Source organism: Cynocephalus volans, chromosome 5 (assembly GCF_027409185.1).
Source record: "Cynocephalus volans isolate mCynVol1 chromosome 5, mCynVol1.pri, whole genome shotgun sequence".
In the NCBI taxonomy this organism is placed as follows: domain Eukaryota; kingdom Metazoa; phylum Chordata; class Mammalia; order Dermoptera; family Cynocephalidae; genus Cynocephalus; species Cynocephalus volans.
In genome coordinates this window covers 54112427-54165604 of record NC_084464.1, presented here as the reverse complement: position 1 = coordinate 54165604, position 53178 = coordinate 54112427, and the positions used below count along the sequence as shown (strand labels likewise).

The 53178-nt window shown below is 49.7% G+C and overlaps 5 protein-coding genes across 14 annotated transcripts; 2 read left to right on the top strand and 3 right to left on the bottom strand.

Moving 5' to 3' along the window:
- Positions 1 to 4695: 4695 nt before the first annotated feature.
- LOC134378545 (kelch domain-containing protein 3) lies at positions 4696 to 15522 on the bottom strand. 3 transcript variants are annotated; one of them, XM_063097756.1, is made up of 15 exons: positions 15398 to 15522; positions 13106 to 13318; positions 12757 to 12933; positions 12482 to 12597; positions 12242 to 12313; positions 11901 to 12114; positions 11740 to 11826; positions 11482 to 11590; positions 11277 to 11350; positions 6852 to 6999; positions 6652 to 6718; positions 6452 to 6556; positions 5847 to 5921; positions 5621 to 5738; positions 4696 to 5203 (listed from the first exon to the last, which is right to left on the bottom strand). In XM_063097756.1, the coding sequence occupies exons 2-15, from the start codon at positions 13257 to 13259 to the stop codon at positions 5067 to 5069; spliced, it is 1653 nt and encodes a 550-aa protein (XP_062953826.1). In that variant the 5' UTR covers positions 13260 to 13318; positions 15398 to 15522; the 3' UTR covers positions 4696 to 5066. The 3 variants fall into 3 exon arrangements, with proteins under 3 accessions (XP_062953826.1, XP_062953825.1, XP_062953824.1); XM_063097754.1 differs by lacking the exons at positions 4696 to 5203; positions 5621 to 5738; positions 5847 to 5921; ... (1 more) ...; positions 6652 to 6718; positions 6852 to 6999 and adding exons at positions 9538 to 9971; positions 11080 to 11158; XM_063097755.1 differs by lacking the exons at positions 11277 to 11350; positions 11482 to 11590; positions 11740 to 11826; ... (4 more) ...; positions 13106 to 13318; positions 15398 to 15522 and adding an exon at positions 8872 to 9045.
- Positions 15523 to 15624: 102 nt separating this feature from the next.
- MEA1 (male-enhanced antigen 1) lies at positions 15625 to 17510 on the top strand. 5 transcript variants are annotated; one of them, XM_063097760.1, is made up of 4 exons: positions 15625 to 15641; positions 16347 to 16624; positions 16707 to 16809; positions 17116 to 17510. In XM_063097760.1, exons 2-4 carry the CDS (start codon positions 16358 to 16360, stop codon positions 17265 to 17267), a joined length of 522 nt encoding a protein of 173 aa, XP_062953830.1. In that variant the 5' UTR covers positions 15625 to 15641; positions 16347 to 16357; the 3' UTR covers positions 17268 to 17510. The 5 variants fall into 5 exon arrangements, with proteins under 5 accessions (XP_062953830.1, XP_062953828.1, XP_062953827.1 ...); XM_063097758.1 differs by lacking the exon at positions 15625 to 15641 and adding an exon at positions 15775 to 15857; XM_063097757.1 differs by lacking the exon at positions 15625 to 15641 and adding an exon at positions 15792 to 15828.
- Positions 17393 to 33108, bottom strand: PPP2R5D (protein phosphatase 2 regulatory subunit B'delta). Its single transcript, XM_063097753.1, has 16 exons — positions 32963 to 33108; positions 27865 to 27942; positions 22752 to 22980; positions 22304 to 22503; positions 22113 to 22223; positions 21892 to 21984; positions 21324 to 21454; positions 21134 to 21193; positions 20920 to 21028; positions 20658 to 20711; positions 20173 to 20343; positions 19941 to 20068; positions 19143 to 19244; positions 18975 to 19047; positions 18718 to 18834; positions 17393 to 18564 (listed from the first exon to the last, which is right to left on the bottom strand). Exons 1-16 carry the CDS (start codon positions 32987 to 32989, stop codon positions 18427 to 18429), a joined length of 1821 nt encoding a protein of 606 aa, XP_062953823.1. The 5' UTR covers positions 32990 to 33108; the 3' UTR covers positions 17393 to 18426.
- A 3079-nt stretch (positions 33109 to 36187) lies between these two features.
- Positions 36188 to 48175, top strand: PEX6 (peroxisomal biogenesis factor 6). 4 transcript variants are annotated; one of them, XM_063096876.1, is made up of 18 exons: positions 36188 to 37105; positions 38465 to 38628; positions 39084 to 39167; positions 42956 to 43058; positions 43143 to 43276; positions 43942 to 44053; positions 44401 to 44609; positions 45015 to 45210; positions 45412 to 45488; positions 45616 to 45748; positions 45829 to 46034; positions 46153 to 46214; positions 46459 to 46567; positions 46881 to 46997; positions 47124 to 47201; positions 47353 to 47492; positions 47711 to 47810; positions 47939 to 48175. In XM_063096876.1, the coding sequence occupies exons 1-18, from the start codon at positions 36224 to 36226 to the stop codon at positions 47973 to 47975; spliced, it is 2943 nt and encodes a 980-aa protein (XP_062952946.1). In that variant the 5' UTR covers positions 36188 to 36223; the 3' UTR covers positions 47976 to 48175. The 4 variants fall into 4 exon arrangements, with proteins under 4 accessions (XP_062952946.1, XP_062952945.1, XP_062952944.1 ...); XM_063096875.1 differs by having other exon boundaries at positions 47711 to 47888; positions 48058 to 48175; XM_063096874.1 differs by having other exon boundaries at positions 47711 to 48175.
- Positions 48176 to 48301: 126 nt separating this feature from the next.
- On the bottom strand, positions 48302 to 50964 carry GNMT (glycine N-methyltransferase). Its single transcript, XM_063097322.1, has 6 exons — positions 50726 to 50964; positions 49735 to 49862; positions 49192 to 49308; positions 48884 to 49026; positions 48669 to 48790; positions 48302 to 48580 (listed from the first exon to the last, which is right to left on the bottom strand). The coding sequence occupies exons 1-6, from the start codon at positions 50929 to 50931 to the stop codon at positions 48409 to 48411; spliced, it is 888 nt and encodes a 295-aa protein (XP_062953392.1). The 5' UTR covers positions 50932 to 50964; the 3' UTR covers positions 48302 to 48408.
- Positions 50965 to 53178: the final 2214 nt, after the last annotated feature.

Here is a 53178-nt window from a genome sequence, read left to right as displayed (position 1 = left end):
TGTTATCAGCACCATGCTCTAACTAGGTGAAGTAACTGGCCAGCCTGGTTTCATTTCTAAGACAACTCGGGACAGAAATTTGCTACTCTGACCCCCTTGTGAGCCCACCTTCACAGCTACAATTCCTTATATCCCTACAGCTGGTTTGGGACCTTGGCTCAAAACTAGTCACCCCCCATCCCCCCCCCAAAAAAACCACACACAAAAGACCACATACTGATTTCATTTATATGAAATGTCTCAAAATAGACAAATCTATAGAAATAGAAAGCAGATTAGCGGTTGCCTAGGGCTAGGGGGTTTGGGAGAAAATGGAGGATGATGCTAAAAGGTATAGGGTTTCTTTTTGGGTGTCAAAAATGTTCTAAAATTGTAATAATGGTTGCATAATTCTGGGCCAGCCCATGGCTCACTGGGGAGAGTGTGGTGCTGATAACTCCAAGCCCACGGGTTCAGATCCCTATATAGGGATGGCCAGTTAGCTCACGTGGGAGAGCGTGGTGCTGACAACAACAAGTCAAGAGTTGGGATCCCCTTACCAGTCATATTTTAAGAAAAAAAAAAAAGGTTGCATAATTCTGTAAATATATTTTGAAATATTGTGCACTTTAAATGGGTAGATAGTATGGCGTGTGAATATCTCAATTAAGCTGCTACCCAAAACAAAACAAAACAAAACCCCAGAGCTGAAGCTCAGAGCTTTCCAGTATCTCCTCTGGGTCCTTGTTGAAAGGGAAAAGAAGCAGTTTGAAGGCTTGGGTTGGCCAATTCCGCCTTGTAGCAGACATTCATGTTTTCTGACCACCCATTATCTGAACGCCCTTCCAATACTTGAGATTGTCTCCCACAAATCTAGAGAGAAGACAGGGCCCACCACCCACCATATAAAAGACCAGATGTGCAGCTGGCCAGGTTGCTCAGTTGGTTAGAGGACAGCCTTGTAACACCAAGGTCAGAGGTTCAGATCCCCATACTGGCCAGCTGCCAAAAAGGAAAAAAAAAAAAAAAAAAAAAAAACCCCAAAAATCCAGATGCTGGCTTTTCAGCGCTCCCACTTCAACTATGTGATGGAGGCTTGGTTAATCAGAGCAAAGCAGTAGAGAAAGTGGACAGTACATTTTGTTGGCAGTGTGGTACCTTCATATCAACATTCCACCCCCTTCTCTCCAGCTTCATTGTGACTCTCGGTCCAATAGATAAGGTTTTTTTTTCAGGCAGAATCCATTCTTTGACTTTACAGTAGGATGACACACGTATCACTGGGGACCCAGTAGCCCTGGATTCCTCACTCTATCCTGGCAAGGCAGCTATAGCTCTACACTTACAATCACCAGGGGAAGAGCATCTTATCCTTTATCTTCCTTATGCTGCAGCTTCCATTTCTGTCCTAACTACATCTTTCACCCACCCCAGAAGCATCAAGCAATACATGTTGTAGCTTCAAATTCTACTTCTCTTTTCTTTATGTTAGGCTTTCTTTTTGTCAGGGGCACGGGGCACCCAAACCCTTGACTTTTGGTGTTATAACACCACATTCTAACCAACTGAGGTAACCGGCCAGACCCTAAGATGATAGACTTTCTAATGTTCTGTAGTTTCTTATGATTTATCTATCCTCCCCCAGCCAATTCTTTTTTTAATCCTTTTTGGGATTAACTGAGCTTACTGATTCTTAGGGTTCATAAACTTAATCAATTCTACAAAATTCTCAGCCTCTCTAAAATATTCTCTCCTTCTAGTTTTGTTTTTTTAACCAGCCAAATTTACCAGTGGGGGGATTGTATATCAACTTTATTGACACTAATGTTAAGTTCTGATAACCTGTGTAATTCTGATATGTATATCAAACCTTCTCATTCTACCTTCTGTTTTATAACCTCTTTTCCTTAGTTTTCTTTTCTCTGTATCTCTGTGCTCCATCTGTTTAACTTCTTCAGATCTACTTCCAGTTATTCTCCCTTTAGGGAGAAGTCTAATGGGCTGTGTAACAATAAAGCTTCTAACTTTGTATAGTACTTTTTCACTTTTAAAAGTGTATTTAGGGCCGGCCCGTGGCTCACTCGGGAGAGTGCGGTGCTGATAACACCAAGGCCACGGGTTCGGATCCCATATAGGGATGGCCGGTTAGCTCATTGGGTGAGCATGGTGCTGACAACACCAAGTTAAGGGTTAAGATCCCCTTACCGGTCCTCTTTTAAAAAAAAAAAAAAAAAAAAAAAAAAGGGCCGAGCCCGTGGCGCACTTGGTAGAGTGCTGCGCTGGGAGCGCAGCAACGCTCCCGCCGCAGGTTCGGATCCTATATAGGACTGACTAGTGCACTCATTGGCTGAGTGCCGGTCACGAAAAAACGACAAAAAAAAAAAAAAAAAAAAAAAAGTGTATTTAAATCCTTAATCCATTTTGAGTTGATTTTAGTATATGGTGAGAGGTATGAGTCTAGTTTCATGGATATCCTGCATATGGATATCCAGTTATCCCAGCACCACTTGCTAAAGAGGCAGTCCCTTCCCCAGTGAATAGGCTTGGTGCCTTTGTCAAAGATCAGATGGCAGTAAGTGTGTGGGTTGATTTCTGGATTCTCTATTCTATTCCATTGGTCAGTGTCTGTTTTTATGCCAGTACCATACTGTTTTGGTTATTATAGCTTTGTAGTATAGCTTAAGGTCGGGTAGTGTTATGCCTCCAGCTTTATTTTTTTTGCTGAGCATTGCTTTGGCTATGCGTGGTCTTTTATTATTCCATATAAATGTCTGGATAGTTCTTTCCATTTCTTAGAAAAATGTCTTTGGAATTTTGATGGGGATTGCACTGAATTTGTATATCACTTTGGGTAGTATGGACATTTTCATTATGTTGATTCTTCCAATCCAAGAGCATGGGATATCTTTCCATCTTCTTGTATCCTCTCTAATTTCTCTCAGCAGTGGTTTGTAGTTCTCATTATAGAGATTTTTCACATCCTTGGTTAACTCAATTCCTAAGTATTTTATTTTTTTGGTGGCTATTGCAACTTTACAAGAAAAAAACAAGCAACTCAATTAAAAAAAAGGGCAAAAGAGCTAAGTAGGCATTTCTCTAAGGAAGATATACAAATGGCCAACAGACATATGAAAAATGCTCAACATCACTCAGCATCTGGGAAATGCAAATCAAAACCACACTGAGATACCATCTAACCCCAGTTAGGATGGCTAAAATCCAAAAGACTCTGAACGATAAATGCAGGAGAGGTTGTGGAGAAAAAGGAACTCTCATACATTGTTGGTGGGACTGCAAAATGGTGCAGCCTCTATGGAAAATGGTATGGAGGTTCCTCAAACAATTGCAGATAGATCTACCATACGACCCAGCTATCCCACTGCTGGGAATATACCCAGAGGAATGGAAATCATCAAGTCGAAGGTATACCTGTTCCCCAATGTTCATCGCAGCACTCTTTACAATAGCCAAGAGTTGGAACCAGCCCAAATGTCCATCATCGGATGAGTGGATACGGAAAATGTGGTACATCTACACAATGGAATACTACTCAGCTATAAAAACGAATGAAATACTGCCATTTGCAACAACATGGATAGACCTTGAGAGAATTATATTAAGTGAAACGAGTCAGGCACAGAAAGAGAAATACCACATGTTCTCACTTATTGGTGGGAACTAAAAATTAATATATAAATTCACACACACACACACACAAAAAAACCGGGGGTGGGGGAAGAAGATATAACAACTACAATTACTTGAAGTTGACACGACAAGCAAACAGAAAGGACATTGTTGTGGGGGAGGGAGGAGAGGGAGGAGGGAGGGAGGTTTTGGTAAGGGGCAACAATAATCAGCCACAATGTATATCGACAAAATAAAATTTAAACAAAAAAAAAAAAAAAAAAAAAAAGAAAGACTAAAAAAAAAAAAATAAAAAAAATAAAATTTTAAAAAATAAATAAATAAATAAATTCTGACTAACTTGAAAAAAAAAGTGTATTTAAAAGTGAAATATAGTATTTTTTCACTCTTTAATCAAACCAGTTTTGTCCCTTTTGATATTCATTAATCATGCTTTATAAGTAAAACATTTATGTTTTGCATTTTATACTTCTAACATCTGTCTTTGTATGTCTGATTCTGATGTCCATTGTTCCTAATGACCCTTGCTCATGGTGGTTTCTTTCCTTGTGTACTTTGTATTTTAATTGTAAGCTCATATCCCTTGAAATTGTATCTGAAAATTCCTCAAGGCCTAGGTTTAAAGAACAATCATCTAGACAGAACTGCATTTGCTTCTACCAGGTGCCTACAGACACTACCAACCTGAGACCACTTTATTTTTTCTGAGACCACTTTAAACTAAGTTATTCACTTAATGATTTTCCAAGCTACATGGGTAGTATAAAGTCCAGTCCTAAACAGTATTGAGGGCCAGCTGAGCTTACATATTAGAGAGGAAACTTTATATCCCCACCTCCAATCTCCCCTTGCATCCAAAACCAAAGCCAAATAGGTGAGTTGTGGGACTGGTTCATCCTTTAAATGATCGTGTCATCTTTTGGGGGCCCAGATTTAAGAGGGGTCTTTGATCTGACTTCCCACTTTGTGAAAGCTTTAGACTTTGCTGCCTACCCCCAATATGTGGCCCACTAAAACAGTAGTTCTAGGCCACCCAGAAATCCCACAAAAAAAGCAGGATAATAAAAATGAGTATAAAGAATGTTTATGAAGTGCCTCCTACATAAAGTCCCAGCCCTGGGAGCCATGAACGGACTCTATGGCCTTCACTGGCCCCTTTTCTTCTGTATCAGAATCATCCGTTTAACGCAAGATGGGTAAAGAAAATGAGGACATGATGAACCATATCCAAGCAGAGGCAATGTGGCACGGCAGAAAGCTGAGCTGCTCCTTCTGTCCAGCCAAGAGCCCTCTAGTCTTCTCTGAGCCAACATAGTTCAAAGGCAACTGTGATCCTTGCCCTTGAACAAGAAAGAACCAGGAGAACGGGCCAAGCCCAATTCTATTTCCACAGATCCATGTCTCCCTGGGGCGGTGGCAGAACAGAGGACAGTTCCTTATTACTCTTTGCTCAAAGGAAGATGTCTCCTGTCCTTGCCTGCATTTCGGCGCCTCTTTCGACTCAAGAAGCTCTCTAGCTTCTTGCTGCGTTTCAGCTCCTTGAACTTCTCAGCTAGGGCCAACTGGCGCTGCTCAGCTACATGAAAGGGCAAAAGAAAGCTGGTGAGCAATAGGAAGCCCCCCTCTTTCCCTTTCCCAAGGTCAGTAACTCCCAGACATTATGCTGGGATACATAAGTTGTTTAGAGCTCACTGGTTTGTGCAAGCAAGCTGACTTTTTATATGATCCCAGTCTTACTCAATTCAACTGTGAGCTCCTTCTATGTGCTTCGCCCAGACATGAAGTGACAATCCCTGCCATAATCTAATTAAGGATACAAAACTGGTTGCAAATAACATCTCCCTACTATTTCTACTTTCCTCTAAGTTACCATGGGGTCCAGCCTTCACACTTTCCTTAAAGGAGCTCATGGACCCCCAACATAGTACACTGCCACTATGGCCTCCACACCCCTGTCCCTGTAACCAGACAGCAGTAGTTACACTCCACTCACATTTCTTCAAGAAGTATGGCCGATGGCCCTGCTGGGCCTGAGCCCGCCGCTCCTGCTTCAGGGCCAGGCGCAGCTCCTGCTGCCGCTTTCTTTCTTGCTGTGCCATTTCTTGCTGCTCCTGAGGAGCAAAGACGAGATGGAATGAGATGGGTGAACTGGAGGGACTGTAAATCACCTCCTGCCTTTAACTGCGCTCACCACCCACCTGCAATTATTACCCACTTACCATTCGCTGAAGCAGCTGCTGCAGTTTCTCATGCTCCTCCCCTGAACGGTGCTTCTTCAACTGTTTTTTCACAAGCTCCACACCGAAAATGAATATGATGGTTAGCATTCACTAAATATTAGCTGAAATTTTGTGCCAAACATTACTCTAAGAGATTCACATATATGAACTGGATAACACTATGAGACAGAAATTATTACCCTTTTTATGTCAGAAAACTAAAGCAAGGGCCAGCCCATGGCTCACTCAGGAGAGTGCGGTGCTGATAACACCAAGGCCACGGGTTCGGATCCTATATACGGATGGCTGTTTAGCTCACTGGCTGAGCGTGGTGCTGACAATACCAAGCCAAGGGTTAAGATCCCTTTACCGGTCATCTTTAAAAAAAAAAAAAGAAAAAGAAAAAAGAAAACTAAAGCAGAAAGATTAAATAACTTGCAGATGATTACACAGCTAGTAAAATGATGAGCCAGGATTTGATTATAAGAACCAAATTAGTGAAAGTTAAACATGGCCACCACCTTCCTGCTCCCCTCTGCCCAACTCTCTGTGTCCTAGTTTCCCATCCCCTAAAAGTCCCCACAGACCAGTTTCATAAGGCATACCTCCTTCTCTTTGGCTCGGATGTCATTCAAGAATTGATACGTTTTGTCAAACACTTCAGGATTATATTCCCCTGACAGATCATCAAAGCGGGGGTCCCGGGCCACCTTTTGAGAGAACAGAGAGAATATAAAACTGTTCAGAAAATATAAAACTGTTCAGTCTCCCTGCACTGAGAAAGTGTTTCCTGCCTCTTCCTCACCTTTTTACTGATGGGGACGACCTGACGTAAAAATGGCACTCGGGCCTTGGCTGACATTTCCAGAGGCCTATGGAGAAATTAAAGGACAAGTCAAGGAGACCAGTCTTGGTCAAAGGCTTTGCACCTGCCGCCCAACAAAAGAGACACCTATTCAAGGTCTCAGGTATCCTCCAACTCCTAGGACAGGCCTTGCTCCTCACCTGTGCTTATCTGCAACACATGCATTTTGGACTGGTGGTCTAGAATCTTGCTTCTTATTGCTGTTTCCAGCTACCAATTGTTTGTATGTCTTAATCCCCACTTGGCTCTGCAATTCCAACAGCTCCTCAAATGACATGTTAGATGTGTCTGCGGGAGGTGGGAGGGACACACAACTCAGCTCGGCACCTCCTACTGCAGAAAAGACATCATCCCATCCCCATTCCTCAGGGAGCTGATCTTTTCCAATATCCCCATCAGACTAATCATCACTACAACTCCCAGGCAGCACAGGTTGTAATGGTGCTAGGCTGACACCTAACTCCCCAACTGTTTCAGCTACCTGGGGCATCATCTTGCTAAGGAAGGTGTTAAGGTCTGAGGTGGACCAAGCCATAGTCCCTTCTTTTTTTACCCTTTCTTTTAAATTATTCCTTCACAGGTTTCCCCACAAGGGCCTCTTTGTCTCCTTTGCTTGGTTATCATCGCCAACATGCTGGTTCATACTCCCAACATCTCTCACCTCTATCAGTGCACTTGCCTCTTTAACTGGTCTCCCAACCTCCATTCTCACACCTCTCAAAGCCATGCTACCTACTTTTTTTTTTTTTTTTTTTTTAAAGATGACCGGTAAGGGGATCTTAACCCTTGACTTGGTGTTGTCAGCACCAAGCTCACCCAGTGAGCAAACCGGCCATCCCTATATGGGATCCGAACCCGTGGCCTTGGTGTTATCAGCACCACACTCTCCCGAGTGAGCCACAGGCTGGCCCCATGCTACCTACTTTTGCTGAGAGAGGCACTGAAAATGAAATCTGATCTTATCACTCCACACATAAACTTCAGATGTCATCCCTGTCTTGAAACTCTCCAGTGTCTTCCAGCTTGTTCAGAGTAAAAGCCATACATCTCATAACGGCCTGAAAACACCCATGTGACCTGGCCCCCTTAAACATCTCTAATCTCATCTCCTGATAATCTCCTTCTCACTCCTCTCAAGTCCACTGGCCTCTTACTAGTTCCTGAGCAGGAAGGTATGTTCCCGCCTCAGTTCCTCTGCACCTGACGTTGTCTCTGCTTGGTACACTTCTCCCAGATATACAAGGGTACTTCAAAAAGTTCATGGAAAAATAGAATGAAAAGATAATATGAAACTTTCCATAACCCTTTTGGTACCCTCGTATGCACTGCTTGTTCCCTCATATTCTTCAAGCCTTTGCTCAAATGTCAAATTCCCAGCAAGGCCTTCTCTACCTTATTTAAAACTGCAACCCGTACCCTACTTTATTTCTCTCCATAGCCCTTATCTTTTTAAAAAATTGAGATATAACTAATATAACATAAAATTCACCCTTTTAAGATGTACAATTCGGTGTTTTATTGTCTTTTAATGTAGTAACATACTTATTTGTCTTTTTTTAAAAATTGACCTTTCTAAAAGGTAAGCTCCATGAGGACAGTTTTTTTTTTTTAATATTATCAGAGGTAATTTATTTTATTTATTTATTAATTTTTAATTTTTATTTTTTTTTGTCTTTTACGTGACCAGTACTCAGCCAGTGAGTGCACCGGCCAGTCCTATATAGGATCCGAACCCGCGGCGGGAGCGTCGCTGCGCTCCCAGTGCTGCACTCTCCCGAGTGCGCCACGGGCTCGGTCCGAGGACAAGAGTTTTTACCTGCATTATTCACTACTGTATCTCCAGAACCCAGAATCGTGCCTGCACATAGTAGATGCTCAATGAGTCTGCAAGATCTGTCGAATACCGACCTACTAAGCTCTCCCCAGCAACCCATGCGCTCGCCTGACTCCGTACTATTACTCATGTGTTTCCCTTTCCCGAAAACCCCCCTACTTTGAAGAAACTATCCGGCTGTCCTAATCCCGGAAGCACCCCTCTCAATTCCCGCTTCCGTAGCACTAGGGGTGCTCCAGTCTTGGCCTCTTTAGGAGAACTTGGCAGTCTCACCCGACCGCGAGACGAGCTCCTGGAAGCACCCCTCCCGACCCCCGGCCCCGTGCCTTCATTCCTTGGCAGGTCGCGGGCCGCGGCCCCGGGTTCCGGGCCGCCGTCGTCTTCCCTGCCGTCCCCGGCCCTACGGGGGGGTCGGGCCGCGACCCCAGCACGGCGGTTCCTTCGCGGCATCCGCTAGTACAGCGATCCGAGGGCGAATGGCGCCACTTCCGCTCGCGGCGGCTCCCGACCCGCCTCTTCCGGTGTTCCCGGGAGGCCGAGTTTCAACATGATGGTGAATGAGCAGAAAACACCGACTGCGCTGCCCGAGGGAGAGCCCGCTCCGGGGAGAACGTCGCAGCCTCTGCACGAGTCGCACGGCGCTGTACTCCGCGCCCGAGGAGCTGGGGCCAGGCCTTGTTGGCATTTAGTTTCCCAGTACTCTTGGCTGAGAAGCCAAAACCTCAGGGGCGCCTCCCCAGCACCCTGCCCCCACCGTAAACTCTTGCTATCACCACCGCATTTCACAAAAACACATCACACGTTTGGACGTTTTAATTCATTTTTATAAAATCTGAGCTGGCTGAGCTTCAGGGTACAGCAACAGCTCAGGGAAGGGCGGGATTACCTGCTGGTCCCCGCCTCCCCACTCGGGGAGAAGGAGGTTTCACGCCAACAGCTGCAACTCCTCTCAGCTCCCAGCCAAGGCTCATGGCTCAAGCAGGGGGAGGGGTGGGCTTAGGAGTAGGGGGAAGCTCCTGAGGCTCAGACACTGCTTGCTTCTCCCTTCTCCCCATTCGCTTCCCTTCCCAGCAGAGCCTGGCTGGCCTGGGGCAGAACAGAGGCCCAGGAGCAGTCGGAAGGAGGTGGATCGGGACAGAGCACCAAGGGGAAGGGGCCCTCGGCCCAAGGGGGGGAGGAACCTCACCCTCCCTCCCTACAGCTCCCCACTGAATTCACAGCACAGAAAACACCTCTAGTCCAACAACTCCACGTGGAGGTATACGGAGTTCAGGGTCCAAAGGGGCAGGCAGGTGAGAGATGGGCAGGGACAGTGAAGACAACAGCAGGCTCAGGAGGGGAAGTAGCAGAAATTTGCTCCTACCCATGGGAGGAGACGATGGGGCGACTGATATTGCTGTTGGTGGTCATGGCATTCAGCTCCCACCTGAAAGGCCAAAAATAACAGGAAGGACAGAAGGGGAAGCCCCCATCCCAAGCCCAGAATTGTCTGCACAAATGTATGAACACACCAATCCCTCCAACTTCCTAAAGCTCACCCACCCACAGCTACCTCTTCCTTATAGCCCTACTAGGTTTAACAATCAGAACCCACCCACCACCAAATCCAATACTACCCACTCCTCCACCTCCAAGCTCATGTGGATTTCCTGTTTATGTTTATATTCTTGCGTCCAAGCACCTGGGATCTGTGTACGCATCTCAGTAAACATCCCAACCTCCCTTTCTTGCTCTGCTCAGATCCAACCAGACAGCTCCTCCATCTTACCCCCACCAAGAATGCCCATTTTTGCTCCCAATTCCCATCCTTTTAAGGACTCAGCTCTCCTATCCTCCCTGAGGCCTTCCCCATCCATCCCACCATATTAAAACTAAATTTCTCTCTTTTCGACAATTCTTTAATTCCACAAAGATTTACCAAGTACCTCCTCATGCGAAGACCCTAAACTTAGTATTAGGTACTTTGCACATGTGACAATCATGGGCCAGTCTGGGATCTATCAGTGCAGCCTTGTACACTCTTGTCACCAAATGCTGAACACACAGACCCTCAGCAAGTAAGAGTTAAACTGAACCGATAAATACAAGGTGACGGTATGTCTCAGAATGGCCCCGAAGGACAAAATTATACACAAAGTAACTTGTGGTGCTTGATTTAAACCTAAGAAAGGAATTCAAAGCAAAGTGGCCAGGACCTCCCTTTATTCCAGAACTAATGTGATTGAGAGGCTCCTAAATTTGTCCTTACTTTGCAGCTAGGTTCTAAGATTTAATCAAGCATTCTCAGCATGTTAAAAACAACTGTGCAAGCTCAGACCTCAGGCTTTTGAAAAACTGGATTTTTTTTTTTTCATATGATCTACAACAGTTTTATATGATGGCTGTAACTTCACCTCCTTCCATCTCACTCCCAACAAGTACACTACATCTCCAGCAGACCAAAAATACCCATTTCCTCCATACTGAGACCAAGGTCATGCCTGTGGTGCTCACTCACCCTCAACCAATCTCTCTTTTACAACCACTCCCTGTACCTGATATCATGGGGCAAACAGGACTGGTCCAGGTTATACTGAATCACGGCCAGTTTGCACAGAGTCTTCAGACTAGGGCCTTTAAAGGAAGAGTTGGGGAAGATGATCAAAGCCAAAGAAAGGGTCCAGTCCTGGATATCACCACCCAAAGACAGAGACCCTGATGTCAGGAAAACTTCAAGAATAACTGTACTTACTAAAGTCCAAAATGTGTAAATCAGAATGATCTATGAGGTCAAATTCATCTCCCAGGCCTTCCTCAGGAGATGGACTGTAGGGATTAAAAGAGTTGAATGTAGGAGGAAAATCTACCCACAAGACCCTCTTGCTCAAATACCTCCCACTCTCCTCTTCGTCACAAACTTAGGTCCTTCCCTGAGCCCTCCCCTCTTTCCTCCTAACCTGGTACCCCCAAAGAGGACAATCTTGTCACCAACAATACAGCAGCACTGGCGCCGGCGGGGACATGGCCCCTTCCCCTTCGGTTCAATCTTTTTCCAGGTAAAGGACACTTAAAGAGAAGTTTATATAGAAGTTCAATACCTGCCCAGGCCAGATATCTTCTCCATCCCTCATCCCCTCACCTACTCAGGATTATTCTCTTCTTTTCCTCCCACCTCAATTGCTCTTTGTTTCTCCCCTAAAGGCAGTGCTCTTTACCAGGGTTAAACTTCCAGAGGTCATGGAAGTGCCGGTTCAGCCTTGCATTATAGCCACCAAAGATGTACAGTTCCCCATTGTAACCAACTGGAAGGAGAGAGGAATGTCAAGAGTGTGAGGAGAGCAGGATGGGATTCCACAGGGAAACAACAGACACTCACAGGCTGAGTGGCTTCGGCGCCCCTCGGGCAGCACTGGAGTGGGAGGACAGTCCAGCCAGGCCTCAGTTCTGGTGTCAAAGACGCGAATGCGGTTGCAGTAAATCTCATTGTTAGAATGGAATGGCCCAAAGCGGTCAGCACGGCCCCCAAAGACATACATGTGACTGCCCAGCATTGTGGCTGAGTGGAAGTCCCTCCAGCGTGCTGGATTGCCCTGGGCAGGGGTAGAGAGATGGGGGGAGGGATCAGCACAAAAGTTGGAAGGGGATCTGCTCTCAATGAACTTCCTATGATTTCTTCAATGGATGGTGGGGATTTGGGAGAAAGAAGAAAGGGCAGACCTTCGTACAGATAAGGGTCCATGTCATGGTGCTGGTATCCAGCTTGTGAATGTCATTGGAAAAGCAGTCTGCCTGAGTGGAAAAAGATAGGAAGGAAGAGGGGACCAATGGTCACTCTCTGACCCTCCATCTCTCCCCTTAAAACCTGAAAATAAGCTAAAGCCACCCATTCAACCACTCTAAATTCCCCTTCCTCTTTCTCATTCCCACCCTAAACCTCTAGTTTCTTCTCAGACTTACCAGTTGCTCGTAGCCCCCAAAAATGTACATGATCTTGCCCAGGACACAAGCCGAATGTCCATCCCGGGCCCCAGGAACTGTTCCTGACACTCGGGGTGTGGACCACTTGTGAGTATCTGAAGGAAGTAAGAGAATGGCCCAGGTAAGCAACCTCTGACATTCTCTCCTAAACCCTGGGGTGCCCTATTCCCCAGCTCTCCCAGCCCCTCCATGCCTCTCCCAGGCCCCTGAGGCACCATTTGGCAGAACACAGCCTCTCTGAGACCCATACTCACTGACATCAAAGGCATAGAGCACATTGCAGGCCCCTTCGGTGTCATTCCGCCCGCCCCAAAGGAAGACTGTGTCGTCGATGAGGACGGTTGAGTGTCCATACCGCATGTAGGGTACCAAAGGAGTCTGCCCACGAATGGCAGGCCTCACTGGGGGCAGCTTTGTCCAACGCAAGGACACTGTGGGCACAGCTCTACTCAGCCCTGGGAACTTCCCTCCAGGCTGTCCACATTTTCCCAAACCAGATATTCAACCCCAATCCCCCTGGCCACAGAGACCACAGAAACCTCATCCAGCCACCCGTTCCCTCCCTGATGTGGGCACCCAGGGACGATCCCAGCATTGGCTTACCTGCATTGAAAATATGCACATCTATCTGGCGCAGTGTCTCATAGTCTTCACCAGAGCAGTAACCCCCGAAGGAGTATACCCGGTGCCCAACAGCCACTGCAGCATGGTTCACCCTGCGGGGCCCGCCCTCCAGGTGCACTGTCCACCGTAACATCCCCTGGGCCACTGGTTACAGCAACATGCCCCCCCGGCACGGCCTGCTGCCTCTGCTACCTGCACACAAGTCAGGGCCACGAGCTCCTCAGGCAAGGCTTCTGCCAGACTCACCGTGACTCCGCCCAGGACCAGCCTTTGCCTCCAAGTGTCACCCTGGTGGCCCTCCCACACCACCCCTCTGCAGGGACACTAGTCACAGCTTAGGTGGCTGGCTCTGCCCCAGGGGAGCTACTGAGGTCAGGGAACTAGCCCTGGCCCTGTGTTCTCCAGCAGCAAAGGGTGGGGCCACTCCGACCTGATTGTCAGCTCAGAATCTGCTGATCATGGTTGCCCCTACTCATGTAGGCTCCACCCTGTTCCAGCTTGGCACGAGCTCTAAGCCCCCTTCCCAGGCTGGGTGTATTCTCTTGTCCCTGATTCTGTTCTGCTTACAGCCACCTCTCTAAGAATCTCTGTGCTCTTTACGGTGGGGAAAGGGATCTCAAAATACTCACAGCTATTAATAGCCCAGCCAGCCCCAAACAGTCCATTGAAACCTGGCATGGGTACTTCAAAGAAGAAAAGCTTTTAGGCTTTTATACTGGAACAGCCCTCCTACCCAGGACAGGGCGGCATTGATCCAGGATAGAGACCTCCATGTTACCATGGTTGGTGAGCCCCTCAGAGAGGACTCTTGTCAAGCTGAGCTGTTGTCATCAGGACCCCCCACAGGCACAGGGAGTTCCTTTGACAGCTATGCCTGGTATGCTGCCAGGACTTGGAACTTAAGCCGGGATTGGTGGGGTGGGGGTGGGGAGAAGGGGTTTTCTCCTCCTGCCACTTCCCCAGTCCTGCCACTGTGGTAGAGAACAAGCCATTTCCAGTAGCTCTTCCCCTGCCTGGGTCGCTGACAGGTGGACACAGGTAGGGGTGTGCACTGGAAAGGGGAAGGGAAGCAAAAATGCTCTTGGACAGGACAAGAGAAAGAACCAAGCATGAGAGATAATCGTCTTTTAATTTGCCAAGCTAGTGATATGGGTATATTTGAGGGCTCTTTTAGGCAAATCTTCTTGCAACTGGCAATGCCTTTGCTGGCAGACACCTGCTGGGTTTGGGTGGCTCATCTGCTCCCTGCACAAGAAGCCCTGGAAGAAGAGCTAGGCAGAACCTCAGGCACGAAAAAAGCTCAAATAAGGGAGGCCCCTTGCAGGAAAGAGACATGGCTTTCAGCTGGCTTGCCAGCCCTACACATCCAACCTCCCCCAACCCCACACCCCATGCTTTAAATAGCAACCCTGCCCAACTTGAAATAGCCCCAGCAGGAAGCTACTCTCACTTCATTACTCCTTCCAATCCAAAATATCTTGGATATGGACTTGGAGGGATAGTTAGGAGGTTGAAGGGCTTAGGAATGGAAGTCCTTAATCTTACCTCATAGCCTCTACTCCCCCCTTTAGATATGTCAAGGTAAAATTAAAAATGCACAGAAGAGATCAGCAATCCCAGCCAAAGGTGGAGAAAGAATCTTAGCTTCTCCATCAGGACAACTCCAACTCAAGAAGAATAAGCCTCCAGGGGCTCCTCTTACCTATGGGTCTCCCTGATCCTCTATCACTACAGCATTTCCAAGCTTCTTCGCTTCCCTTAATGTATCTACCCCCCACCCCCGGCCTCTTGAAATTTTCACTCTCCATTTCTGGACCTTCTTGATCTCCTGAGAGCTTTGCAGTCTTTTCATTTTTCTTTCTCCCACCACTCCATGGACAGCCCTCCATTTTCCCACCTCCCCTGAGGGAAGAAAAACTAATATACATTGACTCCTTTCAGCCACAGATATTCCTCCGTGAGTATGACTCTATGTCTGCCATCCCGGTCTCCCCTCCCAACCACACCAGACACCCCCCCCACACCCCTTATGCTCAACTTCTGGTTCTCCTCATAACCCAATCTTCGTTCCGGTTTCCTTCAGTGCCTCCTCCAGCCATCAAGTCTCTCCCACCCGTCTTCTCTCCATCCTCCCCCAGCCCTTCTTTCCCCATTAACACTCTCCTTTCCCATCATCCCCCTAGTTACCTCCCCTCCTCCACGACTCCAGCTCTAGGCATGGGCGTCCCAGCCCCCCCAATTCTTCCTTGCCCCTCAACCCTCCCAGGCTACCTGCCAGGCCGGGCCGGGGCGGGGCCGCGGGTCTTCGCGCTGCCTACAGCCTAGAACCCGTTGCGAGCCAACCGACACTTCGGTCGCCAACGAGATAAACACTACCAGTCTCCGTCCTTCCGGCGGGCAGCTGCGCGCGCATGTGCAGTCGGGGCTAAGTACAGGAGGCCCTCCGGTACTTGTAGTCCACGGGTTTCCCGACTGACGTGAGAGCGGAGGAGAGGCAGGAGCCTAAGGAGAAATTGTGCGCATGTGCAGATATGTGTCGAGGCCGTGGGGGGTCACTGGGTAATGCAGTCGTTTGTGTCTGGGCCGGAGATAGCGGAGGCGGGGCAAGGGGCGGACCTCTCGTCCTCGCTGGCGTCAATCTTGGGCACGGGGCGGGGCTGGAGGACTAGGCGCCCCAGCACTTCGTCCTACCGGAAGTGAAGGTGTGGGTTCGGCTGCGGGCTCTGAGCGGGTGAGGCGCGCGGAAACACCGGCGCCGAGAATCACCGTGGGCGGGTGGGGGTCGCCGCAGCTGGGCCTATTTGAGGGGAGCCCCTGGGACCTGAAGGCGTTAGGCGGTACAGAGGGGAACCCCTAGGAGAGGGGAGAAGGTGGCGTGTTCGCCCTGTCTGGGGGTTGGTTTGGCGAGCCGAAGCTCCCAAGGGGGGGCGTGGCGAGGGCTGGGGTTCTGGAAGTGGGTGTCTTTTGAAAGATGGCAGGGCCTCCAGTTGGGCTGTTTATTTAGGAATTGGAGCAGGGCGGGTGGGGCCCGCTTCGAGATAAGAGCCCCGACTTGAGAGGGGGAGGAACTAGAGTTGGGGGGTGAGGGGAGAAGGATGCAGGAAAATTGGAGCAGAAGAGCTAGTTTTGTGGACGCGGAAGGATACCACAAGTAGTTGGATGAGAGGATGAAGATGGGCCTGGTTTCGTTCAATCTCTCTCTGTCTCCTTATTCTTGCAGCCCCTGCCCGGATGGCAGCAGTAGTTCTAGGGGGAGACACCATGGGCCCTGAGCGTATCTTCCCCAATCAGACTGAGGAACTGGGGCCGCGTCAGAGCTCTACAGAAGGCACTGGGGACTGGAGCAGTGAGGAGCCTGAGGAAGAGCAGGAGGAAACGGGGGCAGGCCCAGCTGGCTACTCCTACCAGCCCCTGAACCAGGATCCTGAACAAGAGGAGGTGGAGCTGGCGCCAGTGGGGGATGGAGATGTAGTTGCTGACATCCAGGATCGAATCCAGGTATGGTGAAGGGGTTGTACTTGAGGTGAACCTGGAGTCCCTGAAAGGCGGGACCCAAACTGTCTTCTCTCTGGCTCTGCAGGCCCTGGGACTTCATTTGCCAGACCCGCCATTAGAGAGTGAGGATGAAAATGAGGAGGGAGCTACAGCATTGAGCAACCACAGCTCTATTCCCATGGACCCAGGTAAAAAGATCATTCTTTCACCCTGGGATAATTATGAAGGAAACGGACTGGCCTGAGCCAATATAGGGAAGTTATAGGAAGAACTATAACTTCCTAAAAATATGATTTGCAAACTAAGATCCTGCAGACTGCAGAATAGCATGTGAAATACTATTTTACTAAACTTGGGAGGAGCAGGCTTGCCTAGAAATAACAAGATGTATTTGGTGAGCCTACCAGCCCGAGGGCTCTGGGTTGATTCAAGGAATGGGGAAGGGAGCTGGTCCCATTGTTTCCATCCCCTAACTGGTGCCTGGCTGATTTCAGAACACGTAGAGCTGGTGAAAAGGACAATGGCTGGAGTAAGCCTGCCTGCGCCAGGGGTTCCTGCCTGGGCTCGGGAGATATCGGATGCCCAGTGGGAAGATGTGGTACAGAAAGCCCTCCAAGCCTGGCAGGCGTCCCCTGCCTGGAAGTGATCACACTGAGAGCTGCCTTATCTCCTTACATTCCAGGCCAGAACCAGCAAAGAACTGAACACATCCCTGGTTGTAATGTCCATTTCCATCCTCCCCATCTCTTTCCCCATCAAGGCAAATCAGACTTCTTCCAGAGACCCACTTTATTCAATTCTGTACATATGGGGACATCGGCCCAAGCCCAACCCACCTTAGCATGTATCACTTTGTAGAGAATAAAGCACCCTATGTACACAGCCAAAAGCCGCACTGCCTGTGCCCCTGGAACCTGGATCCAGCCCTTTTCAGCTCCTTGCCCTTCCAAGGAGCCTAAAAGGGACAAATGAGGGCCTGCCCAGCATCAGCACAAACAAGGAAATAAATAGGTGTTTGAGGGAGCCATGCTTGGGGCACTGCTCCCTGCTTCCTTTCTAGCTTTGGGAACCAACAGCACAGGAAAGCAGCCAGCCCCAGGGTGGTCCCTTCCATGTTTGTGATCCCAGGGCTGCTGCTCACCAGAGGGGTCACAGGGTAGGGTGTTTTTTCATCCCTGCCCTGCTTTGTCCACCTGGGCCCTATACTCATCACCTACTGTCCGTAGCCTATACTTTTCTCCTTTTGACCTCTCATGTTGTCTTGGTCAGGCAGCGTGAAAGAGGAAATAATACCACCCCATCTGCCTGTGTGCTGTTTGGGGTTGGCTCTTCTCCAGCTCCTCACTCCAGGAGCCAATGAGGCTTGACATAACTTTGGTGAGAATAATTTCCTGCTGCTTCCTACATGCCTCTGCAGGGGAGAGAGAAGAGGAGAGACACCTGGAGTTCAAATAAGGAAGAAGGGAAGAGGAAAGGAGCATATGTATCCTGTATGTGTGTTTCTCAGAGCAGCCTCAGGTAGCTGTGGGGTTAGGAGCAGGAAGGGGACAGGCATCCCCACGTTGTCTGAGCACTGAGCATCTCAGTGCTCAGCCTGTCTGTACTAGCCACAGGGAGGCATGAACACATTTTGAGGACAAGTGGGACCACTGTGGGTGTCCCTACTTCAAGTGCCTGCATCCCCCTCCCTAGAGTAGCTAGAGAGGCCCTGCCTTGCCCCAAGCCAGTAGGGAGCAGAGGGTGGAGGGCCAGGGCAGTGTCCCAGGGCTGAGTGGGCTATGGCCCTGTGGTGGGAAGTGAGGGGGTCAGAGAGCCTCCTGGCTGGCAGTTAGGAACTCTTCTGCCCGCTTGTGCGCCTCCAGTGCCTTGATGGTGTACACGTCCTGGGGCAGCTCCGACTTCCTCCGAAGCAGCACTTTCTCCTTCTTGATGTCCTTTAACATCTGTGTGTGGACAGGGAGAAAGTGAGGAATGTTGGCCAATTCTCAGTGAATCTGGCTGTTCCTCCCCTTATTCTTTGGCTCTGCTGCTCTTTTCTCCTCTCCCTCCCAGAGCTGTCATTTCTGCTCCACTGTACCCCATACCCTCCCTCCCACCTGCACAGCCTCTGTCTCCACCGTCCTCTTCAGAAGCTGGATGTCCTCTGCTGTTGGGGTCTCTGTCTCCATTGAGTACACTGGGGGCAGTGGTGGAGGAGCTCGGAACATGGGATACTGAGAGGGAAAGGAGGCATGGACAAGTAACAGCCACTTCAGAGGTCTGTGGGTCTGTCTGCTTCATATTCCTCCTCCAACATACTCTTCCCCACTCAAGATGGGCCTCTCAGTTCAGGGCACTGGCAGAAAAACCTCACCTGGGGATTAAGCCGGGCCAGCTCCTCAATTTTTTGCCACATCTCTTCTCTTTCCTTCATTCGGAAACGGCCCCTGAGGAAGCAAAAGTAGGATTGGGGTCGGGTTTGAGAGAAGCAAAATGAGCTGGTGGTAGAAAATGAAAGTCTTCCAGGGAGGGAGAGACTCACTTCTGCTTCTCTGCCTTATATTGTTGTGTGCAGTCATCAAATAGCTTCTGATTCATTTCCATGAACAACTTCAAGGCATTGTAGATCAGTCCATGGATTGTCCTACCACCAGAAGAAAGATGAGGGACAAGAGCCAGAGCCTGCTCTTAGCATCAAGACTCCAATTTGCTTTCTCCTAGGTGGTTTCTCTGCTAAGAGCTTTCCTGTTTACTACTCCTATTTCACAAACCTCGATACAGCATAAGCAGGTACTCTGGCCAAAACATGTGACTTCAGACTGGCCTTTCACAGTCTTTACAAATATTGGTCCACCTGTCCATCCTTCCCCCACCCCGTGCACCACGGCCTGCCTTCTTCCCACCACTTCCCTCTCTCTAATCCCCACTAATGGCCTCTCAGCAGCATGATGGACCACATCTGCACCACACTGTGCTTGCTTTTAGCAGGAAAGCCTTTTTACAACTCTGGGATTCTTTACACATACTCTCTTAAGAGGATCACATCAGCTTCTCACAGCATAGAATCATGTCTCCAAAGTTCTGCTTTGACCTGCGGAATAGCTGGCACCAAGAAGCGATAAAATACAGGCCACTGCTCTGCTGTTTGGTACCACAGAGCTCTCTTACATGGGCATCTTTTCTCTCCACTCAGTCTCTTACTCAAGGTCCTATCAATATGCAAGGGCACCAGCCCCACTTGCTGAGTGACCAAGTGAGACCTCTTGCTCCTTAGCTCTTCCACACCCTCAAAGGGTCCAAAACCAGATCCCTATTACCCAGCCCCACCCCAGTGCCCTACTTGTTCCAGTGGCTCTTGGAGTTCCTGTAGAGTGCGGGGAACATGATGGGGAGGACTCGGGCAGCATTGTCACTTATCAGGCTCATGATGTACTCGTTGTTCCAGTAATAGAGTGCACGCTCTGCCACCTGGTGGAGAGAGGTGGGACTCAGTGGGGGTACGGCTCGCTTGGCTCAAGACCTCCTCAGTTTCTGGGAGACAGGGACTAGGATATGCTGGGTCTGGGTCTCACCTGGAAATGGGGGCTGGAGACACACTTGGCAAGTTGGCGGAAGAGTGGTTCCATCACTTTGCTGAATTCTGAAGGTTCAATGACATCCAGAATCTCCTCTAGCTCATTCAGGAACATCACCTCCTTGGGGCTGTGGGTCTTGGGCCAGAACTTAAGAAGTCCCACAATCACCTGTGCGAAGAGAAGGACACGAGGATAAGATTCTCAACACCTGCCTGGTTCTCCAGGAAGCCTTCCTGCCCACTATCCCCCACCCTAGTGGGCACAGCTTGGTTGGCCTCAGCTATCTGCTTATGTTTCTCTGGCTTGGATCTCTTTCCTAGGTATATATAGGTTCCACTTCTCCCTCAGAGAGAAAACCATGTCACCTGTCAGGCCACAGCCCTCCTGAGCACCTGCTTACAGCACTGCTCAAATAGGTACAGACTGGCAAGTGATGCTGATGACAGTAAGAGGTGGACCCTGGGGCCCAGAAGGGGAATTACCGGCTCAGTCAGACTGCTCTCCTTCTCCAAGAATTGTACCACACAGTATGCCAACTGCAAAAGGTTGAGGTAGAAAGGAGGTGAGGTGCAGGTCTCCAAAGGCCTCAGAGAGGTCAGTGACAGAAACAAGATCCCAGAACAGAAAGGGAGGTATACGGACGGACGGCATTATCCCACCCGCAGCCTCTCCCAGCTGGAATCCTGTCCCTCCTCCTCTTCTCTTTCTCCTGTGTTAGGGGTCATCAAGAGGAAAGCAGCTCACCTGAGGGTGGTAGACACTTAGGGATTTGACCTTGTGAAGCGGAAGCAGGACACGGATGAGGAACATCTTGTGCTCTTCCTTGAGGGGCAGGGCAAAGCCATTGATGATGCTAAGAGTTAAGGGAGGTGTGTTGGTACCAAAGGGCCAGATCAAGCTCAATGCATCGATCCCTTCACCCTTTTTCAGGCAAAATGTGCCCCACCCCACCTCTCACCTGCCCAGGATCTCCAGGAGCTCAGCAATCCCATTGTGATGCTCTGTCTCATATATGAACCTGAGGGAAGAAAAAAGGCTCTACTGACAACCCCTGATGTCCCTCCAGCATTCTGCAGAATCCCCCCACCTCGCTGTTCCCATCCCACCTCAGCAGGGGCATGCTCCTAAGCCCGGGCTCCTGGCCTCACCTGTAGAAGATGTGATTGATTTGCCTACGGATATAAGCTCGGAGCCCCAAAAACTTGCCATAGATGCGATGCAAAATGGTCTTGAGGAAGTCCCGCTCTCGAGGATCCTCACTGTCAAATAGATCCAGGAGCTGGGAGCAGGAGGGAGGAAAGGCAGCAAGTGAGGCAGTGGCCAGGGAAGGCCAGGCTTGGGTGACATGGGGTCCTAGCCAGGAGAAGCCCAGAGGTTCTCTGGAGAGGTGGAGTGGGGGCAAGTCTATGGAAAGCAGAGTGATTCTGTGATACTGCTTGACCCAAAGTAATGTCTGGATATGAGTGTTTATATACCCCATTGAGGGGGGAAGGTACTGTTTTGCTTTTTTGTTTCCTTCTGTTATGCTGGAAGCTTCTTAAGGGCAAAATAGGTTTTTTTTAAACCCCCATAATTGCTTTGTACCAAACATAACTGGCTGAAACCTAACATATTCAGAGCAAGCATAAAGAGCTGCGGGGACCCAGGTGAAGAGGACATGGGGCAAGAGTTCATGGAATGAAAGAGAAGGGAAGGACAGGAGCTTCAGGGACTCACAGCAAGGACAAACTTCTGGTCAATGTACTTCTTGGCTATGTTTGGCTGGAAATCAGGAGACTCGAGAAAACGTAAGAAAAACTCATACACAAGCTGTGGGGGGAAAGGAGCAGCCAGTGAGGGGGGTATTCCCCAAGGACTGGGAGATACCCTCTTGCTGCTGGCCTCACAGTACCCCCATTCCCTGCAGCCAGAGACAACCTGTCCCCTTGCCTAGGTACCTGGAGATGTGGCCAGGCAGCTTCCAGGGTAGGCTCATCTTCCTCTGGATCAAACTCAGCCCCAGTGGGATTCGATGAAGGTGGCAGTGTCCGGAAGAGGTTCACTGAAAACTAAGGGGTAGGGTCCAGGTTAGAACTCTGTCCAGCCTTCTCCAGGGCCCCTGCCCCCTGTGTCCTTTTCCTGTGCCCACCATGGTGACAGCTTCAGGATAAATGGCCTCGGTGACAACATCGCGGCTATGGGTGATGTATTCCACCATCTCGTTGAGTCCTGCGCGCTTCACCTCCTTGAATTTGAGGTCACTGAGTGGGTCTGACACAAAGTCAAAGAGGACACAGCACTGGCGTAGCTTCTGAATAAACAGCTCTTCCCGCTCCTGGGTTGGCGAATCTGTGGGGACCCCCAGCAGTCAGGTTCTCCTCCTCAGTCCTTCACTGCCATGCCCTACTTGCCTTGTAGGGCTTTCCCTGACCCTGCCCTGTTGCCATTCTGCTCCCTAGCACCCCCTAACCCAGCGGAACTCCCTCTCACATTCTCTAGAACTCCCTTCCCCCCAAAACACTCCAAAACCTCCATTCTGTCAATTCCCAGTGCTCCCTAAGCCTGGTACAACAGCCCCCCTGACCATGTGCAAGTACCTTTTAGGGCAGGAAGCTTCTGCAGCTCCCGGTTCTTGCTGAGGTTGAAGCGGGAAGAGCTTTGCCGTCTCTCCTTCTTGACAATCTGGGGCCCCCCTGAGTACTTGATTTTGCTGAGCTGTGTGGGGGGTGGTGTGCTATTGCTGGGTCGCTTGTTGGATGATGATGGTTGAGGCTGGGGCTGAGGCTGGGGCTGGGGCTGCGGCTGGGGTTGCGGCTGCGGCTGGGCCTGGTCAAACAAGTAACCCATTGAAGGCCACTCTCTAAGATGCACCTCCCACCCCAGGCCCGGGCCACCTTCCATACCCCAGTCAGCCTGAGCAGCAAGCAGCTGCCTTCTGCCTGAAGGAGTGAAGTCCAGGGTCACAGAAATCACTATGGTTGGAGCCCTGAAAGGGAGCAGTCAAGAAGTCCTGTCTCCCAAAGTGAAGCCCACTGCCTATACATCAAGAGCCTTCAAAACATTCATTACAGCTCACAAACAAGCAAAACTAATTGATAGATTGATGTTGACAGAAGTCAGAAGTGGTTATCTTGCCAGGGGAAGAGTGGCAGTGGGGTGGGGGAGCAGGTATGGGTATTGATTGAGAAGAGACATGAGGAACCTTCTGAGTAATGGAAACATTCTACATCTTGATTAGATGTGGAGGTGGTGTATCGCATATAAATACCTAAAAATTCACTGAGCATTGTACCTAGGATTACTTTAGTGAATGTGTGGCATTCTTCAATTAAAAGGTAAAGAAAAGGGCCGGCCCATGGCTCACTTGGGAGAGTGTGGTGCTTATAACACCGAGGCCACGGGTTCGGATCCCTATATAGGGATGGCCGGTTAGCTCACTTGGGAGAGCATGGTGCTGACACCACCAAGTGAGGGGTTAAGATCCCCTTACCGGTCATCTTTAAAAAAAAAAAAAAAAAGGTAAAAGAAAGAAAATTCATTCCTGAGTCTCGGCAGTTTAAGCACTAGAAACTGAGCTTAAAGGGCTGGCTGGTTAGTGCAGTTGGTTAGAGTGTGATGCTGATAACACTAAGTTCCAGGGATCTATCTCTGTATTGGGCCAGCCACCAAAGGAAAAGAAAAAAATTTAGCTTAATAAATAAATAAATAAATTGTTTATTTATTTATTTATTTATTTTTATTTATTTATTTTTTTCTTTCCGACTGGTAAGGGAATCGCAACCCTTGGCACGATGTGGTCCGCACCACGCTCAGCCAGTGAGCACACTGGGCATCCCTATATAGGATCCGAACCTGTGGCCTCGGTCCCACCAGCGCCTGAGCCATGGGGCCGGCCCTTAGCTTAATAAATTTAAATTTAGAGGGAGCGGGGAGGGAGGATTTAGTAAAGGGACACAAAAATCAACCACATTGTATATTGATAAAATTAAGAAAATAAATAAATAAATAAATTTAAATTTAGGATTATTTTAAAAATTCTAAATTTAATAAAGCTTTGTAGGCAAAAACTTTGTCCATCTCATATTATCAGAAAATAAGTAAATGGAATATCATGGAGTTAAAGTAATGCTTCTGAAAGCTATGGAGTAAATGTAATCACATGGTTCAACTGTGAAAAATATTTACGTAGGTATAATATACCCAAAGTTGGCAATAAGCATTTTAGATTTAGATTAAAAGGTGACTGACATGGCCCTTGCCCTCAAAGAGCTCAAATCTCTGATTTGGCTCTTAATGGATAAACAAGAGGTTAGTAGGCAAAAAAGGAGAGAGATTAAGCAGTCCAAGCCAAAGGAGCTGCACCTATGAGGATCCTGAGTCATAAAAGGGCTTGTTGTATGAGAAGAGAAGTTAGATGGGACTAGAAGCCAGGATAGGTGCTAGAATTAGGTGGAGCCAGCTCAGAAGGGGCAAGGGTGCCACACTACGGCGTTTGGATTTTAACTTGTGAGCAATGAGATGCCAAGACGGGTTTTTAAGATGACTGATAAGACCAAAAAGGTTTTTAGGGTAATGACTCTGGCCTCTGAGAAGATAGGCTGAAGTGGGGGAGACTGGGATAATTTCTTCCTCCCTCTATCCCTGCTCCCAGAATTCACAACAGGGCATAGCACATAGAAGAGTCCAGGGCATTGAACTGTTTTCTCCATTGAACTGTTTTCTCCAAAGACAGCCAGGAAAGACCCTCACCTAAAGAGGCAGGTCTTAATGAGTCTCCCCTGATCTCCTAAGGCTCCTTTTCATTCTAGGATTCTCTTCTAGAATCTTAGAGCCAGCCTTTCACTTCATTAAGACCACAAGAGAACTGAATCCAGAGCCACAGAGACCTGGGTTGAATTCCGGTTCTGCTGTTTACTGGCTGAGTAAAAGCTATTTAACATCTCTAAACCTCAGTTTCATCTGTAAAATGGAGATGATAATAACGGAAGGACCTCAGGGGAGTGTTGTGAAAGTTAAATGAGACAATGCATGCAAAGTACTTAGCACAGTGCCTGGTATATAGCATACGGGGTTAAACATTGTCCCCCCCAAATTCATGTCTACCCAGAACCTGTGAATGTGATCTTATTTGGAAACAGGGTCTTTGCAGATACAATCAAGTTGAAATGAGGTCATATTGGATTAGGAGGAGCCCTAAATCCAATATGACTAATGTCTTATAAGAGGGAAACTTGGACAGAGATAGAGCCACACGGGAAAATGCTGTGTGAAGACAGAGGCAGAGGTTGAAGTGATGCATCTATGCCAAGGATTGTCGAAAGCCACCAGAAGCTAGGAGAGGGGTGTGGAGCAGATTCTTTCCCAGAACCTCAGAAGGACATGGCTCTGCCAGCACCTTGTAATTAGACTTCTGGCCTCCAGAACTATGAACGAAAAAATCTCCATTGTTTTAATCCATGAGTTTGTGGTCATTTGTTATGGCTGCCCTAACAAATAAAACAAAGTAACTGTTCAATAAAATTAATGTTACTTGCTTTAATTATTAGGATCAATTGGACAGGCTCTGACAAGTGCTTGACACAGTGTGAATTTGGCTGAAGAGCCCAAAATTCTGGACTAGAAAAAGGGCAAGGAAAGGACTATGCAAAATAGTTTTTGAAAATCATGGTCTCACAGCCTGGTCCCAACTTTTCCAGCATTCTCCTGCCATCCCATACTTGGCTACGGTTCTGGAAAATCATGAGCAGAATTCCTGTAGCTTATACAGGTGAGCCCTGAGCAGCGTTTCACAAAACAGAGCCCAAGGTGATCTCAACACCCTTCTTTTCCAGAGGGCTTGAAATAGACCCCATTGCCTTGGGCAGATTTGCTCAAAAGGCAGGGGAGATATCATAGCAGTTGGTCTCAGCATCTGTCTTAACCTGTTCAAGCCTTTGTTTTCCCATCTATGAGATGAGAATAATTTGAAGATGGTTTGTTCATTCACCCGTTCACATATTCACTCATTCACATATTCACTCACTAATGCATTCAAATGCTGGGTGCCTCCGCTGTGCCAGGCCCTTTGGCAGTGAACGAGCCTCACAGAGCTCCCAAGCTAACACAGGAGACAGCGGATAAACAATGAATTCACAAGGAATTATTTAATTACAGTTGTGGTCAGGTGCTATGGTGGTACTGGGTACCAAAAGAGCAACTAACAGGAGCCCTGACCATATCCTGGGGATGGCAGTGGGTGGTTAAAGATGGCTGCTTTAAGGAAATGACATCCAATATATCTAATACCTAAGGAAGTAAGAGTTAGGCAAAAGATGGGAATGGCCTCCTAACTATTCTATTCTCTCCCTTTAAAACCTGTTTCTAAGTCTCTCTTGCTGCTGTGAATGTCAGTTACCAACTCCAAACGACCTTCCTGGTGGGTGCCATAAACATCATCATTCCTGAAGGAGAGCCTGAGCCCAGAGGGTGTATCCCCAGAAGCATTCACTAGGAACCACGTCCATGAGTACACAGGTGTGGGGAAGAAGCAATGCGCAGGACACACAGCCCCTTCCGTCAGAGTTCACTGTCTGGTGCAAAAGATGCAGATGGGAACAAATGTTACAAGGCCCAGTGATAAAGACTACTCTAGAGACAAGTTCAAATTACTGTGTAAGTGCAGAGGAAAGAGTAATCTCCCTATGGTCCTCAACTTCCACGTGTGAGGAAGTGAAAAGTGCTTGGATCTCTTTAGAGGTGATAGGGACCAGAAGTACCCAGAAAATCTAAATCCCCTGTTAACCCCAAACACTTGTTAATCAATCTCTTTTCCCCAAAATACCATAAGACCTGCCCATAACTACAGAGCTCTGGTTCCTGTTCTCCTCCATCCCTCTCAAAGGTTTAGAGCAGGAAGGAGGAAGCAGAGAAAGCAAGATCACCAGCTTCCAGGTCGTATGGGTGCTTGCCACACAGGCTTCCAGGATCACTCACCATCCAAAGCATCCCACTGAGCACACCTCCGAACTTTCATGGACATACTCTGGACTTCCTTAAGTCCCTCCATCCTCTGGTGCTCTCTCAGCTTGCTGTTTATTGCTTTACAGCCCTAGACTGCTGAGCTACGCTGACCTCTACTCATGACTGTCCTTCAGTCATGCTCCCATTCGATTGAGACCAAGGGCAGTGGGCCCAGCCCTGCCCAACTCAGGGACACCAGCCACTCCCAACCTCCTGCACCACCCAGAGCCATGCTTCAGTCACTTGTTACCACATTGAGAACCCATGGACTTTTCCCCTTCTCCCCAGGACCCCATACCACCTGCCTTTTTGCCCTAAAAAAAAAAAAAAAAAAAGGAGTTCTCAGGTGCTTGCCAGCCGGTTAGCTCAGTTGGTTAAAGCACAGTGTTGTGACACCAAGGACAAGGGTTCAGATCCCCCTACTGGCCAGCAACCAAAAAAAACCCAGGGAATTCTCAACACTCAAAGTTGGTAGACAGAGAAATGACATTCACAGTAATCTCTGAGGATTGAAGAACTAGAGAGCTCATGGTCTACACCAGCCAAATGGAAATCCTGCCTGAGGCTGTCCAGGTCCCTCCCAGGCTGTGGAAGCTTCCTTCCTTTCTGCCTGGGTAACTTCTGGCCCAATGGGATCCCTCACCCTACTAGCCTTCAAGGAGTTGGAGCTGGCATTTGTACCACAGCTAGGGCTGTAACTACATTCATTACCTCCTCAGCGTTCTCGCCTCCACCATCCTTGCTCGAGCTGCTGGGCTTGGCCGTACCTTTGGCAAGCTTGGGGAGCTCCTGAAGGGAGAAGATGTTGGTAGGGTTAGGGTTAGCAGATGCCAAGGGAAGGGAGAGGCTTTGTCTGTATCCCTTAGATCTCTATTACAATTATATTCTGTCCGAGGGCTGGCCCGTGCCTCACTTGGAGAGTGTGGTGCTGATAACACCAAGGCCACAGGTTCGGATCCCTATATAGGGATGGCCGGCTAGTTCACATGGGAGAGCGTAATGCTGACAACACCAGGTTAAGGGTTAAGATCCCCTTACTGGTCATCTTTAAAAAAAAAAAAATTATATTCTGTCCGATTCAATCAATCAATCAATCAATCAAGCAGTCAATCAGAATTTACCCTGTGCCTAGCCATGAGAGGGCGAGGGTATGCACAAAGGGAGATTCAGTCCCTCTAAGGAGTTTAGAATCTGGTAGGAAGTCATCCCTAATACATGCTAATTAAGCGTGATGATGCTCTTTCATCTTTCACCTCACCAGGCTGATGCATGGGTTAGGTCTGGGAGGGCCTTCAGTCAGGTAAGAACCAGGGTAAGGAGGCTTAAGGGAAAAGCATCAGAGAACAGATGCTCAGACTGGCTTCTGGCTAAAGTGGTCAGATAGGTGACAGAGCCTTTCATGCTGGAGGGGAGGGAGTCATTACTCTCCCCTTAGGGCCATCTCAAAAGACTGGGAGGCATTTTGGGGATGTTCAGGTAATACCTAGACAGGAGGGTGCTACTGGCATTTAATCAGTAGGGCCCAGGGATGCTAACAGGTATAGAAATTGACCCATCCCAAATGCCAAGAGCGCTTCAGTCACACAAGCACTGGGACAGGGATGGGGTAAAGCCCTGAATTGTTACAAAGAGTGGCCACTAGTCTGAAGTCTCCCTTGGGAACCTAGCAGCTGGCTCAGAGCCCTGGCCTACCCAGCATCTCTTCCTATGCTTCGGGCCAAAAAAAGCAACTGCAAAGGGACAGGATGGGAAAATGTGAAAAGACTTGGGGATTTAGGTCTGATTGCAAGCTCAACACAAATCATCCGTATGCCATGGCTGCCACCGCAGCTCATGTGATCTTCCATCCAGTTAACAGACCTGTGCTCAATGCTTGGCACTGACTGACAGGGCCATCCTGGAGGATCTGGTTCAGTCCATGAGTATCAGACTCTGAGAAGGGCAATGCCAAATCCTAGTTCTTCTTAAGGGGAAATGCAACCCATACTGGGAGTGGATTCAAAAGCTTGTCTGAGAGCAACAGCTGCAGGAACTGGGTAGTTAATAATGGAAGGGAGGAGTCATGGGAGCTAGGAGAGCAAGATGGATCTTAAACAAAGGGCTGCCCTGTCGACTAAAGATGCAACTTGTCCATATGGACCCAGAGGCACAAGGGCAATGGACTGAAGTTGCAGGAGGACAGGCCAAGGCTCCAAACCAGGAAGAATTTTCTCGCAGAGCAGGTGCACACAAACTGGCTACCTAGTGAAGCTGAAAGCACCCCAACCCTGAGAGCATTCAAGCAGTGGCTGGGTGACTTCCTCTAAGGCGTGTTGCAAAAGGGATTCCAGCCTTTAATGAGGACTGGGTTGGAGGATCTTGGAAATCACTTCTAGCTCTGAGATTCTGCAGTTCAATAGCAGCAAAACCCCTTCAGCAAGAAGTCTTAAATCAAGTGATTGTGACTATGGGGGCAAAAGGATTTCAGGGAGAAGAGAGCTCTGTGTGGGCTGGAGTAGGGGGAAGGCTTCTTGGGGGGCAGGGAAGAAGAAAGCCTTTCTTGGGTGTGGAGCAGCTTGATGCAGTAGCACAAGGGGAGAAGAGTTCCTTCTTTGGGCTGAGCACTCTCCCACTGCCTACTGACCAGGCTGGCCAAACTGAGGCCCCATCAGTGGCTCAGAGTGTGGGGTGGAGGGAAAAAAGATGGGGAGGGTGTAGACAGGACACAACACTGAGATGACCATCTGCACACACTCCAGACACAGGCCCCTCACACAAAGCTGACCCATCTTTGTATATGTCTGATCTCTCTACTTGATCATAAGCTGCTTATTCTTTTTTGTACCCCTCCACCCATCCTACAGCACTCAGCACGATGCCTCAAACATATCTCTCAGGGAATGTGCCTACAAGAAATCCAGCTGCCTTGGTGTATGGGTGCAAGTGGGCTTGGGGAAACCATGCCCACCACCCTTGTTCCCTGGCTTCTGCAGAACAGGTGAAGTACACACCTGAGCTTGGCCCAGCAGTTGAGGACTACATAGCACCATGGTTAAAAGAATGGTCTTGGAGTCAGCCTTGTTGTAGGAGTAGCTATATAATCAAGGGTAAATTAACTAGCCTCTCTGAGCCTCAGTTTCTTTATCTACTAAACAATGACAATCATAGTACCCACTTCCCTTGGCACAATGTCTGGCACATGAAAACCCTAAAGTCAATGTTATCATTATTATGAACAAGAAGAAAATGGGAGGGAGCAGGGACACGCCACCCAGGAACATAAAACAGATTAAGTCCTAGATCAAAACATGAGGGAAGGGGAGGGATGCAAATCTCCCAAAAGATTGACTCAGCACCTATCCACTAAGCACCTACTGTGGACAGGGGAGATGCCAAACCAAAATGGAGCTTGGTTGTTATCTCAAGGAGGAAGAAAAGCCTGTCCACAATTAATTCCCGTCCAAGGCCAAACACAAAAGGGCCATAAGTGGCCTACCAAGTGTTCTGCAAATTTAGGGGAGGAGGGAGAGCTCACTCCTGACTGAGGTTTCATGAAAGGCTGCAGGGAAGGGCCATGAAGAATAGCCAGGATTGGAACAGCAGAGATGAAGGAGAAAGGGGACAGGTGATGGATGAGCAATAAAGATCCTCCACCTACCCATCCCCTCTGTGCCACCACCCCATCCAGGCAAGCCTCTGTCACACTGTCACCCCACTCCCCCTCAGAACTTGCCAACCATCGAAGGAGGCCAAATGCAACTGAAATCAAAAGCAGAAAGTTAATCCTTACAGAGGAATTAGAGTTATGCCTGGCTCCATGCACCCCAATCCTCCCAATGCCCTTTCCCAACCAAATAGTTACACCCCCGGTCCTAGCAAGTCTAATTAAGAATTTCTCTTCTTCTCTCTCTCTTTTGTTTTTAAAGATGACCGGTAAGGGGACCTTAACCCTTGTCAGCACCACGTTCAGCCAGTGAGTGAACCGGCCATCCCTATATGGGATCCGAACCCATGGCCTTAGCGTTATCAGCACCACACTCTCCCGAGTGAGCCACAGGCCGGCCCCTCTCTTCTTCTTCTCATTTATCTAGTAGGTAAAGGCTTTCTGCGAATGGGACAGTATCTGATCCATCAGACTAAAAACCACAGATGGGTGGAGACCTCACCAGGTGAATTCCACACCTCTTTGCCCCTGATGTGGCTGACTTGTGCGTGCATCGTCTACAGCTAAGCTACCCAAACCACCTCCACATGCCCACTCCCCAAAGACAGGGCCTGGGTGGGGCACACAATTGTGTCCAGCTCACCACCCCAAGAGATTCTGTGCCTAGTACACAATCACCAACCCTATACTCAGAACCTCAGGCCCTGAGAGGTTATAGGGATAACCTACAATCAGGGCTGCATGGCAAATATCCAACAGCCTTAGGATAAAGAGTTTGACTGATAAGGTCAGAGATGGCAGCCCAGCAACCTAGCCAGTCAGAGGGCAAATGAAAGTAATATACTTCTGGGGTCATCAAGTAGTGGCCAAAATACCAAGCCAGAGACAGCCCCCACCACAGGGGGCCAGCCCCAAGACAGGAGAAGCTGGGGGAGGCTGGAACTGGTATCCTAGCATCCTCTGTGTGAATCTGTACCTCAAAGAAACCACACCTCTGAGTCAGACCTCAGCAACAGCAGGAAACAGAGGGTAGAAAAAGACAGGGAGAATTGAACAGGGGAAGGCGGTATGGAGGTAGAAGTGGAAGGTGAAGAAGGCAACATCAAGAAATGGCCTATGTCAGGACATCATGACAAAGGCATGGGTGTCCAGGGGTGGCTGACCTGCAGGGTAAGAAGGAAAACTAATCTGACAGTGAGGGCAGATTCCCAATTTGAGGATAGTCTGGCCCAGGAAAGGCAGAAATCCAGCACTGGTGCAAAAAAAGGAAAGATGCAAAGGTTATCCTAGGATTAGGAATAAGGGGAGGGGCCTGCTCAGATTAGGAAAGGTGACTGGCCTGGGATGAACCTGGGAGCCAGTTGATGCCTGGAAGAAGGGCTTTGGACCAGAATAGGCCTTTAAGAGACTTGATATTGCAGCTGGGTCTCCAGCAGGCGGTGTGACCTTGGACAAGTCCCTTACCCTGTCAGAGCCTCAGTCTCTTCATCTGTACCACTATGGATTGCACTGCATGCATTCGGAGATCCCTTCCGAATCAGACGTTCTGAGATTCCATCAACAGAAGGAAGGGCTCAGTCCTGGCTTACAAGTTTATGTATGAAGGAACAACTAGAGGGAGGGGCCTAGGCCAGTTTTGGGTGGAGATAGAAAGCAGCGCTGTTCCAGGTCAGGGGGCTTGGCGTGGAGGGAGAAGGGGCTGTAAGGGACTAAGGAGAGGATGTCCCAGGCGGGTGAGAAGAGGAGGGAAGGGGCTGCGCAAGGCGGGGGGAGGGGACAGTTTTGGAGGGAGGTGCAGTCTCAAATGAGGGGCTGTCCCAAACCAGTGGGAGATCAGGGACGGTAGGGGGCGAGGGGGAGGAAAAGTAGGGAGTTACCTGGGAGTGGGGTAGGTCTGGAGGGAGGAGGTTAACCAGGGGTAGGAGGAGGGAGGAAGGAAGGGAGGTGTATGTGGGGGGAATCTGTCCGAAGCAAGGTGAGGGAGCTGTCCCAGCTGCGGCACAGGCTGGGCGTGCTACAGCCACAGGGGCGGAGGGCCAGCCCCGGGAGTCCTGCGGGGGCCGGACGAGAGGGTCAGTCTGAGGCTGTCCCGGGCCTGGCTCGGGCCCCTCCCAGAGCTCCGCGCAGGCCCGAAGACGGAGGCGCGGGTAAAAGGGCCACGCTCACCTTCTCCTTCTTCAGTTTATAGGGCATCTCTCCCCGCCCGGACCCGGCCCGGCTCCTGCGGCCCCGCTCCGGCTCCGGCTTTGCTCGGCCGCACTCGGCCCGCTTGGCGTCTCTTTGCCACCGCCTGCGCGCTGCGCCCGGGTCGAGCAGTGTCTGCGCCTCCAATTGGCTCGAACTCTTACAAACCTGCCTGACAACCAGGCACCGCCTCCTCGGATTGGTCATTGGAGCCAAGCTGCTTCCTTTTTTTCTCATTGGAAAGAAAGAGTACAAACCGCCAGGGTTCCGTTCCCAGGATTGGCTGAAGTGGGAGGTCCCGCCCTAAAGTGGGTTGAGCTTAACGAAGGAGGCGGAGGTAAGGGGAAGTCCAAGCTTCGCTAGTAGTGCTGCTCTCCAGCGTCTGGTGTGCGTCGGTCTCTGCCATTCTTCGCAGTCCATGGAGCTCTGCTCGTTCCCTTCCGAAGTGGCTCTTAGGCTTTCCCCACTCGGCTATCCCGCCCAGTCCGAATTGGAGGAAAGAAGTCCTAAAACGAAGGGCACCTTTCTTCATTGGGGTAAGGTGGCAGTAATTGCGGACTCAACATTGATGGAGAGAGCTCTTAAGAGCCCTCCACCGCATCCGCCTCCCTAGACAGGAGTTGCAGAAAAGCAAAGGGGAAGCCCAACAGGGCCCGGAACTGGGTGAAATGAGACGAGAATCTCTAGTTTATTGCAACTTTAGGAAGAGGATCCCCGTTCCTACTGTAAGTGTCCCGGGATTGGGGAGCCAGCTAGATTTGAGCCTTTGGGAACGCAATGGAAAAGCAACCTCATTGTTGAGTATCTCACAATGAGAAGTCCATCCCTTAATCGCCACCCTGCCCAAGCCAGTGTTCTAATGGATAAGACTCAGGTCCTGCCCCCAAGGAGTTTGCAGTCTGGTGAAGTTCACAGACGTGTATAAGCAGATGATTAAAGTGCAATGCAATAAATTACACAAACTTAGAGGTGTCGTGGGGTAATATGTTCAGAGAGGCTACTCCAGTAGCAGATTGACTACATGAAGAAACTGGAGAAGATTCATCAAGAATAAGCCTGTGGTCCTTGCCCAGGAGAGCAATGTTACAAGACAGTGGCCATGGGGATGGAGAAGAGAAGACAGAATTGAGAAATGTGTAAAATCAACAGGATTTGATGACTCATTAGATTGTGGAGGCATAGTAACAGAAAGGGAGGAGTTGAGGATGACTTGGAAGTGGTCAGAGATGTAGGAGGAAAAGTAGTGTCATAACAGCAAAGGAAATAAAAGAGGATTGGTCAGTAGTGTCAGATTCCAGAGAAAGATTGAGTAAGATAAAGATCCAACACCATAACCTTGATTCTGCAATTAAGAGGTTACAGGTAACTTTGCCAGAGAAGTTTCAGAGTGGAAGAAAGCTTATAGTGGGTTGAAGAGTGAGCAGGAGGTAAGGAAGTGAAGAAAGCACATGCAGGATCCTGGCTATCTTACAGAAGTAATATTTGGCTTTCAATGACTAATGACAATGTCAAGGTAATACAAAGTGAACTGCATGCCAACCATTATTTGCTGGGGGAAAAGCCTGAGAGGAAAGGAGATTTGTTTTTGAATGAGTATGTGTGTCTATGTAAGTGCTGATCCATGCAGGATACTAGATAGATTTACCTTATCCCAAGGCCTCAAGGAGCACCGTAGTCCTTAGACCTAGAGCTTGCCTGCTACTGTGTAAAGCAGGCATATCCTCTTTAGGCCCACCCCACTATCTATGCAGTCCTTGGTCCCTCTGACCAAGGGGACATGGCCACATATAGTAGAACTGCCAAATGGGAACTTTCATCCATGTGAATCCAGGTACCTAGTACATTATTGCATGCTGTTTTAAAGATGTGGGACTGGACAATTTCAGGTTTAGGACTGGAGGTACCTCCAGGAACTATAATCAGACATTTAAAAAATATCTTCTTGTTTCTCTGGGGATAGAAATACCTTATAACTTGTAAATCTAATATTCAACTTTCAGGTATTTGACTTTAGATTTTCAGGAATGTATAATGTACAAACTAGAAGACTGCCTCAAGATTCTCAGCTGTGAGGGAAAGGAGAATGCTGGGCAGTAGCTGGAAGAGAATGTAAGGTCCAGAAAGAGAAGATTGCCACCATCCAATCCATTGATTGTTAGTGAAAATAATTGTTAATAATTGGATATGTGGCCTACCACTATCTAACTGTCTTGTGCAGAGCAGTGGAGGTAGAGACAAGGGTGGAATCTAAATAACAGCACAGGTGGGAAGCAGGCTGTTGGCTCCGTGCTCATGACAGAAGTCTTAAATCCCTCCCTTCTGCATGCTCTGCTGCCTGCCCCTCTCTAGGATAAAGACAGTGAATGGATCTCCAGTCTGCAAGGATTGGTGGAGGAGAACAACTGGCTTTGGGAAGCAATGAAAGAGGGAAGCTGCTTTGTGTCTTTTTTTTTTGGTAGCTGGCCTGTATGGGGATCTGAACTCTTCACCTTGGTGTTATAACACCACTCTCTAATTGAGCTAAGCAGCCAGCCCTCTGCTTTGTCTTCGATTCACATTTGGTGGGAGTAGCACAAATAGGACAATGAACAGGACAAGAAGTGCTGGAACACGGGTTTTGTGCAGGATGTGTTAGAACAGGTGTGGCAGCACCAAGCACTCCAGGGCTACATGAATCACATGTAGTAATTCAGCCAGCAGCCACTACATACCCATAAGCACATTTGAGACGGTTTTATAATCCTACCACTTGCTCCCGCAACCTTCCCTGCAACCCCCAAACCTCAGTGCCTACACTTCCACAAGAGAAACTATGGGGTTCCACAGAGGAGTGGACTCCTTCCTAAACATTCCACCTACAGCTCCCAGTACTGGGCAGTGTCGGTCCGGTGACGCTGTTCATTTATCAGTCAACTGATAAGTACATGCTACGGAGCATGATGGTTGAGAGGACGTTACTCTCCTAGAAGGCAAGGCAAATCCCTGTAAACACAAGGTCAAAGGGCGCATGCGTAAAGGCTACGCAACCGCAGTGATTAAGGTTGCTGCCATCAAGGCACTGTCCTAATCGATCCAAGGCGCAGCGCACCCTCTCAGAGCATGCTCACTGCCTCCGGCGCCCCTCCCATCCACCTCACACCTTCCCTGACGGAAGCGGAAACGGCGCTCGCGCCGCATAGTCGTCCAGCTCGCTGTCTGCGGAAGCCGCTCCCCAAACACCCTCCTCGTTGGTTTCTCATCACCATGGCGCTGGCTGTTTTGCGGGTCCTGGAACCTTTCCCGACCGAGACACCCCCGTTGGCAGTACTGCTGCCACCCGGGGGCCCGTGGCCTGCGGCGGGTCTGGGCCTGGTGCTGGCCCTGCGGCCTGCAGGGGAGAGCCCGGCGGGGCCGGCTCTGCTAGTGGCGGCCCTGGAGGGGCCGGGCGCGGGGACCGACGAGCAAGGTCCGGGGCTCCCGCAGCTGCTGGTTAGCCGCGCGCTGCTCCGGCTCCTGGCACTGGGCTCCGGGGCACGGGTGCGGGCGCGGCCTGTGCGGCGGCCCCCGGCGCTGGGCTGGGCGCTGCTTGGCACCTCGCCGGGGCTCGGGCTTGGACCGCGAGTGGGGCCGCTGCTGGTGAGGCGAGGGGAGACCCTGCCAGTGCCTGGACCGCGGGTGCTGGAGACGCGGCCGGCGCTGCAAGGGCTGCTGGGCCCAGGGACGCGGCTGGCTGTGACTGAGCTCCGCGGGCGAGCCAGAGTGTGTCCGGAGACTGGGGACAGCAGGCGGCTCCCACTCCCTCCCGTCGTGTCCTCCTTCGCGGTTTCCGGCACAGTCCGACGACTCCAAGGAGTTTTGGGAGGGCCTGGAGATTCACTGGGGGTGAGCCGGAGCTGTCTCCGTGGCCTCGGCCTTTTCCAGGGCGAATGGGTGTGGGTCGCCCGGGCCGGAGAGTCATCGAACACTTCCCAGCCGCACTTGGCCAAGGTGCAGGTCCTAGAGCCTCGCTGGGATCTCTCTGAGAGGCTGGGACCCGGCTCTGGGCAGCTTCGAGAGCCCCTCGCTGAGGGACTGGCGCTCGTGCCTGCCACTCTGGCTTTTAATCTTGGCTGTGACCCCCTGGAAGTAGGAGACCTCAGAATTCAGGTAGGATACAGGACTGAGATCAGGAATGTTTCCTCTTTCTTATGCCCTCTTCTCTGTCTTAACTGAATTGGAGGACTAGAGCTGTAGAGTTTAGGTTCCTTACTCTTTACAATCTTGGACTTTTCACTTAGTGCCTCTCAGCCTTATTTATCCTTTCTCTACAATCAAAACTTCATAAGCCTCCATAGTGTAATGGTACATAGGAAAGACTTTAATCTGTTCGGCTGAAAGGTGAGGTTCACAGTCATTACCCGGTGTGTATATTAATCTGCTCAATGTAATCAGTTGTTGAATTGCTACAGTGTATACAGTATTATGCTGGATAGTATGGAAGATGATGTCCCAGTGCTTTTGCTCATGCTTATCCTTGACTTCAAATTCCTTTCTATTCTTCTAGCCTCATCTGTTAAAATCCTGCCATCCTTTCCTTCAAGGCATCTAAAGATGCCACCTTCCTCACAAAGCCTTTCTTAACCCCGCCACCACAAATTTAACATGTTTTCCTCCTTCTATAGTATTTTGGACCTTTCTTAGGGCATTTGTTTTATTCTACTTTTTATGATTATGTAATCAGTCTAATCAATCTATTCCAATTATATACAGTATTGTAAATTCCTTGAAGGAAAGGGTCCTTTATTATCTTTGGTGCCTGGTATTTAATTTTAACATTTTATTAAATACATCCAAGAGAAGTTTTTGGTTTCTGCCTTTACTTCAAGAAGACAGTTGTGTTTGGGGGGACAAATATAGTCTAATGTTTGTTTGTTTGTTTTTTGGTGGCTGGCCAGTCAGTCTAATGTTTAATTAAGCACCTAGATGTATGGTTTAGACTGGTGCTGTCCAGTATGGAAGCCACTAGCCATTTTGTGGCTCTTTAAATTTAAATTAATTAAAACAATCTGGCAGGTCTGACTGCAGTGGTGTTTACAACTAATGGGTCAAACCAGTTACAGGTTTCTTTGTCCCTTCTCCACTCCCATTGCTTTACTTGACTAGCCTTAAAAAAAAAAATTTTTTTTTTTTAAAAGATGACCAGTAAGGGGATCTTAACCCTTGACTTGGTGTTATCAGCACCACGCTCTCCCAAGTGAGCCATGGGCCGCCTGTAAGGTTATTTTTACTAGGGAACTTTTTGGAGCCAGAGTCAGGAAAGGAGGTGACATCTCTTCCTGGTGTCCATTAGAGGGAGAAGTTTTGGTTTTTAGGGAAGAGAGGTATTCAGCTCTGCTACCTCAGACCCCACCTCCCACAAACCTTGTGGTTATGGGAAGGATAGAGGATGGAAGTAGATATATTGGTTGCTAAGAGACAAAAGGTCCTAAGGAGAAGGTTATAAGGTGATGGTTATTTCTCTAATAGAGATACCTGGAAGGCTCCATCGCCCCTGAAGACAAAGGAAGCTGCTCATTGTTGCCTGGGCCTCCATTTGCCAGAGAGTTATACATCGAAATTGTGTCCTCTCCCCACTACAGCACTAATGGAAATTATGACCATGTTCTTTACCAGCACTTTCAGACACCCAGGTTAGCTGCCTACCCCTTTAAGGAAGGTAACATCTCATCTTATGCCTGAGATCCAGGTACCAGAGCCTCTGGCTGAAAGAAGCAACGTTTTAGGCAAGATTATGGCTAGGAACCTCTTGTTGTGTCAGGCAGACAACAGAAGAGAAATCTGAACCATGAGGAATTATATGAGTGAATTTGGACATTCTAAACTGAGAAACTTCTTTGGTCAAAGAGGGCTCCAAAAAAGCCAGGCTCCTACTCTGCCCCTCACCAGTCTCTGATCCCCCTTTCTAGTCTCTCCACCATTTTCTCTCAGTTTATTCTAGGTCTGACTTGTTCCCTGGAGAACTGCTTAGGATCTCTGGGTGGGCAGTAGAACTAGTTTGCATGTTGGGGGTGGGCATGGGGAGAAGTGTTAGGCACGTACTCATGACTCCCACTGTGAGCTGACCAGGGCCACTGCTATGTTGCAGGGTAGTCCAGGAAGGGGATGTTCTGTGTGTGCCAACAGTTGGGCAAGTAGAGATCCTGGAAGGAAGTCCAGAGAAACTACCCAGGTATGCAGCTGCCTCTTATCCTACAGCTGGGATTTGTAACCTGGGTGCAGGATTTCTATGATCCTCTTCCCAAAATTGTATGTAATGATTTTATACGTAAAAGTATTTTGTCATGCATGTTTTCCTGGAAAGAAGATTCATCCCTTCTTCAGGTTTCCCAAACAGGTGCATGACTGAAGAAAGGTTAAGAACCAGTGCCTGCAGGCTTTGGGAGGTGTTTATCCTCAAACTGATTGGCAGCCTTAGGTAAAGTAAAGCAATAAGAATGTTTAATGGCCTACACCAAGGTGGGATTCCTTCCTTTCCATCCTCAACCACAGTGTTCTTTGGACTAGGACTCAGGCCATACCTCCCATATCTCAACATAAGAATACACATAAGAATAAGAATATAAGAATACATGGGCTCTGATTTCTGCCCTAAGTGATAGAGTGTGCATATATTGCTTGTCCATCATATCTCTGAAAATGGGGGAGAGAGGGATTGCTGCTTTCCTTGAGAGGCCTACTTTCTTTTCTATCCCCAACAGGGAATGAGAAATAGAGCATAACTGAGCCAAGACCCAAAACAAATCCAGCTTTTCTCCTCCTGCTTTTGACTCTGACCATAGAGGTTCCATGTAAAATGGTGAGGCAAAGAATTAAGAAACTGCTTTGGCCTTATGTGAAGGAAAGAAAATGTATAGCTGTGTACCCCAGGAAGTCCCTCTATTCTGGACTGATTTCCTGTAGCAATTTACTAGAAGGAGAGCACAACTGATAGACGCACTAGCCTAAAATTAAGAGCGGTCATGTCTAAGGTCTTCAGCCTGGGTTCTCTGCTGAGAGAGATGCCTTTTCTGGAGTGCCTGATTCACCCTTGGTCAATATCCAGAGCTTGATTCTGCCTAGTGCTCAGTACCCCCAACCTCTGGGCAGTGGTGTCAAGAAAAAAGGCTTGCGGGCTGACCCCGTGGCGCACTCGGGAGAGTGTGGCGCTGGGAGCACAGCAGTGCTCTTGCCGCGGGTTCGGATCCTATATAGGGATGGCCGGTGCACTCACTGGCTGAGCCGGGTACGCCAGTCACAAAAAGACAAAAAAAAAAAAAAAAAAGAAAGAAAAAAGGCTTGGTAGTGCCCTGTGTAATCCCGTTTAGGTTTCATGGCACCAGATTAAGTCCACAACTGGAGTCTGGTGGAAAATGCCAGGCTGGCACTTAATCAGTCACTTCCCACCTCTGTGTCCCATCTTAAATTTTGCGAATTCTTATATGCTAGCTTTCTGTAGGAAAACTGTAGATTGCTCACCCTTTGTACTTTCAAAAGAACCTCCCAAGATAGACTAGCAGCTAGTTCTGTTCCTTGATTTCTGCTGTCCCATCCCTGTGGAAACCTACCTTCCTCCTGGGTGCTGAGCATATAGTTTTTCTTCCTGAGCAGGTCCCAAGGAAAGCAGGGCTGGGGTGGACAGACAGGTGAATCCAAGGATAGACAAAGATGAGTGCTTTAGGGCTGGCTGGTTAGCTCAGCTGGTTAGAGCACAGTGTTATAACCGTCATGCATTCAGATCCTCTTTTTTTTTTTTTTTTGATCGGTAAGGGGATCGCAACCCTCGGCTTCCTGTAGTCCGCACCACGCTCAGCCAGTGAGTGCACCAGCCATCCCTATGTAGGATACAAACCCACAGCCTCGGCGCTCCCAGTGCCGCACTCTCCCAAGTGAGCCACGGGCCGGCCCTGTTCAGATCCTCATACCAGCCTGAAGCAAAAAAAAAAAAAAAAAAAACTCTGGGCTTGGTAAGGGAAGCCCTGCAGAGGTTCCTGTGATGGGAAAGGAATTTCACCATTGTTAGTGTAGCCTCTTTGGCCACTTCCCTGCACTCTACCCCCAAGCCAGGCTGCACAGGAGCCAGCTCCACTGTTACCCATCTGGCTCTCTGGAACATGAGCCAGTGTTCCTCAGCATTGTCCAAATAGGTTCCACAACTCTGGCCTTTCTACTCACTGAGGTAATCCAACCACCCTCCACCAAAAAAGGTGGTCTCTCTCTAAACCCCCACAGTCTGTCCCTCATCACCTTTCTCTGCAGTGGAATACATATGCTTGCCATATGTACTCTGGCTCAAGATGTTCAGCCTGATTGAAATTCTAGGTTATAGACCCACCTATCACTTATTTATAATTAATTACAGTAAGATATAGTTTTCCTTGTGTGTTAGTTTTTACCACAATCACTGCCAACTGTAATACTTAAAGAGTTTCATAATACTAACCTGGTATGCTTCCCCCCACCCCCCCGACCTTGAGGTACTTCCACCCCACTTTGCTGCCAGAAGGAGCAGCTTTGCTACTGTGGGACAGTGTGAGCAAAGGAATTTGCACCCTGATTGGACCTCAAAGGGGCCCAGGTTATAGTCTGGCTCTGCCATTGCCTTGCTACCTGAGTTTTTCTTTTGTTGTTTATTTGGGTTTTGGGGTTTTTTTTTTTTTTTTTTTGGGAGCTGGCCGGTAAGAAGATCTGAATCCTTGACCATGGTGTTATAACACTGCAGTCTAACCAGCTGAGCTGAGCTAAACTGCCAGCCCTGCCTGAGAATTAAAGGGGAGTAGTTCATCAGTTCTTTATCTGGAAAATTGGGTTAGTAGCTGCTATCTGCTACCCACCTTCTTCCCTGTTAGTAGATTGAATAATCCTAACTCACTATGACACTAGCCAGTGACAGTTCAGTCCTGGTTATGCATCAGAATTGCTGGGGGAGCTTTCAAGAAATACAGATGCCTAAGCCCCACCCCAGACCTATTGGAGCAGAATCATGGTGAGGGTGGGGCCTACGCAGTCCTTTTCTCCTCCTCCCTGAAGGAGAAGTGTTAATTTTTAAATTGAGATATAATTCACATACCATAAAATTCTTTTTTTTCTTTTCTTTTTTTTTTTTTGATGGCTGGCTGGTACCGGGATCCAAATTCTTGATCTTGGTATTATCAGTACAAATCTCTAAGTGAGCTAACTGGCCAGCCCCATACTTTTTGTTTGTTTGTTTTTTCTCTTTTTCCTCCCCACACTTTTAAAGTATATAGTTCAATGGTTTTTATTATACTCATAAGGTTGTACAACCAACATCACTATCTAATTCCAGAATATTTTTATCATCCCAGAAGAAACCCTGCACCCATTAGCAGTTATTCACTGTTCCGTCCCTCCCCTAGCCCCTGGCTACCATTAATCTACTGAATGAAATCATATAATATGTTAGAAAAGTTTATTTTTTAAAGTTTCACAGGTAATTTTAATGTGCAGCCAGAATAGAGAATCGTTAGTCATTAAACGTCATTACTAAGGAATCTGCCTACAATTAGATTTTGTGGATTGTTGAATAAGAGCCAAGGAACCCTTCCCTCAGAGGCCTTGGTGGCCTTGATGATCATGTAATTGAGGGAGACATTGTATTCTGAAGTCAAAGGGAGTGATTAGATGATCCATTGCTCAGTGTAGTCTCAGCTTCTCCCATTGGACTGGGTGGGTAGGCCATGTGCCTGGACAAATACACCCCCAAGGATCTCTGATGGGTTGTCATGGGGGATAGGAAGGGACAGGCGTAGCTCCTGCCCTCAAAGTGTGTGTGATTCAGTCAGCAAGATAAGAAGGATCATCTGCATTCCTTTCCCCCACCCCTCTACCGCCTGTCATATCTTGGGCACTTATTTGTGCTGCTCTTAATTTATCTTCTATTGTTGAGAAAGCCATCTTGTCCTTGAGGGAGGGGGATATGAGGGCTCTGGATCTGGGGTTCATTGGGCCTCTTTCTTGCAGGTGGCGGGAGATGTTTTTTAAAGTGAAGAAAACAGTTGGGGAAGCTCCGGATGGGCCAACCAGTGCCTACTTGGTTGACACCACCCATACCTCCTTGTACATGGTGAGGCCTCAGGAGTGGGAGTTGACCTGGTGAAGAGGGCCAAAACAGTTTTTAGAAACTAAAGCTTCCTCCTACCTTTTATAGGTGGGTTCTACTCTGAGCCCTATTCCAAGGCTTTCTTCAGGAGAATCCACTCCCTGGAGCAGCTTGTCTCCTCCAGGTCTGGAGGCCTTGGTGACTAAGCTCTGTGCCACCCTGAAGCCTCACCTCCAGCCAGGGTGAGTGAGTCCACAGCCCAGGGTATGTGAAAAGCCTACTCAGAATATCCCTGGAGTGGCAGCAGCTATCAGGTAGTTCTTAATGCTCTGGTCAGAGTGGGATTGGGAGGACCTTCCTCAAACCAGTAGGCCCAATCCAGGCTACCAGCCCACTCCTTTCTGTATACAAATTCCCAGGCTCTTCTCTGGGGATAACCTCCATCTTCCAAGGTCCACTGTGGAGGAACAGTCTCCACCAGGGGCAGCTGTCCCTGAGACTGCCTTTTCCCTTAGGGAGCCCACTGACCATCCTGGCCTTCACCACCCTGGCTTTGAAAGACACAATTCCCCATACCAGTGGCCTAAGTGTAGACACAGATCTCTCCCTAATGCCTCTCAATACAGTCCAGACCGGACATAACAGTCAAAGCTTTACTGAAAGCACAGTCATGACAAAGGGGAATTAGTCTCTGGCTGCTAGATAAGTGCCATATCCTGCTAGAGCACCATAGGTCATGTGGGAGATATGGCCTCACCATGTGGAGACAGCCCTGGGCTTGGGGGGAAGGAAGCTCAAGGAGAGAGAAACAGGATATATACTTTCTAGACCCAAAGATCCCTGTGTTACTGAGGACTCTGAAGTTTGGGGAGAATGGAAGAGCCAAGGGTCTGTACTCTGGTTGCAGGGGTGCTCTGCTGACAGGAACTGGAAGTGTCCTGCTATGGGGTCCCCCGGGCAGTGGGAAGACCACAGCAGTCACTGCTGCCTGCAGTCGCCTTGGGCTACACTTAATGAAGGTGAGGGTCTCTGAAGAGTACAACCCCAACTACTTCCCCTCCCCAGTCCAGATTCTCCCTCTCTCCCTCCTCCTGTCTCCTCCTGCCTCTGTCTACTAGTGGGCCCCAGTGGGCCAGTGAGTCAGGCATATTCCCATCATGCTCAGCTACTAACAGTACTTGCAAGGAAGGAGTTTCAAGATTTTGGTGACAGTCCAGGGAATGGGGTAGGGTAAAGAAGAGGTAGGACTTGGCCAGTGTACCTTCTTCCCCCATCCCTGCTCTCTAAAGAAAAAGATGGTATGCGTCTTCTGAGTCCTTCCCCCCCAATTCTCCTGCCACTTGCTCCAATCGGACCCTCTTCCCAGGTGCCCTGCTCCAGCCTCTGTGCAGACAGTAGTGGGGCCGTGGAGACAAAGCTGCAGGCCACCTTCTCCCGGGCCCGCCGCTGCCGACCTGTGGTCCTGTTGCTGACAGCCCTGGACCTTCTAGGCCGGGACCATGATGGGCTGGGTGAAGATGCCCGTGTGGTGGCCATGCTGCGTCACCTCCTCCTCAACAATGACCCCCTCGGCAGGTATTTATAGCTGTTAAAGGGACGAGGCCCAACCATTCTCCGCTTCAGCTTCTCTTCCTCTCACCCCTCAGTGGCTTCTCAGACACCTATTGCCCATTTGGCTGCCCTCTAGACAGCCCTGAGCTGAGGATTCTAGGGGTGTCCAGAGGGAAGAGGATGTGGTCTAGTATTTCTTGGGGAACACTAGGTTGAAGAAAAAGCACAGCCTCTGCCCTTGGTGAGCTCTCCATGTGAGGGGGAAACAGGTCCCATGGACCCCATCCAGGAACCGGGATGGGTGTTCATCTCCCTATCCCATCCCAGCACCCCTCACCTCCCCTGCCCTCTGCATAGCCTCAGGACAAGGCAGAGCTTAGCAGCTGCCAGTCACATTCTTGCCCTTAGTGCCTACTCCCCTGTCTGCAGCTGCCCTCCCCTGATGGTTGTGGCCACCACAAGCCGGGCCCGGGACCTGCCTGCTGATGTGCAGACAGCGTTTCCTCACGAGCTGGAGGTACCTGTGCTGACAGAGGGGCAGCGGCTCAGCATCCTGCAGACCCTCACTGCCCATCTTCCCCTGGGCCAAGAAGTGAACCTGGCACAGCTGGCGCGGCGATGTGCAGTGAGTATCAAGGAGGGGTGCCAGAACTCCCTGGGAGGTCACAGGACCTTTGTTACAAGAACTCAGGCCTGTGACCCTGCAAGTGAAGGTAGAAAACTCCAAGTCATCCACATTGGGCCTCTGCTTCAGCTGGGGCACCAGCCCTCCAAGAGTTCCCTCCTACTGTGCCCTGCTCATGCATCCTTTCCTGTGATTCCCTAGGGCTTTGTGGTAGGGGATCTTTATGCCCTTCTGACCCACAGCAGTCGGGCAGCCTGCACCAGGATCAAGAACTCAGGGTAAGGGCAGTCAGACACAGGAGGGGAAAGACAGCAAGAGGAAATGGAGGTGGGTGAGGGCTGGTGAGGAAGGGAGAAGGGAATGGAACCCTGATGGGAGGAGGCTTCCCTATGTTTCTCTTTTCAGTTTGGCAGGCAGCTTGAGCGAGGAGGATGAAGGGGAGCTGTGTGCTGCTGGCTTTCCCCTCCTGGCTGAGGACTTTGGGCAGGCACTAGAGCAACTGCAGACAGCTCATTCCCAGGCTGTCGGGGCCCCCAAGGTGAAGACACCAGGCCCTTGGAGGTGGGACAGGAGCTCCCTCCACCAGCACATCCCCAACTACGTACTTTCCATCTCTAGATCCCCTCAGTGTCCTGGCATGATGTGGGCGGGCTGCAAGAGGTGAAGAAGGAGATTCTGGAGACCATTCAGCTCCCCCTGGAGCACCCTGAGCTGCTAAGCTTAGGCCTGAGACGCTCGGGCCTTCTGCTCCATGGGCCCCCTGGCACTGGCAAGACCCTCCTGGCCAAGGCAGTGGCCACTGAGTGCAGCCTCACCTTCCTCAGGTGGCCAGGGGCCTGCGAGGGATGCTGGGTGGCTTGGGCTGCGGCAGGCTGGGGAGCAGGAGGAGCTGCCCCAGAGATCAATCGTGTGTGTCTGACCCTCTCACATCTTCTCACACAGCGTGAAGGGGCCTGAGCTCATCAACATGTACGTGGGCCAGAGTGAACAGAATGTGCGGGAAAGTGAGTGAGCAGGGAGGGGCAGGGCTTTCGGCCCTTCCCAAAGCCTGATGGCCCATGAGCCACCCCCACCCCAGGCTGCTCAGGGTCATTGCTAGTCCCCATTTCTACAAGTCAGATTCCTGCCCAGCTGGGTCTGGTACCTGGAGTGCCAGTGCTGAATTGTCAGACACTGGTTTCATTCCCCCTTTCACCCCAACTGCAAACCCCCTGAGCTTGCCCCTCCTGTGGGCCCCTCTCTCCTCAGTGTTCGCTAGGGCCAGGGCTGCGGCTCCATGCATTATCTTCTTTGATGAACTGGACTCCTTGGCCCCAAGCCGAGGGCGAAGTGGAGACTCTGGAGGAGTGATGGACAGGTGGGGGTGTGAGTGGGAATGGAGTCTGGGGTTCAAGGTGGGAGGGATGTGAGACAGGTCATAGCAGTTTTTAGATGAGAGCCCAAAGGTAGAAGTTCCCGCCCTTCCAGTTATGAGATAGTATAATGGGAGCTAAAAGGTGCCGTGGAGTTGGGCATGGGACATTGAGGAAATGGGGGAGTGCATGGAGGGGTACACAGGGCACTGCTGAGTAGAGGGCCCCATTGAGACAGCCTGCAAGCAGAGGCACCATGGGCAGGGACAGAGTCCAAATGTGGATCTAGGACTCTCGCCTTTGCTTCCTGCTCTACAGGGTGGTGTCTCAGCTCCTTGCCGAGCTGGATGGGCTTCACAGCACTCAGGATGTGTTTGTGATTGGTGCCACCAATAGACCAGATCTCCTGGACCCTGCCCTTCTGCGGCCTGGCAGGTGGGCACCCTGCACCTCTCACTACCACCAAGCTCATTTGGGCTTGTCCCTCTACCCCCATTCTGAACTTCCTTCACCTCTTATGGCTGGGCTCCCTGATACTTTTACCCGCCTGTCTCCCTAAAGATTTGACAAGCTGGTGTTTGTGGGAGCGAGCGAGGACCGGGCCTCCCAGCTACGTGTTCTGAGTGCCATCACACGCAAGTACGCCCTGTTAGAGGAAGACTTCCAAAGTGCTTGGGCCTTGGGATGGCTGGAGATGTATGCAACATGCAGGAGAAGCTGGTCAGTAATGGCTTTCAAGGGAGGAGGGGATGCCAGCTGTAACTGTTTCTCTCCCATATCCCCACCACAGATTCAAGTTAGAGCCCTCTGTGAGCCTGGTAAATGTGCTGGATTGCTGCCCTCCCCAGCTGACAGGCGCAGACCTCTACTCTCTCTGCTCTGATGCCATGACAGCTGCCCTCAAACGCAAGGTTCATGACCTGGAGGAAGGTGAGCCACTCACCAGCTCCAGAGGTCAACCAAAAAGCTAGTAGGAGACAAGCCCAGTTCTGGATTTGAGAGGAGGGACTGTTGACATCTGGGAGACTCTGAGCAGGAAGATACCTCCCCCAGGGCTCTCCCCAGTCTGGGCATAGACCACCATAGCCTCTGTTCCCCAGATGGAATGAAGATCCTGGCCTTACATCCCTCTTGTTACCCTACCCCAGGGCTGGAGTCAGGGAGCTCAGCACTGGTGCTCACCATGGAAGACCTGTTGCAGGCTGCTGCTCGGCTGCAGCCCTCGGTCAGCGAGCAGGAGCTGCTCCGGTACAAGCGCATTCAGCGCAAGTTTGCTGCCTGCTAGGAACCTCCTGCAGTCGATGACCCTGCCCACAATAGCTGGAGGTAACTAGATAGCCCCACAAGAAGACCTAAGAGGAAAATGCTCTTCCTAGGCTGCTGCTGACCCACCTGAAAGCTGCCTCCCTCTAGGAGTTCTCCTGGGTGCAGAGTGGTCCTGGGAGCTCCAGTGAGAGCTCAAGAGGATCTCCTGCCTCCTTGCCCCTCATTCCAGGCCAGCTCTAACAATAAGGCACATCTGCTCAGGAGGAGGGCCCAGGCTTGGGATTCTGCGGATTGGGCCCTGGGAGGGCCAGTTCTGAGGCTGAAAATAAAGTGTACGCCACCCCCTGCTGGTGTTGTGGCATGAAAGGCTGGAGTGGGGAAGAACAAGGTTGTGGGAATAAGCCCTAGGGAAGGTCTTGGGTGGGCACCATGGGATCCTGATCCTTCTGACATAAACACAGCCACGTAGGAACTGAAAAAGGCACCAACTATATTGTTAACCCTTCTGTTTGCCTGTCCCCACCTCCCCAGACAGAGCCTGGCAGCATCTGGGCAGAGGGTATGGGAGTTGAGGCCACACTCAGTCAGTCTTCTTGAGCACGTGGATGAAGTAGCAGGGAATGTAGGCTTGGCCTGGCTGGTAAGGCTTGAAGTCGCCCAGGATGCTGTGCTGGCACTTGCCCCCAAAGGCTGCTTGGAGCAACTCCGTGAAAGGCGCCAGACAGTGTGGGTAGTAGGAGAGCCGGAACTTACTGCAACAGTGCCCCCAGCCAACCATAAGCCTGGTGGCCTCAGCTCCCCCCCACACCACCACCTCACCCCCACTGAGCCAAGTGGTACCTCAAGCCAGGAGAACCATCCTGGCCAGCCCCCGGCACCTGCACTGTGTAGTCCAGGGTCACCATGTGGGCTTTGTTGTTCACTGTCAGCACTGATGTCGTGACATCCTTGGTCAAGTCACTCTGTAGGCGGTGCAGGCTGCTTTAGCTTCTAACCTGCTGGCCCCCTGGATCACACCTCCCACGCTGGACCCTCCCTCCCCTGGTGGGCCCCACCTTATAGTAGATGTTCTTCCCTGGGGGTGCACGGCCTGTGCTGAGGATGTGGTCATAGTTGCGATGATCGATGACCAGCAGGCCCCCTGACCGCACCATGCTAGCAATGTTCTTCAGCGCCAGCCGGTGCTCACTCTGGTCCCCTGAGCGCCAGGCAGAAGCAGAAAGGCTCTGTCTGCTCAGGGCCCCCAGCACCAGTCTCCCTCCCATCTCTCCCCTCCACAGGGATAGAGCTCAGGCACCCAGGGATCTGTGGAAAGGGGTATAGCTGAAGACAAGGGCCATGCTTAGGCTACACCCTCTCTCACCTTTGCAATCTGGCAAGTGGGCGAAACTGTTTCCAAGGCAGATGACGGCATCAAAGTTACCCCTTGCTGACTGAGGCACATCTTTGTCCAGGGTCATCCAGTTGGCTTCTTCAATGACTGAGGGCCAGGAAGAGGAAGAGAAATCAGGGTGGCACCATACCAGTAGCACACACCTCCACCAATGCAGTCCTACCTCAGTCTCCAGGGCACACACAGGGACTCCCAATCCAGTTAGTAGGTGGGAGATCATTGAGGATGAGAAGGGAAGAGGGAGCCCTGGTTAGGAAAGAGGGCTCTGCACTTATGGTTTTTTATTTGGGGGAGAGACAGGATAATATAAACACAGTTAAAACTAGCTCTTCACTCCTAGTACCTTATTCTGGTGCCTAAGCTTCCCTTTTCAGGGAAATGACAATAATTTTGCTCCCCCAGAGGAATACAAATCACCCCACCCCACCTACAGGAGCCTAGGGGAGAGAGAACAGTGTTCCTGGTGGCTGGGCTGGAGCAGCTGGCTGGGAGGGCCTGGCTGGACCTGCATACCCCATTTGTCAAAGGCAGGCTCGTGCCGCCGCTTCCAGCGCTCTTTAAGCGCATACTTCAGCATCTTGTCACTGGCATCCACGCTCATCACGCTGAAGCCCTCTTCCACCAGCATGATGGAGTCCACCCTGGGCAGGGACAGGGATGAGAGGCAGAGAGGGTCAATCAGTGGAGCCTGGGAGGGCAAGGAGAAGGCCCTGTGTGGGACACTTCTGTCTCAGCCCTTGAGTCCATTCCTCTGCTTCCTCTACCCAAGCCCTGTCTACTGACCTGAACTGACCTGCAAATCTGTTTATCACCAGGTAACAACTTTTTTTAAAAAAGCACCTGTTCAGATTCAGGCACTCTACAAGTGTGCATCAATCCTCATGGCAATGTGAGGTAGATGATGTTATTCCATTTGAGTAATAGGCAAACCGAGGCTCCTGGAAGTTAAATAACTTGTGCACAGGAGGCAGTAGTGCATGGTGGTTTAAAGCACGGTCCAGACCCTAACTACCCTGGGTCTGTATCTCCTCTCCACTGGATAGGGGACTTTTACTTCTCTGAGGCCTGATTTCCCCAGTAGTAAATGGGGAATATTACTACTTACCTCGTGGGGTTTTGTGAGGGTTTGGGAAACGGATGTATCAAAAGCCCTGGCACAGCGCTTGGCACGGCAAATGTTGAACGAATGTTAACTGTTAACGCTGTCCAAGGCCATCGCAGGAGGAACAGTGCTGGAGTCGGGATCCTGCTCTTGCTCTGCCTCATGCAGCCTCACTTTTCTGCCCTCACTCTCATTCTCGGTCTCCTCGGGCCCTTCCTCCCACCGGCCTCGCCCGTGCCCTCGGCGTGCCCGTTCTGCCTGGGCGGGCATCGGTTCTCGGCCCTGGTGTCCCGCCCCCACCCGGCTCCGGCGCCGGGCGGGCGAAGACTGCCCCGACGTGCCCGGCCGTGGTCCTGCGGTCCGGCGCCCTGGCCCCACTCCCCAGCCCTCGTCCGAGCTCACCCGGTGCCACAGGCTACGTCGAGTACCCGCCGGCAGCCATGCTGGCGCAGCAGCCCGAGCAGCCAGGCCTTGTACTCGGACGTGCGGCTGCGGGTGTCCCCGATGTAGAGCTGCCACACGCGCGCCGCCTCCCCGTCGGCGTACTGGTCCGGGAGCCCTTCGGCCGCCACCCCCAGGGAGCGGGTCCGATACACACTGTCCACCATCCTGCGCCGCTCCTGGCCCCGTAGCCACCGGCGCCGCACTTATAGAGCGGCCGCCACCAGCGGGAGGGTGGCCCCACCTGGCCAATGGCAGGTGAGCGCGGAGACGCGCCCCTGCTGGGCTCTGCGCCCGGCGCCCGCGGCTGCTCCAGCCCCCGGGAGGGCGCCGCCTCCTCGCATTCCTGGACCGGGCCCTTCCTGGACGCCTGAGGACCGAGCCCTCTGTGCAATCTCAAGGCGCGAGAGGACCCTCCGACCCTCCAAGCCCTCTGCAGAGGAGGTAGCAGTGAGATTGTCCGCTCCACCCCCACCCAAATTGGAAGTAAAGGGAAGAAAACTTCAAAATCCTCACAGAGCTGAGTGCCAGGCGGGCTGGACTGGACCGTCCCCAGGGAGGAAAGAAGGTATCGGTCTATCTAAAGAAGGAACGTGCAGCTGAAGGGGGTCCTAGTCAGTCAGGGAAGGAAGGACATGGGGAGTCTCTGGGGATAATGTTGCTCTGTCCATCCAAGTCCAGGGGCAAAAGGTGCGCCTCTGTCGTGTACGGATGCATCAGGCTTTTCCCGGAGCCTCCCAAGTTGGAGTCTGGTCCTTCCTTCCAATCCCGGCCCACTGAGCCCTCTTCTAAAGAGGGACCCACTGGGAGGAAAGTCCAGGGTCAGGAGTGGGAGTGCTTGGTGCCCTTGCTGTTATAGTGCTCATTGTCACTTCATAAATTGGTCATTTGGTTTGATTCATGTACATCCACCCTTCCTCCCTAGAGCAGTTTTCCATATTTCTCTTGCATGACAAGACTCTGGACTGAGGTGGACTCAGAAAGATGCCACCCAGCAAAGCGCAAGACATGGAGAACAGCCTTCCCCATCTTTGTTCTGCCTTCAGAAAGGAGTCATGGAATTTAGACAAAGGAGCCTCCCCTCCTTTAACACTTTTATTGTCTGTAGAATGTCAGAGCTAGAGGAACCCCAAAGATGACATAATCATTCTTAACTTTCTATTTTTAGCTCATGGGCTGCCTCAAATGGGCCTATCCATGCCCAAGTCATGGAGCCTGGTGCTCACGCTGACCCTGCAGACAGGTCTGTGGCAACAGGCTTAGAGAGGCACTGCACTGAAGAACTGCAAATAGACCCAGAGTCATCCTTTTATCAGAGTGTTCTTGGGGAAATTCACTCCGCCACACCTAGACTTTTTAAAAAACTGATGTTAAAAGAATTATCCTCTCAGTTGTGGGCGGAACTCTGTGTACTGTTCTGCTGTGTCCTCGCATCACGGCATTAGTACGTAACCACCTCACTCTACGGAGTCAGCTTTTCTTTTTTCTCTTCTTCCTTTTTTAAAGTATGAGGCATCTCCAAGAAAATTAGTTCCTTCCTTGGGTAGGAAAATGCATTTTTTACTTAAAACAAACTTGTTATTTATTTTATCCTAAATCAGGACTGGCCAGTTAGCTCAGTCATTTAGAGCGTGGTACTGATAACACCAAGGTCCAAGGTTCAACTCCTGTACCAGCTGCTGCCAAAATACAAAACAAACAAAAAAAGTATTGTATTTAGAAGTTTAAAGGCCACACTCTTCATTCTTATACAGAAATTGATTGAAACATTTGGTTTCTATTTAAATATTGATGCTTATGAATTTTTTGGAGGGGGGGCAGCTGGCCAGTATGGAGATGATACTTAAGATTTTTGAGAAACATAGAATTTTACCCACAGAACCATAGTATAATTTAAAAAAATAATATGAATGCTGGTAGTAAATTTGGATTAAAAAAAATTATGGATCTAAATGTACTTTCCATTTCAAAGATAACATTTTTGGTCCTAAGTTGATAATTATTTATTTCTCATCCAGAGGCATTTTTTAAAATGTCTAGATCACAGTGCATAGGAAATTTCATGGACTCTTTTCTTTCTTTTTTTACCCTTTTTTTTTTCTTTAAAGCTTTAAGATATTCCAGGAATTTTATTTCATTTTATTTTTTTTTACTTTTAACCACCAAAAGCATATTTTTTTCTATTGACCATAAATTGCTTAGCCTTCTTCATGGGTACATTGATAAAACCTTTAAATATGACAAAGAGAGAAAAAAATTAATGGCTACATTGAGTGGGTATGTTGCATGTAGTTTTTGGTTTTTGGCAGCAGGCTGGTATGGATCCAAACCCTTGACCTTGGTGTTACAACACTGCGCTCTCACCAACTGAGCTAATCCCCACTTTCTTTCATTCTTTTTTTTGTTTTTTTTTT

What these genes read in the sequence shown, in the direction of transcription:
- MEA1 (XM_063097760.1), top strand. Translation starts at nt 16,358, where the DNA reads ATGGCAGCAGTAGTTCTAGGGGGAGACACCATGGGCCCTGAGCGTATC. An exon ending in ACATCCAGGATCGAATCCAG is followed by an intron (nt 16,625 to 16,706) that starts GTATGGTGAAGG and finishes CTGGCTCTGCAG; the next exon opens with GCCCTGGGACTTCATTTGCC. An exon ending in CTCTATTCCCATGGACCCAG is followed by an intron (nt 16,810 to 17,115) that starts GTAAAAAGATCA and finishes GGCTGATTTCAG; the next exon opens with AACACGTAGAGCTGGTGAAA.
- GNMT (XM_063097322.1), bottom strand. Translation starts at nt 50,931, where the DNA reads ATGGTGGACAGTGTGTATCGGACCCGCTCCCTGGGGGTGGCGGCCGAA. An exon ending in GGAAGAACATCTACTATAAG is followed by an intron (nt 48,791 to 48,883) that starts GTGGGGCCCACC and finishes CACCGCCTACAG; the next exon opens with AGTGACTTGACCAAGGATGT. An exon ending in GATGGTTCTCCTGGCTTGAG is followed by an intron (nt 48,581 to 48,668) that starts GTACCACTTGGC and finishes GCACTGTTGCAG; the next exon opens with TAAGTTCCGGCTCTCCTACT.
- PEX6 (XM_063096876.1), top strand. Translation starts at nt 36,224, where the DNA reads ATGGCGCTGGCTGTTTTGCGGGTCCTGGAACCTTTCCCGACCGAGACA. An exon ending in TGCAGCCTCACCTTCCTCAG is followed by an intron (nt 46,035 to 46,152) that starts GTGGCCAGGGGC and finishes CTTCTCACACAG; the next exon opens with CGTGAAGGGGCCTGAGCTCA. An exon ending in GGTTCATGACCTGGAGGAAG is followed by an intron (nt 47,493 to 47,710) that starts GTGAGCCACTCA and finishes ACCCTACCCCAG; the next exon opens with GGCTGGAGTCAGGGAGCTCA.
- PPP2R5D (XM_063097753.1), bottom strand. Translation starts at nt 32,989, where the DNA reads ATGCCCTATAAACTGAAGAAGGAGAAG. An exon ending in GAAGCTTCCTGCCCTAAAAG is followed by an intron (nt 22,504 to 22,751) that starts GTACTTGCACAT and finishes GGGTCCCCACAG; the next exon opens with ATTCGCCAACCCAGGAGCGG. An exon ending in TCTCCAGCCCCCATTTCCAG is followed by an intron (nt 20,069 to 20,172) that starts GTGAGACCCAGA and finishes TCTCTCCACCAG; the next exon opens with GTGGCAGAGCGTGCACTCTA.
- LOC134378545 (XM_063097756.1), bottom strand. Translation starts at nt 13,259, where the DNA reads ATGTTACGGTGGACAGTGCACCTGGAGGGCGGGCCCCGCAGGGTGAAC. An exon ending in TGTGCATATTTTCAATGCAG is followed by an intron (nt 12,934 to 13,105) that starts GTAAGCCAATGC and finishes CTGTGCCCACAG; the next exon opens with TGTCCTTGCGTTGGACAAAG. An exon ending in TTGGGGGCTACGAGCAACTG is followed by an intron (nt 12,314 to 12,481) that starts GTAAGTCTGAGA and finishes TTTTCCACTCAG; the next exon opens with GCAGACTGCTTTTCCAATGA.